The 72,089-nt window shown below is 39.6% G+C and overlaps 1 protein-coding gene and 1 long non-coding RNA gene across 7 annotated transcripts; both read left to right on the plus strand.

The window, feature by feature from the left end:
• The first annotated feature begins 10,113 nt into the window (after positions 1–10,113).
• On the plus strand, positions 10,114–15,769 carry LOC116187928. The gene is made up of 4 exons (XR_004152146.1): positions 10,114–10,345; positions 10,712–11,173; positions 11,533–11,697; positions 11,800–15,769. It is a non-coding gene; the product is annotated as an uncharacterized LOC116187928 (long non-coding RNA).
• A 13,273-nt stretch (positions 15,770–29,042) lies between these two features.
• Positions 29,043–56,844, plus strand: LOC116211713 (protein POLYCHOME-like). Of its 6 annotated transcripts, none has more exons than XR_004157729.1 (6): positions 29,699–29,764; positions 49,166–49,512; positions 49,872–50,036; positions 50,139–52,773; positions 53,286–53,438; positions 56,327–56,844. XR_004157729.1 is itself a non-coding variant. In XM_031546210.1 (3 exons), exons 1-3 carry the CDS (start codon positions 29,281–29,283, stop codon positions 49,441–49,443), a joined length of 396 nt encoding a protein of 131 aa, XP_031402070.1. In that variant the 5' UTR covers positions 29,043–29,280; the 3' UTR covers positions 49,444–49,822. The 6 variants fall into 6 exon arrangements, 1 of the variants encoding a protein (XP_031402070.1); XR_004157730.1 differs by lacking the exon at positions 56,327–56,844 and having other exon boundaries at positions 50,139–50,249; positions 52,463–52,773; positions 53,286–53,565; XR_004157731.1 differs by lacking the exon at positions 56,327–56,844 and having other exon boundaries at positions 50,139–50,249; positions 52,692–52,773; positions 53,286–53,565.
• Positions 56,845–72,089: the final 15,245 nt, after the last annotated feature.

The raw sequence follows: 72,089 nt of genomic DNA on the forward strand, positions 1-72,089 counted from the left end.
ACTATCTCTTAGAATTTGAGTAGTGACGATGTTGTATTCCAATCTCAACTGTCTCAGAGTCTAAGCAGTCACAACATCGTTTCTGAGTCTCAATTACTAGGCAGTTACAGATCAAGAAGATGAAGATATTCCAAGGTGGACTAGGTCAAAATTTTGAATAATTATCACGTGTGAATAAGAACAATTAAAGGAAATTGGATAACTAGGAACACACATTTTCAAAGAATCAGAGATGAGATTTGTAATCGTCATGGTGGGAGGAAAATCTATAAATACCAGAAGATCTAGCATGATAGAAAAATAACTCATTCAACAGACAAAATCTCCGCAGATTTCATAACTCCGACGAGCTTTTATCCTTAAGAGTATGAGTAATTTAGATATCCTGAGCTTGTAGCGGTAGGGTGATCCCTTCAACGATTCAAGTTCACAAGCCTTTGAAGGTAAGATCATATCCTCAGCGACACAGTCATGACTCCATCAGCTTGTTGACAAAATGTCTCGTCCTCATCCCATGGCTATTCGCTCAGAGCGTCTCGACATGATGCATTCCTTTTACTTCATCTACAGCTGACCTTACACCTAAGTTTGGAGCCTAAACTACTTGCCTCGATGGAAAGTAGAGTAAGTCATCCTCTGTAATTTTGGTTTGAGTTGTTTATCCCTCTCCCTTTATGTTGTAATTCAAACATTGTATACATTTTCTGCGTTTAATAAAGTATTTTTCCTCATTGATTATCTACTTATTGATTAAATATCTTTAATACACATAATCCTTCTACGAAAAGCATTACCAAAAGAATCCACTTAGAATTTGAAAAGAAAATAGGTTTTCTAATTTTCTCTCTCTACAGAGGGATTGAAAACTACATTTCTCCCTTCACCAAAATCCAACAACACTCCTGTAAAACTTTATCCGATAGGTTTAGCTAGATTGAGCTCAGAGGCTTTGACATCAACCATCTTCCTTTCTTCTCTTGCAACAGGGCCGCTGACTGCTTATTCTCTCCTTCTAGTGCTCCCTCAATACTGTGTTGCGCCAATAAAGCGTTCATCTTGATCTTCCATAGCCCAAAGTCGTTCTATCCATTAAACTTCTCCACCTCGAATTTTGCTCCTGGCATCTTTGCTCGCTCCGAGACCTCTGCATTGATACCAATTTGTTGTGGAAGATGTCGAACTCAAGGAATTTAGAGTAAGAAGAAAGAAGAAAGAACACCGGATATACGTGATAAAACTCTTAGAGTGAGAGAAACATTCATGGACAAAGTAGGAAATTCCACTAGATCAATAAAACCGAAGATTACAACATCGAGATCACACTTGTGTTTTCCAACACTCGTAATAAGACCAAAACCAGAGAAGAGCTTCTTTATCCTATCAATTTTCACCACTCTCGCACTCTATGAAACTCTAGTGACTCAAAGAGAATAACTTGAGAATTTCCAAGAGAATTACACGTGATTTCCTAATCTCACCCGACATCGACTTACAAGACTCATCCCGTATTTATAAATTTAAGACCTCAAATATTCTCTGGAATATATCCAAAATATCCCTAAATCACCTAGGAACATGTCTCCTTTCAATATATTCTGAGTTTCAACAAAAATCGGACCAAAACGGAAACTTAGTTTCGCTCTTGGCCTCCGTTACTACGACACACTTTTTTCTTGCCGTGGCAACGTTCTTGATCCACCTATGTACTTCGTGTTGTGGCACATTGGCATTTTCGCCATGGCTTAGTTTGTTGATTGCTTCCTTTTCTTTGGTTGAGCTTCGTTCTCGTTTCCAAGTCTTCGAGTCTTCGGATCTAAATACGAGACATACCTCAACAATTTATTTATTTAATTTCACTTCATCTCTCTCATTTTGGTTTTGCAAAGGAGAAGTGCACACCTTGCAGAGGTTCAAGTCCACGAAGCTGAAAGCCTGCTACTGTCGGGACCAAGTCCTCTCAATCCGTCTCTGCAGTTGTTAGTTGCTCCCCTTAAGCATGAGCCTTCTCTAGTTACTCCCAGCTCTTCACCTTCAGTAGACACCGACAACCCACTTGTAAGTGACAATTGCCCTCCTCCCGTCGGTAACGTCTCGAAGATACTGGATGAGATAGCCAACCATCCAGTTGCAAGTGACAACTCTGAGTTTTCTGTTGGTAACGTCTCTGAGATCACTGACTAGCCCATTGCAAGCGATGACTCCGAGTTCCTTGCAAGTCGTTTGCAGCTATCAGGTGCTCCCCTCGAGCATGAGCCTTCTCTAGTTACTCCCAGCCCACCAGTAGACACCGACAAGCCTGCTACAAGTGACAATGGCCCTCTTCTTGTCATTAACGTCTCGAAGATACTGGCTGAGACAGCCAACTAGCTGGTAGCAAGTGACAACTCTGAGTGCTCTGTCGGTAGTGTCTTTGAGATCACCGACAAGCCTATTACGAGTGACGACTGTGAGTCCCTTGCTCCATAGAAGAAGCCACTGAACCAAATCGAAACTGTACAGAAGAAGGTCATGGATAGGCTAAATAAACTTAAGAGGACACGGGCCGCTAAGAAGGCGGAGCGAGAGAGGAAAGTCCACATTTTGCTCTCGATGCGCTAATGAAAATCCCCACACAAGAGCCAGTCCCTGTATCCATTTCTGATCAGTCTCTAGCTGATCCTGCGTTTATGCTCTTTTCACCTTTTGTTCTTTGATTGATGATTGCTTGCCCTCTTAACGACTAGCGGAAGGTCTTGTTAGGTAGATTGATACTTTTGGCCCATTAACGCAAACTTACTGTTGTGTTTGGTTTTAGAGTTGAGTTTTGATTTTAATTTTAATTGTAATGATTGTGTTATTAAATTATGAGAAAAAGTATGAAAAAGTAATGAATAGTTGAGAGAATTTAATATTAAAAATTGAATTGAGTATAATGGAGTTGAATGTGGGTTTATGTATGGGACCCACCTTGTTTACTTTGAAGAGTAGATTTTTATTGTAGTGAATAGAGTTAAAGTTAGAGTTAAAATCTTATGGTGCGTTTGGTTTCAGAATTAAAGTAACTTTGATTTTGATTGTGGAAAAGGACAAATGATTGTGTAGTGTGTTGAGTTAAAGTTAAAGTTAAAATTTTTTACTTGGGAAATATATATTTTTGTTGTGTAGTGTGTTGAGTTAAAGTTAAAGTTAAAATTTTTGTGATTTTAATTGCGAAACTAAACGGATCATTAAAATTCGATCGCGAAACCAAACGGTGTGTAAAGGACTGACATCTTAGTGAGTCTTAATTGCTAATGTGTGTATGCCTCTAAATTGCGAATGAGGTGGGCAGCTCAGTAGTATTGCGTTAGTATTACAAACTCCAAGTCAAAGGTTCGAGACTCCTTGAAAGCATATAGGGGGTAAGATTTCCTTTTAGTTTTTGAACTCGCTTTGTGTGGCAGCATTACTTTGACTTCCTCTAAAGTCTCATTAGGATTGCGATGACAAAGCTATACATTTGACCAATATGTAGCTATGAATCAAATCGAACATTCCGCGGCTTGGTTTTTGAGCCCTTGAGCTTTGCTATGCTACTCGTCCCCCCGATCCATTTTAGTTATCAAAAAAAGTATACCTCTAAACAGATTTTGTTACGATTAGACCATGGGAATTTATGGTTGAGAATAATCATGTCCGTGCGACCACTTTTTATCTCTAAATTGATTTATTGATGCTATAAATGAATCTTGTTATGTATTGAAATGCAAATAGGAAAAGTTTAGGAATATGTTAATGAATATTGAAAGGGCTGAGAGAGAGATTCAGTTCTAAGATAAACTCAAAACTCTAATGGTGTGTCCGGTTCAATGTAATACGAATTAAATTAAGTATATATTACATGAGTAATATTGATTACTTTGTTTAATTTGTGTCCATACATTCAGATTATGGATATGGGACACTATCAGTAATAGATATGCAAATGTCCTTCTCCCATCTTTCTTATCTAATTGCTACTCCACATTGAGTAAATGTTCAAAAAAAATCATGAACTTTTCATTTTTTTACATCTTATCACAAACTTTTTTTTTGGGTAAGAAATACACAAACTATCATAGACTATATTTTTTGGCTAAGAAATACACGAACTTTCATTTTTTCGCCCCATTTAGCATCCGTCCAAATTTTAATCAATTTTGTGACGTAACCGTTAACAGATGATATGTAGCAAACGTTTACTAACGATGATTGATGTTAGGGGTGGAAGTGAAAGCGAACTACCTAAGAATCGACCCAACCTGACGTAACCCGTCCCCGAAAACCCGCCATCGAACTAACCCGAAATTAAGAAAGCAAAAAAACTCACTTCATGTTCAGTCACAAATTCTAATTCCAAATGACGTTGATTCTTTTCTCGGGTGAAAGAGTGATTCTTTTGTCGAGTGAAAGAGTTACTTTTGTTTATTTACTAATAGATCTCTTGATGTTGTGTTGATAGTTAACTATTTTGTTTTGTTTTCTCTTTCCTAGTAATTTCGGGTCAATAGGGGAACCGACCCAAATAACTGGAATCACTAACGGTGGGGTTTTCTACTTGATTTTAATCCCTTTGGGTGTGTAATTCCCCGACTTGGACCAACTCGAAAAGTCGGTGTACCAACCCAAAATTGAAAAATCCAAACCTTTTCCACCCCTAATTGATGTGGCGAGCCACGTAATCGAAAAATTTTAAAAAAATTTGAAGCTTGGGCAGCCGAAGGTAAGGAGGAAGGTGGCAGCCTCCATAGCCGACGTTGCTACAAAAAAAGAGGTCTTTCCTGACACACTTTGGCAAAAGCCATTCCACGTGACCTTTTTCCGACACATACTCGGTGCGTCGACATGGTTAGAGTCTGGAAAAACCACTTTTCTAGTAGTGTGTGGTTTTGATCAAATCCTGGAGGACTTGATTGAGACCTCTATGCTTTGATCCTGGGACTACATAGTGGCATCAAATTAACAACGTTGGGATAGGGGACAAGGTTCCTCTGGTTCCTTGTAGACTTTCAGATAAGGAATGTAAGCCCCTTGTGGAGAGGATCACTCTGGGAATTAACTCATTGACAACTAAGAAGTCGACGTATGTAGGGAGATTGTAGCTGATTCATTCTGTACGACACTCAATGATTAATTTCTAGTGCAGAGCATTCGTTTTACCTAAGAAAGTCCTGAGAGTTGTTGAAGAAAATGCAAGGCTTTTCTTTGAAAATACAAGGATGTTCCTTCAATTGTGTCGAAAGTTGCTTAGGATACAGTTTGCTTGTCGGGGAAAGAGGGGGCACCTGGCATAAAGCAACTTTATACATGGAATAGGGCCTATGTGATGAGGTTAATATGGCTTCTCATTAGGATGGATCTTTATGGATTGCATGGACAAAAGCTTACGTGGTAAGAGATAGGAACTTTTGGTCCATTGGGATACCAAAGTTTCATGTTCTTATGCTGTCACAAAGATTCTAAAGCTTAGGAGCAGTGGTTTCCAATTGACTAAATACCAAATTGGAGACGAAACTGGTTTTGGTTTGATAATTGGCATCCTCAAAGCCCATTATTTGAAGCTTTTCAGCCAAGGGGTTTTGGAGTACTAGTATTGTTAAAGATTCTAGAGTTTCTGCAACTTATTGAAGGCGAGGAATGGATGGATGGATGGATGGATGGATGGAGTTGGAGAAAAAGCAGATCCCTAAGATGGCTGCAATTCAGGAGGGCTTACGACATATCAGTCCTTGTAGAAATAGGGAGGATAAGGTTATATAGTTAGCTCATCCTAAAGGGATCTTCACAATGGGTTCTACATTGGAGCAAACTTGAGTTGAGGGAGATTTGATGGATTGGCATAAGTTTCTTTGGGCGGCGCTACCAATCATTTCAAGAAATAAATTCATATCATGGCATGCTATAAGAAACAGGCTAAGTACCATGGACATGATTGTATCATTTTTGGATGTCCTTTCTCTGTTGATATCGGGAAGTCTATCTTGCAAATGAATGGGCAGGAGAGATGTTGTAGGAGCTGGAATAAGGAGTTTAGAAGAGCAACAAAAGAGAGTATGGGAAAAGTCCTTGCAATCTTCCTTGGTCTCCACATTCATCTATACTCTTCTCAAATCCAAAATTTACAGTTAAGTTATGAGAATACAGAACCTGGGGAACAAAACATCGGTTTATCTTCACACACAGGAAAATTCAAGGGGAAAGAAGAAAGGGACACATTGTGATCCCACATGAAAAATAAAAATAAAAATGAAAGTATGAGTTTATATGACGTTTGGGTATTATCGATTAATAACTTGAGCTTTTAAGTGGTAATAGGCTCAGGTATATATCAACCCAATGGAAATTCAATAACAACAAAATTTACTCTAATTTTTATAATAGTAACCGGTCGAAGGGTTGCAAGCTTTGCCCAAGCGGACACGTGGTTAATCTCCTCACTATTCTCTTTATAACTTTCGAATTGGCCTGTTCTCTGTACTTGCTCGCTCTCGAGTCGCCACGGTTCTTTGGATTATCTCCACAACAGTTTCACTCTTGAGAAGCAACTAAGGTTTCGTGATAGTTAATGCGATATGCGTTTTCACAATCAATCTTGCTGCACACTCATATGTTTCCCTTCAGGTAATTCTTTGGAGGCAACATCTCTTCTTCTTTGTGTTCCTCGAAATGTAATTGTCTTTGCTTGTGGGATACACGGGTTTTAATGGTGTTTATTTTGTTCAAATTTATTGTTAAATTACTTTTTAGAAAAAAAAAGAGTCTACTTTGATATAAACTTATATTGATCAAGTTCTTTTCATCCTCAATTTTACACTATGTAATGATCATGATACAAAAATAATAAATCATCAGATTGTGAATTTATATATTTCACTAAAAGAATGAAATGACTGTTAAAATTGGAGATGATATTCTGTTGTTATATTAGCGGTTGTAAGAATCTATTTAAATAAAATTTTAAAATAAGAATTGTCAAGTGATTTAATATAATATTTTGCTGAAGAAATTATCATAATATAATGGGTAAATTGCACCAGTGGTCCAAAATATTTTACAAATGTTTCATGATGGTCCAAAAAGTTTTTTTCGCTACATGATGGTACAAAATGTTTCAAAGTTGTTTCATGATGGTACAAACCGTCAATTGGCCCTGACACCGTTAACATTTTGCTGACGTGGCGCGTCCTATGTGTCACTTTTGTTAAGTGGAACTAATCATAGTGCGCCACGTCATTTAAGACAAAATAAAATTTTAAAAAGTCCAAAAAAATACAAAAAATAATTAAAAAAATACAAAAAAAGAGTAAATTTTTTTAAAAAAAAAAAAAAATATTTTAAAATTTTGAAAATTTTAAAATTATTTTTAAAAAATTTAAATATTTTTAAATAATTTTTTTATTTTAAAAAATATTTTAAAATAATTTTATAAAAATTTAAAATTTAAAATTAAAATTAAAATTATTTAAAATTTAATATTAAAATTATTTTAAATTTAAAATTTAAAATTTAAATTAAAAGTTTAAAATTATTTTTAAAAGTTTTAAAATTTTTAAAAGTTTTAAAATTTTAAAATTTTTAGAATTATTTAAAAATTTTCGGCCACGTCAGCAAGGAGGTGACACGTAGTAGCCACGTCAGCATCGGCTTGACGGCGTCAAGCTCGAATTGACTGTTTGTACCATCATGAAACAACTTTGAAACATTTTGTACCATCATGTAGCTAAAAAAACTTTTTGGACCATCATGAAACATTTGTAAAACATTTTGGACCACCAGTGCAATTTACCCTAATATAATAATAATATATTATTATTATTATCCAACACTAAAATGAATGTTGGAAAGTATGATATCCATAACAATCTATTTAAATTAATATCAAAACTAGGATTGTCAAATGATTTCATATAATATTTTGCTCAAGAAATTATCATAATGTTAAAATAAATATTCTAAAATATGAATATCTTCAGACTTTCATTCGGCTTTATATCAAATCTCTTTTGATGTTTTTTTAATTTTTTTAATATCAAATCTCATTCTTTCTCTATTTATAAGCGAAAATATTTTTAGCTAATTTAGTTTCATTTTATTTTAGAATAATAGATAATATAATGTAATTTAAATATTTGATAATTTAAGTGCATATATCCTCACAACAAGTATCACAAGCAAAGGAGAAGAGGGAGGGGAAGATCGAACCGAAATGGGTCGACTGACTTGACTCTGCCGCTTGAAGAGCTGATGAAGACGAATCGGAGAAGCGACCGGTCGCAAAGTGGATGAGCTGATGAAGAATCAGAGTTGTAAGAAGATTGAATGAAGATGACTGATGAAGAAGAGCAGCAAGTGATGAACTCGAGATTGAGAAGAGCAGCAAGTGATGAACTCGAGATCGAATAAGGAAGTGTTGAAATCGAGATCGAGAAGAAGAGAAGACAATTAGGGTTCCCAATTTCTTTCCAGATTTCAACTATGCACTGCCACTCTGCATTTTGAAGCTTTAATTTTCGATTTCTTCAATTTCAGGTCGGGATGCAAGGAGTTCGAGTCGAAATCCGCCTAAAATTTCTGAACCCATGAACCGGCCGGTTTGAATGGGTTCCATGGGTTCATGTAAAACTAGTTTGTGTTCTTTGTGGTTTTGCAGAGGAGACCGAGGATTATATCATTTTTGGATGTCCTTTCTTTGTTGATATCTGGAAGTCTATCTTGCAAATGAATGGACAAGAGAGATGCTGTAGGAGTTGGAATAAGGAGTTTAGAATAGCAACAAAAGAGAGTAAGGGAAAAGCCCTTGCAATCTTCCTTCGTCTCCACATTCATCTATACTCTTCTCAAATCCAAAATTTACAGTTAAGTTATCGGAATGCAGAACCTGGGGAACAAAACATCGGTTTATGTTCACACACAGGAAAATTCAAGGGGAAAGAAGAAAGGGAACACATTGTGATCCCACATGAAAAATAAAAATAAAAATGAAAGTATGAGTTTATATGACGCTTGGGTATTATCGATTAATAACTTAAGCTTTTAAGTGGTAATAGGCTTAGGTATATATCAACCCAATGGAAATTCAATAACAACAAAATTTACTCCTTTAATTTTTATAATAGTAACCGGCCGAGGGGTTGCAAGCTTTGCCCAAGCGGACACGTGGTTAATCTCCTCACTATTCTCTTTATAACTTTCGAATTGGCCTGTTCTCTGTACTTGCTCGCTCTCGAGTCGCCTCAATTCTTTGGATTATCTCCACAACAAATTCACTCTTGAGAAGCAACTAAGGTTTCGTGGCAGTTAAGGCGATATGCATTTTCACATTCAATTTTGCCGCACACTCATATGTTTCCCTTAAGGTAATTCTTTGGTGCCAACATCTCTTCTTCTTTGTGTTCCTCGAAATGTAATTGTCTTTGCCTGTGGGATACACGGGTTTTAATCGTGTTTATTTTGTTCAAATTTATTGTTAAATTACTTTTTAGAAAAAGATTGTCTACTTTGATATAAACTTATATTGATCAAGTTCTTTTCATCCTCAATTTTACACTATGTAATGATCATGATACAAAAATAATGAATCATCAGATTGCAAATTTATATATTTCACTAAAAGAATGAAATGACTGTTAAAATTGGGGATGATATCATGTTGTTATATTAGCGGTTGTAAGAATCTATTTAAATAAAATTTTAAAATAAGAATTGTCAAGTGATTTAATATAATATTTTGCTGAAAAAATTATCATAACATAATAATAATAATTATATTATTATTATTATTATTATTATCCAATACTAAAATGAATGTTGGAAAGTATGATATCCGTAACAATCTATTTAGATTACTATCAAAACTAGGATTGTCAAATGATTTCATATAATATTTTGCTCAAGAAATTATCATAATGTTAAAATAAATATTCTAAAATATGAATATCTTCAGACTTTCATTCGGCTTTATATCAAATCTCTTTTGATGTTTTTTTAATTTTTTTAATATAAAATCTCATTTTTTCTCTATTTATAAGCGAAAATATTTTTTAATGAATTCGAAACAGAAGGCCCAATTAAAATAAATAAATGAATAAATGAACGGAACCCTATAAATTAATAACATCATCGTCGCCTCTCCTCCCCTCAGCTCACCTCACCTGAGATTTCAAAATTCAATCAGACCGTTGTCCAAAATCTGCAGTGCATATCGCGAATTTGGGGTTTGAAGCTCTGCCTCTAGCGTTGAGTCCCAGTCTCAGTCTCTGTGTCTCCCAGTCCCAGTCCCAGTCCTCTCCTCTCCCTCCCCTTGTAGCGTGCGGCAAAGGCAATTCGAAACGATCACCTACTCTCCATGGTAAGCTTATAGCAATCGTTTCCGGGATCCGAATCATCTTCGCATTGAAATCTTGATAATAAACATGTATATTTTGTACTGCTGAATCTTCTGTCCTAGACATGTATTTGTGTAATAATCTTATGATTATTATTATTATTATTCCATGCCATCTATTGATTGATGGAAGTTAGAAATCAGGGCATAGGGTCGGAAGGCGATGTTAATTTGCCAATGCATATTAGATTAGATTAGATAGAGGAGGAAACTGAATTTGTCTGTCTGTCTGTCTATTCACTCTCTGTTTTTATAATTTCTAGCTACATGTATGTATGTATGTATGAATGTATATATTTTAATGGGTGTGCTGACCCTCCTTTCTTCCAGGCAATCGAAGGGAGAAGAGCTCACCTCCGCCTTGGAGAGACCGAGGATCGGGAAACTGATAGGCCACTATCGCAACCGGGGCCAAGAGCTCCGAATCCCTTTCTATCGCTCTCAGGTACTCCCATCAAGCACAACCCCAAGCCCAAGCCTTCTCTAGCCACAACCAGCAGCCCGTCAGCTTCTGTCCGCAGAGTCAGAAAGATTCTGGTTGACATAACTACCAAGATCGTTGAAAACGACTGCTCTGACATCCCTACTGCCCAGAAGATACTGAACCACATTGAATCTGTGGAGAAGGAGTTCATGGATGAGCTGAAAAATCTAAAGAACAAACCGAGTGCTAAGAAGGCGGAGCGAGAAAAGAAAGTCCGCATTTTAATGTCAATGCGTTAGTGAACCGCTCACAGCTATTGGATACCGGAGGGAAAACTGTGACGTGAGAGAGATTGGAAATTGATTGAGGTAGGGAAGCATACAGTTTTTTGGGGAGACGAATTCAGTGGGTGGATGGATTACACGTTTGAGCTGCTCTTTGTGAACCAGGGAATCGCTTGCTTTTACTGACCCTCTGCACATTCCATTGCATTTACAACCAACCGATAGTTAGAGCAGCAGGATTTTAGGAGTAGGATGCTTTAGCGTAGAAAGTATGGAATCGTTGAGGAATTGTGCCGCATGCATGACCATGCTCCTTGTCTTCTTTGGTTTCTTTTTTTATGTCCATACATATGAGATCAATCAGGTGGTTTTAATATGCATAATGTAATGATAATGAAGTGGTTATCGCTGGCTTTCGCGGTTAAGTGGGTAATGCAACGCAGGTGAACGTACCCAAGACAAAGAGGACCTACTACAAGAGCAAGGAGTGCAGGAAACACACCTCCGGCCGGAGCTCTCCCCTCCCCCGAGCAGCACCTTGCCAAACGAAAGGGCTCACGCGGGAAGCCCCATGAGCAACTATAGCATTCCCATTTTTTCCACTCAACGTAGGTTTTGAAAAACCTGATTGTTTTTCAGTCTTATACTTATGTTGATTGCTCTTTCTTAAATTTAGAATTTCTTTTTGTTCGATTTCTATGCTTGAGCAGGGAGTTACGAAGGCGATAAATGTGAAACAAGTTAACTTCTGCCACCATCTCTCGTCTCTCATCTCCAGTGTTGCGTGCGGCAGCAAGAAGAGACGATCACCTACTCACCATGCTAAGTAACTAAACCAGGGCTCTCTGCATCTCTCTCTTTCTTTTTCCTCAATTTTCGGATGGTATTGTATTGCTGCTTCAGGAAGATCAATCAATTCCAGGATTCGAATCTTCTTCACGTTGGAACTTGATAGTAAACAAGTAGAGGAATGCAGTATCACTGCCCTTTTTTTTTTTTGGGAGTCGGTCTCTAATCGATCTAGTTCACAATAGCAGAAATCAGGGTTTAGGATAGGAAGGCAACGTAAAATTTTGCAACAAGCTTTTAGGAGGCTAGGATTGGTTTGTGTAATATTGGTGGTTAACTAGCTAGCTTCTGCTGGTATCTGTTTGTAGTGCTGCTGCATCTTCTGTCCTAGTTAGTATTTTTGCATTATCTTATTATCCCATACTATTGATCGGGGAGACTGGGAGGGATAACTGTGACAGAAGTTGAAATTGATTGAGGGAAGCATACTCTTTTTCGGTAGACAAAATCAGTGTTTGAGCTGCTTTGACCCGAGGGAATTGATTGCTTTTACTGACTCTCTGCACATTGCATTGCATTTACAACCACGGTTGGTTGGAACAGCAGGACTTTAGGGTTTTGTCTGCTGTTGTAAACATGGTATGTGCTCAGTCACTAACATTACCTGTTTTACTCATGGTAATAAATCTCGCCCTGTACTAAATCTTTACTAGTTGAACAAATTCTAAGGAAAGTTTGTAATGATGTGTATCTGCTTATAGTATGTAGAGCGTCCGCTGATAATGATTATGCTCTTTTGGAATACACTTGTACTTTCAATTGTATGCAGCTTTTCGCAGAATATAGAGAGTCCGCTGTTAATAATCTGCTCTTTTGCATAATAATAAAGTCCCCCTTAAGCAGCATCAAACGTTCCATTTAGATTCACCTTCTCCCTCCGTGTTTCTCTGAGGAAAAGCTCACCTTTAACTTGCTCCTGCAAAGCCATTTTCAGCAGTCACTGAGTTTAGTTCACTGCGTAATTAGTGTTCTTAAGCATCATTTCCTTCTGGCTGATGGTGATGTTTGGTCAAAATCAGAACCTTTTGGTGTTCTGGTTGAAAAGTATAAAATCTTTCAAAGGGGGTTCATCGTTACAGGTACTGTTACAAGGAAGCAATGCATCTTTTGAAGTTTCGTGATCATGCTTTGATAGTAATAGCAAGAATATGTGCTTGACACTGAAAGGATAATCATCATGCTGCTGATATTTGGTCAAAATGGAAACTTTTCAATAAACTCACTGAAATGCCATAGTCTTTTCAATGGTGTTCAACGTTTGGAGACTTGATACATGATTTGGATAGTTTCATTTAAATGGAATCAGAACCTTTCTTTCTAGGTCCATAATCATGTTATGAAGTCAACAATGAGTATTTGACGCTGAGAGGGTAACTGTCTCCTTCTTTTCTTTTTCTCCATGATAGGTAAACCAGAGTATCTGCCTTTGCTAGATGAGTTCTTTCAAGTGTGATTCGTTCTGTGTACATGAAACCGAATTTCTATGGATTAATTGAAAAACTTCAGTTTGACGGCTTACTTATCTGTGGAATTTCATAATATACTTCTCCATTCACATTCTAATTATGGAATTGATTTGAAAGATAGAGATATTGATTCTATATATCTCTGCCCCGAGAAACATTCGTAAACCATATTGTGTGTGTAAAATGCCGGATTCTTTTGGATTCTCCCCTTTAAACAAAAAAAGAAGGAAAAAGAAGAGACTGAATGTTGGTTCTTATGCTGCTGAGAATTTCAATGCCATCTGCAAAAGAATTTAAAGTCAGAAGCATGAGCTTCAGTTAATTGAATAACTAGCTATTTTCTTCATTAGTTACGATTTACATGACAGTTGGCAACCCAGTTCCTGGCTGTTAGTAGAGGTCGGGAACAAAAGTGGTTTTTAACTTTTTCCATTTCGGTGGTATTATTTGTTTTGTTCATCAATATCACTGCCATATCGAGGTATGATTTTTCTTTCATCATTTGCTCATTCATCATTGTATATAATACATGTATATTCATATTTTAGAGCAGGTCATTACGCAATGCCAGTTGAGAATTGGCAGGAACCCAGTGAAATGCGAGTCTTAGTTTATTATTCTCGATCACATGCTGTCAACTTCTCTCCGCAGCTAATTGAACTTTACTTAATGCCAGTTATTGCTCTAAGGCCGACTCATGTAGTAGCATACTCTGGCTAAATAGATTGGACATGTGAGGCATGAAACCTAGATCACGTTGTGATATTGAAGTAGTTTATATGTAGATCCTGTGAGGATGGATGGATGGTTTAAAAACCTAGGAGATGAAGAGTCACGGTTAGGTGACCTCCCCCTATACTAAAAGGCATTATGCCTGATTGATCAGATGTTAGTCAGGTCCCATTATAAATATTGTGGTTCTGTCCTAGAATTTGCATGTTTAAGGATTAACTACCTCTGATTGAAACTCCATGGATTTTATGCATCCTTGATTTATTGCCATTTTCTCAAGCTAGATATTCGCGGACACTCATTTGTTATCTGTCATTCCTCAATTACCTCTAGAATTCACATTAGTTGCTTCTATGGATATGGGCAGAATGCTAATTCGGTTTGGAAGCCAGCAAACTGATGTCTGCTTGTATTTGTTTCTGCTTTTGATATTGATTGCTGCTATATTGAGCTTAAGCATATCTGTGGAGCGGCATTACAGTATCTTTGAAGGGGCAGATATATGTTACGCCTTTCAATTCCTTCTATGTATTCCTGGCAAATACTGGTCGTTGTAGCGCACAGACTGTGGTGAAAATATAGGATGTTCTTGCACTTCATAATTTTCTCATACAACTCGTCAAGCTCCTGTTAAGTTTATTGTTCTCAATCACATGCTGTGACTTCTCTCCTCCTCAGCTGATTGAACTTTACTTGGTGACAGTTATTACTGTATGCCCAACTGCAAGACATGTAGTAGCATCAAAACTTAGATGATATTGTGATGTCGAAGTAGTTTATATATAGATCCTATGAGGATGGATGGATAGTTCGAAAACCTACGAGATGAAGAATCACAATCAGGTGACCTATACGAGAAGGTAAGTATCTGATGGATCCGATGTTGGTCAGGTTCCATCATAATAGTACAGTTATTGTCCTTGAATTTGCATGTTTACTTGATTGACAGAAAATTTAAGGATTAAACACCTCTGATTGAAACTCCATGGATTTTATGCTTCCCTGATATATTCGATATTCTCGGACACTCGTTTGTTATCTTTCATTCCAAATTACCTCTGACTTCCCTCATGCTAGTTGCTTGTATGGATATGTGCAGAATGCTAATTCGGTGTGGAAGCCAGCAAACTGACGTCTGCTTGCATTTGTTTCTGCTATTGATAGTTATTGCTGCTATGTTCTGCTTAAGCATATTCGTGAATTGGCATCCGCTTTACATTATCATTAGATATCTGTTGTGCCATGCCCATCAATTCCTCTTGTATATTCTGGCGATACTGGTCGTTGTAGCACTGCTTGTGGTGAAAATATAGGATGTCCTTGCATTTAAAAAAAAAAATTGTTTTATAACAGCCAAGGTTTTATTCAGGGCAGTACCTTAACTAAGAATTTGCAGACATAAGCTTGTGGCGAGATATAGGCTAGGACAACAACCAGCAAATGCTCGGGCAGAGCTTGAAAGGACAGTAGGCGCAGGGCTTCACTGGCTTAATGGATGAGAGCAGTCGCTTCGTGACTTGGCGTCATCTATTTGTGTATTATACTCAATGCTTTAGACTTTCTGAGAACGCCTTAGATGTATACTCGAACAAAGAATATTATTGTGATTAAAGATGAAAATGATTACCTAATATTCTTTTGCATTTTTTCTTCTCCTTTTATTCTTTTCCTTCTTTCTCCTTATGATTATATCCATATGTACTGCAAGTGCAAACCATAATAAAGATGTGGTAAAACCTCAATCATCTTTGCGTAATTAATATATATATATATGTGCCATTTACACCCAAGATCTCGACTGAGGGATAACCATAGGGTACTTAAAGAACAAGATTCTGATATAAGGGAATATCAACATAAATAGATGATCAACATGGAAGATTTATTTAGAAATTTAGCCCTTGATGGGCTGAAGGGAGTACATGATGTTCAAGAAAACAAAAAAAAACATGAGTGAAGAAAAGAAAAAGGGGAAGAGCCTTGAAAGAACTCAACCCATGCGTACACTAGAACTTACACACAGAATGGGAGGTAGAGGATCCGGGTTATGAGAGCCGGATGTTTACATATGAGAAGAAGAAGAAGGAAAGAAAGTATTATCGGTGGAAGTGTTTTGTCCTCGATGCTGGAGGAAGACCACTCTTATAGGCGATGGAAGATGCCTTGTCGCTGTGCAGCTTTTGACTGTGCACTCATTTGCGGGGTACTGTCTAGCCCAGTGGGAAAATACTGTAGCTACAGTGCCTTTTTTGTCACAAATAGTGACAGATTGCTGCTTTATGTTGGGCACGCTCGCCGAAAGGTTTTTTGTCCGTTATGGTACCACTGGAGTAGTGGTGGGACGCTTCCGGAGATTGCGCTGGATGTGGGGCATAGCCTTTGAGCCGAAAGGTTTTTTGTCCGGTAATAATCCATGTGTTGAAGCAGTGGGCGGACGCTCTCGGATGCTGAGGCTAGTAATTAATTTGAAAAGAGTTCACTACCGTCGTCTTCCCTGTGGGATTCTGATGCCGACGAGGCAGTGGTGTTCAGATCTTTGAGTTCCAGGAGAACCTGACTTAACCGTCCTATGTAATCCTCATCAGTTTTTGCTGCTGAAAGGAAGAATGAAGCACGGGCTTTGACCTGGAGGAAAGTTTGGTGGTCCACTTGTGCTTTGTCTGAGACAAGAGCATTTTTTCGGAACCAATCGAGAACAAATTGGGAGTCAAGATGGTCTACCTTCAACTTAACCCACCATTTGCATTTGAAGATTCTGGTCAGTGTCTGCAAGCCTGTTTGTTGATCGGGCTTGTATCCAAAGGACCAATTATGAACCCATGATAATCCAAAAATTTGTAGAATTGGAGAAGCACGAGAAAAATGGTTTGATTCCCCTACGGTTTAAATTGGGAAGCAAACATAATGTATGCTTCATGAATTATGGGAGGTAGTATATCTGGAATTGGACCCCAGAGCGACCACCAATGGGCAAACCAGTAGGGGAATACGGCTGGTGATTTGAAATGGAAAAAGATCAGCCAGGTGTGTCTGAACTCATGGTTTTGGTACAAAAATACATTGTACCAGGCCTGTTGGTAATCCCAGTAGGAATACATGGCATTATGGGGGAGATCGGACGAGAATCTGGCTTGGAATTTATGGATTTGGTATGGTTTTCCCTCATTCCATTCTCTCGGGTGGATCACTCTCAGTATGTTGGCTGTAGAGTGGAATATGGTGTTTGAGGATCCAGGGATAAGGTGGTGTTTGAACTCAACTGAACCTGTATCACTCAAAATTTTCTCATAGTATTCCCGGGTTTTTGAAATGTCCATTAGCCGAAAATACCAGTTTTCAGGAAACAATTTTGATTCTGCGAAGAAGGGGTTTTCATGGTAAAAACCTTCTTCCATAATCAAAACAGTTTGAAATAATGATTTTGGAAACCATAGTGCTGTTTTTAAAGAGCTGGTTTCCTTCTCGGAAAATGTTGTGAGACTTTTTTCTGCTCTTTTGACAATTTGCCTAGAGCTCTCTCCCTTGCTAGTCTCCAGCCTAGGAGGAGATATCCCAGATAGCACTTGTGCTAATTCTGGTTTATCTTTTAATACTGTAATCCATTGCTGGACTACTGTATCATTATTGAGATGAGGAGATGGACTCTGTTTTTCAAGAGTTTGTTTCTCCTTTTTGGGTTTAGGAATTTTACCTGGCAGGGTTTGCATGCAGCCCTGCTTATCGATCTCCTGTTGGAGAGTCTGTCGATAGGTTTTAATTTGGCTATCAACGGTGATCTGTCCAAAGGAGGGTTGGCTGGTAGCCACCTGTTTTGAGGATTTCTCCTCTTTTTTGATCGACTGGCTGGGAGCCAGCTGTTTTGAGGCCAAAGCCTTTTTTTTAGAGGAACGAGTCCTCATGCTCATGGTGGTACCTGCAGAAATTCTCTTGTCAGGAAATCAGGGAGACTGTTAGCCTCACCTTTTATGAATTCAATGTCAAAATCAAATACACTCAAGATTGCCTGCCATCTGGCAAAAATCTGTTTTGATGCAATGTTTTGAACATCTTTTTGAAGAACCTCTTTTGCAGATTTACAATCAATCCGAAGTAAAAACCTTTGGTTTAGAAGATCAGATTGAAATTTTGAAATGCAAAGGACCACAGAAAGAATTTCTTTTTTAATGGTTGAGTAATTCTTCTGGGTTGGGTTTCAATGTTTCGATGTGAACTGGACAACCTGTTCACGATTATTTTTGGATTGTTTCAAGATTCCTTCGTATCCTTCTTCAGAGGCATCTGTTTCAACAATCTTTTTTGCAGATGGATCTGCCAAGTGTAAACAAGGTAGAGTTTTGATCTGAAGCTTGATTTGCTTCACAATGTTAGTTTGTTCATCCGTCCATGGTGAAGGAGAATTCTTTAACCTGTTATGGAGGGGTTTGCAGAGTCTACTTAAGCCAGGGAAAAAATCTACAACGTAGTTGAGACTTCCTAAGAACCTTTGCAATTGCTTTTTATCATGGATCTGGTCAGGGAACCTATGAGCAAACTGGGTGGACCTGTTGATGGGGATTATTGTGCCCCTGCTGATGTTATGCCCTAAAAATCGAATTTTTGTTTGGAAAAGGCAGGTTTTAGTCGGAGACACAGTCAAGCCATTTTTTGATGTGATTCTCATAAAATGGTTCACATGTTTAAAATGAGAATCAATGGTTTTGGAAAATATGAGAACATCATCGATGTATACAATTATGAAATCGGAGTATGCACCAAAGATGTCATTCATGATTTTCTGAAATTCTAATGGGGCATTTTTGAGCCCAAAAGGCATTACATTCCATTCGTACTAGCCAAATGGAACTGTGAATGCAGTTTTCTATTTGTCCTTTTCGGTGATTTGAATTTGCCAAAAACCTGACATCATGTCGAATTTTGAAAATATTTTTGAATTATGAAGTTTTTGGAGCAAATCTTTTTTGTTAGGTATTGGGTACCTAATCCTCCGTAAGGCTTGGTTCAATGGCTTATAATTGATTACTAACCTGGGGACTCCTCTCTCAAGTTCAGCGTTTTTGTTCACGTAGAAGGCTGAACAACTCCAGGGAGACTTGCTAGGTCTAAACAATTTTTTGTTCAAGAGTTCCTGTATTTCCAATTTACAGTGTTTTTCCAACTCTTGATTCATCTGAATGGGTCTGGCTTTTGTTGGGATATTTTTCTCATTGAAATCCTTTTCATAAGGTAGTTTAATGACATGTTGCTTCCTATCCCAGAAAGCATTTGGGGTTTCTCCACAAACTGCCTTTTGGATCAGATTGCTGAGATTATCGATTTTTTGTTTCAAATCTGGTTTTTGAAGCAGATTTTTAACATTATGGTGTGAGATCTTATCTTTTACCCAACCAATTTGTCTTTCAGTTGCCTGTATTATGTCAAGATTCCTGGTTACAGGTTTTGTGATGAAAGGGAAAATGGTTTTGCTTCCTAAATACACCGTCTTTATGCCAGAGTTGGTGAAAAGGAAGGGTTTGATGAGCTGAATGAATGGGGTTCCTAGTATGACTTCATTTTTTAAGTCTTTGACAACTAGGAATCCAGTTTTGTATGTTGAATCTTCATTTTTGACTTCTGCTTCTGCAATTTTGTATGAAATTTTCAGTTTATCATTGCTTGCAGATCTTAAAGATTCATGGGTTTTTTCACAGTATTTTAATGGAATTAATCCCTCCCTCACACAATTTGCGTCTGCACCTGTGTCCAACAAGGCAGTTGCTTCCATTTGGAAGTCTTGTACACTTATTGTAGGTTTCATGAGGTATTTTTGATGTGTGAATTCCTGGTTTTTACACTCAGGTTTGGGTTCAGCATCGTCCAAAGTCTGAACCAGCTTTTCATCGTTTTTTAGAGTTTTGACTTCTTTTTGCAACTCATGGAGTTTTTGGCGAAGTTCTGACTCTGTTTGTTTTCTTTCTCTTTCCCGGTTTTCATACTCTAAGGCGCGGGTGTTTTTGATCATCATGTTGAGTAACCTAAGGTTTTTGGTTTGCTCAGATTCTTTTGGCTCAACATATTTTGGAGGAGGTTTTGAGGAAACTATGGTTTTGTTGAAGGGTAGTTTCCAGGTTATGGTTTTCTCAGTGAATTTAATGGCCTTTTCTTCCATGTAGACTTGGCTAAACCAGTCCCAGAAAAAGGATGTTTTTCTTGTTGTCTTTCATGAATTTTACCCACTAATTTTGCATTATGGTCTCTACGTATTTCTTTGTAAAGACTTCATGCAACCAATTCCTCCTATTCTCATTTTCTTTGGAGTAGAAATCATTCCTAAGGATGGTGGATGCTAATGTGAAGGGTTTCTCAATCACATAGATCTCAGGGTTATGATTGATTCTGGTGGTATCAGTTATGGATGAGAATGTGGGCGAAGGGGGTGAAGACTCAGTTTCATCTGTGTTTGGGACAGAGTACACTAGCCTAGGGATATCGGTGGCGACACTACTTATTCCTCTAAGGTTGGTGGACTTAGGAGGGGTTTCAGTAGCTGTTTGGAAGGTGTTTGCCAATGGGGCAACACTGAATGATCTCGTTCTTAGCTCAGGGCTTCTAAAGGAAGAACTTATCGAAGGGTTTGAGGTTGACTGTAGGTCGACTGATCTCCTATGGCGAAAGCTTATAGAAACTCTCCCATCTTGGAACTGGCTCACTCGACTAGGTTCCTCATTTTGAATTTTTTCAGGGGCAACTGCGTCTTCTAAGACCCATTCGTCAGGAAGAGTTATCTCATTCCACCTAATTGGTCTGGGGACTACAGTGTTTGACCTGGCAATGTCTGTTTGGAAAAGGAGGGTTTCTCCTTTGGGACTATGGTTGAAGGCTTTGGTTGCAAACGCTGAGACCATTGTCTTGTAATGGACTCTGTATACATGGGCTAAAGGGATGGAGCCTAAAGCAATCTTGTAATTATGTGTCTTGATTTGCAAAGTTAAGCCATGAGTTATGTTTTGGTCTTTGAGGGACATGGTGAAATTTGGGAAATAGTTGAAATGGACTGGTCCGTCGCACAGACTAGTCTCGACTGTCCCAAGGATGGATTCATGGTAATTCAAAAGCCTGGCATCCCTAAGCACTAAGAGTACTGAGGTATCTAAGCCTTCTTTGGTTAGGGGTTTTATGCCCACTTGGACGAGCCCTATATGGATGAAATTGTATTTTTCGTTATGTTTTTTCAATGACTCTTGGTTCAAGAGTTTTATGGTTTGTGAAGAGTTTTTTAGAGGAATGTCCTGCTCTTCAGTGGTTATGGTATAATCGGTTTTTGAAAATATTTGTTGGAATTTTGAGTTTTTATAAATATATTTTGAAGCGATTCTTGGGATTTTCCAATCATCGATAGATTTATCAAAACATTCCAAATTAACCTCATCTCTGTTGAGAACAGAATCATTATCGAAAGAATTTTCAGAAGGGCATGTACTCGAAGAACTTGCTTTAAACCAATCCATATTCAAAAACAATAAACCTTCTAGTCTCTCAAATATTTATCAAGATATTCAAACAGTATATTAGTTCCTTACCTTTCAGAACACTAACTATTCCTAGACGAAGTTTCTAGAGATCTATAGAACCAAACGCTAAGTGGTTTGAAGATGATAAACCGATCCTATTTTCTAACCCCAGCTACTCTCAAGATCAAGATCTAGTACATACCTGGATGGACGGAAGAAGCCTCACACATGTGTTTCCCTGCAAGATCTAGTACATACCTTACCCAACTGCTGTACCTGGATTTAACAATACTAGTAGACGGACAAGTTCAATATGACTCTCTTTGGATCTAAATCCTACCCCAACTGCTGTACCTAGATGAACAATAATGCACAAGGATAACTCTACTCTAGTCGATAACCTCCATCTACTTAGACGGTGTTCATAACACTACCGGGCCATTGTCCAATTTTCTCCCTGAAAACTGGCCTAACCGTCGGGACTTACAAAACGGGAACACCTTAGGACTCCCCCCGGGTTCATATGAACGGTGAATGTGTAGGGTCCATTAGAGCGACTGGATGGACATTATAGCCTCCTACATTACTTCTTTACCTAGCATCAGTTCATTGTGGCTACGGGATCTAGACACTTAGAGAATCTTATGCTATGACCGTGTATTAGTATGTTTACCAGCTTCAGTTCATTGTATAGATATGCAACTAGACACTTAAGGAAAGAACACAAGATGAGATATTTACCAGCCATGAAGGCAGTCCTAGATGATATGACCTATACGAGCTACGGGATCTGAAAATCAAAACGGACTATACCATCCTATCCCCACTTGGCTCTGATACCATTTGCACCCAAGATCTCGACTGAGGGATAACCATAGAGTACTGAAAGAACAAGAATCTAATATAAGGGAATATCAATATAAATAGATGATCAACATGGAATATTTATTCAGAAACTTAGCCCATGATGGGCTGAAGGGAGTACATGATGTTCAAGAAAACAAAAGAAAACATGAGTGAAGAAAAGAAAAAGGGGAAGAGTCTTGAAAGAACTTAGCCCATGATGGGCTGAAGGGAGTACATCATTTTCAGTGAATTTAATGGCTCTGATATGCATTGGTTGAGATCTTGTTCTTTCAGTACTCTATGGTTATCCCTCAGTCGAGATCTTGGGTGTAAATGGTATCAGAGCCAAGTGGGGATAGGATGGTATAGTCCGTTTTGATTTTCAGATCCCGTACTCGTATAGGTCATATCATCTAGGACCGCCTTCATGGCTGGTAGATATCTCATCTTGTGTTCTTTCCTTAAGTGTCTAGTTGCATATCTATACAATGAACTGAAGCTGGTAAACATACTACTACACGGTCATAGCATAGGATTCTCTAAGTCTCCAGATCTCATAGCCACAATGAACTGATGCTAGGTAAAAAAGTAATGTAGGAGGCTCTAATGTCCATCCAGTCGCTCTAATGGACCCTACACATTCACCGTTCATATGAACCCGGGGGGAGTCTTAAGGTGTTCCCGTTTTGTAAGTCCCGACGGTTAGGGCAGTTTTCAGGGAGAAAATTGGACAATGGCCCGGTAGTGTTATGAACACCGTCTAAGTAGATGGAGGTTATCGACTAGAGTAGAGTTATCCTTGTGCATTATTGTTCATCTAGGTACAGCAGTTGGGGTAGGATTTAGATCCAAAGAGAGTCATACTGAACTTGTCCGTCTACTAGTATTGTTAAATCCAGGTACAACAGTTGGATAAGGTATGTACTAGATCTTGCAGGGAAACACATGTGTGAGGCTTCTTCCGTCCATCCAGGTATGTACTAGATCTTGATCTTGAGAGCAGCTGGGGTTAGAAAATAGGATCGGTTTATCATCTTCAAACCACTTAGCTTTTGGTTCTATAGATCTCTAGAAACTTCGTCTAGGAATAGTTAGTGTACTGAAAGGTAAGGAACTGATATGCTGTTTGAATATCTTGATAAATATTTGAGAGACTGGAAGATTTATTGTTTTTGAAATATGGGTTTGTTCAAAATGGTACCTCCTCATGCATGTGGCTCTTATAGCCAAAAAACCGATAAGAAGTCCTTCCATCAGAGGATTTCAGAAAAAATATCTGAATTAAATTCCCACAAAAAACTAGCTGAGTCAGTCCAACCCAGTCTGACCACGGTAGTCAAGGAATTTAAGATAGATTTCGATAACCTTAGGAATGATTTCCTAGGACCCCATAATAATGTCAAAAGGAGATGGCTCTACGAGTCTTTCTCTGAAGCATATACCAAGTCTCACATTCATGATAGTTGAACAACATTCATGCTAAAAAACTCCACAAATATCTTGTTTTGGGATTGGTTTGAAAACCATTTCGTACCTCAAAGAATGGTTTGTGTAACTCAGAAAACCATAAAGTGGGATCTTGCGAATGCAGACCCATCAAATTTTTATCGCGTGCTCGTTTAGTCAAAACTTCAAGATCACATCTTGATATAAGAATCGCCTTCTAAACGAATAGATAACATCACTTATCGAATCTACAAGTAAAGTTTAGACTTTTATACTAACCTTGTTGATTCGAGTCGATTAAATTAATCGTCCAAGTGTCCGGTCTCTAGCTCGTCCACACGAGCGCGTCTCCGCCGAGATTGAGCTCCTCTCGACCCGTACACTCCGATCTAGGTCACCGGTCTCGAACGGAATCGTCACGGAATAAAAGGATCTCTTCAAGGACGTCAAGGACAATACCGAAACACCGAACCGGAGCCGAGGAAGACTTCAAATTGCCTCGGAAATAATGTGCCTGAGTTGTTGTAATTTTTCAACTGAAGACTCCTCTCTTTCTCTCTAATATATCGGGCCTTATTGATAGATCGCGCTCTAGGGTTATTTGTAAGAATATATCTATATATATCTTTACCCGAGGGACTAAAATGTAATTATTAATTAATCCACATTAATTAATAAATCACAAATGAGTCCTCACACTAAGTCATCCAATGACTTGCCCTTGTTGTAAGAAAGAAAGATCAAATAAGTCCTTGACACGAGTTTTCATCAATAAACGATCTATTTACAGAAACTCTCCAAATAAGGAAACTATCGTATTTCCTTAATTATATTTATCCTTGATATTGAACTCAGCTTCAGGATGTGCTAGCACCCCTGCAACCACATTGCAAGCCTCGTTCGATAATTAATTTCTAATTAACTTCCTTAATTAGAATTAATTATTTTCTCGGTTTAGACACGCTTAATGTGTGTGACTAACTAGGTTCATCATCAAATGGCAATGGGATTATAGTATCAACTCATTTGACACTACCAGAAACTTTTTCTGTAACCAAAACCATAATTCCCAAAATGCCATTGGTTCCTAAAGTTCACGAGTGACACTTAGTAGCATATCGTGACAATCCAAAAGATGACGAATGTATAATTGAAACATTCTGATGAACCTCTGATCGTATATACCATGCATTGAGTCCCTTCACTACAAGATCCCGATCTAGCCAGAGTTACGGTAAATGCCAAACTCTATAGCCAATTACATGGACTCTTTAATTTCATTCTTAGATCTGTAGTACTTGAACAGAAACTCTTTTCTATTCGAGTCTATCTACCTCGGCCGAGGATTTCTCGATCCAGAACAAAACTCATATCCATAGGACCTTTTCCCTGTTTACTCAGGTTAACGAATCTCATTTTGATCGGACACCTAGCTCCAAGTATAACTAACTAGGACCACTATCTGCTGAGTAATCATGATAAGCACAAATATATTAGCAGTAGCAAATCCTAATCACCTATACTTGAGATAGCGTTCCATCTTAGGTCTAAGGACTATATGCACTAATCCGATCCAGATAACATTCATTAACATTAGTAAATTACCGTATGAACATTATATGTACGTCACGTTCGACTACTTATCATATAAGTATCCACATATCTGTCGTGATAACAGTTATCAAATATCATGAGACTCACTACTCCATCTTCATTAGTATCTGTATACTAATCATGGAAACAGACAGAGGTGACGATTTATCTGGAGAAATAATGTACAGTTAAGTCTCCTACGATCGTGAACAGTTTATAGATATTCTTACCGAATTACTTCGTCACTCATATTCTTAACTCTTAAGAATGAAGCATTCAAAATATCTTAAGGACTTTATTTTAATAAACATAGACAATATACGAATAATAGAATATATTTAATTGCCATAAAAGGAATTATCCAAATACATAAATCAAGCTCTAGGGCATATCACTAACATAAATTATAGTTGATCGTAGAGGCATTAGTGTCCTATTCACGGCATATGTATCACCTAAGAATTATGTACAAATTTATTGTGCCCAAGAGTCTCAACCATGATGCATGAATCAGAATGAAAGAAGAAAATGTAAGAATAAACCGAATCACCAACTTAACACAGAGAAAGCCATGACATCATTTGTAAGATCAGAACTAGTTGTTCATATTTTGTAGATTTACCTCTAATTGCACGAAAAAATCTCGGAACTTGGATTTGGGCGTGGAGTATAGCATAAAAAGAATACCTTCTTCTCCTGGTTAGCTTCGAAAATAATAGCAAGAAGGAAAGTGAATCTGTAGAGGAGTAGGCACCATTGAACCTGAACGAAAAGTCAGGTGAAATCGGATTTGGTCGTGGAGTACAGTAGAAAAAGATGGGGATAAGAGAGTAAACAATACTAGACATGAGGACTTTTAGGCTAAAGTAGAGGATTTTCATGCAAAGTAAGGGGTGTTCGGTCAAAGGATGTTGTGGGGTTTATTGCACCACATACCCTAATATTGACAGATATTCTTAGATATATCTCAACGTCATTTTTTTGCCTGAGGTATCCTAACATTGCAATTTTTGTTTCACCAACTATCCCCTGGGACTAGATGGTGGCATCAAATTAACAACGTTGGGATAAGGGACAAGGTTCATCTGGTTCCTTGTAGACTTTCAGATAAGGAATGTAAGCCCCTTGTGGAGACGATCACTCTGGGAATTAACGCATTGACAACTAAGAAGTCGACGTATGTAGGGAGATTGTAACTGATTCATTCTGTGCGACACTCAATGATTAATTTCTAGTGCAGAGCATTCGTTTTACCTAAGAAAGTCCTGAGAGTTGTCGAAGCAAATGCAAGGCTTTTCTTTGAAAAGACAAGGATGTTCTTGCAATTGTGTCGAAAGCTGCTTAGGATACAGTTTGCTCGTCGGGGAAAGAGGGGGGACCTAGCATAAAGCAACTTCATACATGGAATATGGCCTATGTGATGAGGTTAATATGGCTTCTCATTAGGATGGATCTTTATGGATTGCATGGACAAAAAGATTACGTGTTAAGAGATAGGAACTTTTGGTCCATGGGGATACCAAAGTTTCATGTTCTTACGCTCTCACAAAGATTCTAAAGCTTAGGAGCAGTGGTTTCCAACTGACCAAATACCGAATTGGAGACGGAACTAGTTTTGGTTTGATAATTGGCATCCTCAAAGCCCATTATTTGAAGCTTTTCAGCCAAGGGGTTTTGGAGTACTGGTATTGTTAAAGATTCTAGAGTTTCTGCAACTTTTTGAAGGGGAGGGATGAATGGATGGATGGAGTTGCAGAAGAAGCAGATCCCTAAGATGGCTACAATTCAGGAGAGCTTACGGCATATCAGTCCTTGTAGAAATAGGGAGGATAAGGTTATATAGTTAGTTCATCCCAAAGGGATCTTCACAATGGCTTCTACAATGGAGCAAATTTGAGTTGAGGGAGATTTGATGGATTGGCATAAATTTCTTAGGGCGGCGCTACCAATCATTCCAAGAAATAAATTCATATCATGGCATGCTATATAAGAAACAGGCTAAGTACCATGGACATGATTGTAAGATGGAAGAGAGATGTGAATCCGGTTTGTGTTCTTTGTGGTTTTGCAAAGGAGACCAGGGATTATATCATTTTTGGATGTCCTTTCTTTGTTGATATCTGGAAGTCTATCTTGCAAATGAATGGGCAGGAGAGATGCTGTAGGAGTTGGAATAAGGAGTTTAGAAGAGCAACAAAAGAGAGTAAGGGAAAAGCCCTTGCAATCTTCCTCCGTCTCCACATTCATCTATACTCTTCTCAAATCCAAAATTTACAGTTAAGTTATTAGAATGCAGAACCTGGGGAACAAAACATCGGTTTATGTTCACACACAGGAAAATTCAAGGGGAAAGAAGAAAGGGAACACATTGTGATCCCACATGAAAAATAAAAATAAAAATGAAAGTATGAGTTTATATGATGCTTGGGTATTATCGATTAATAACTTAAGCTTTTAAGTGGTAATAGGCTCAAGTATATATCAACCCAATGGAAATTCAATAACAACAAAATTTAATCCTTTAACTTTTATAATAGTAACCGGTCGAGGGGTTGCAAGCTTTGCCCAAGCGGACACGTGGTTAATCTCCTCACTATTCTCTTTATAACTTTCGAATTGGCCTGTTCTCTGTACTTGCTCGCTCTCGAGTCGCCTCAGTTCTTTGGATTATCTCCACAATAGTTTCACTCTTGAGAAGCAACTAAGGTTTTGTGGCAGTTAAGGCGATATGCATTTTCACATTCAATCTTGCCGCACACTCATATGTTTCCCTTAAGGTAATTCTTTGGTGCCAACATCTCTTCTTGTTTGTGTTCCTCGAAATGTAATTGTCTTTGCCTGTGGGATACACGGGTTTTAATCGTGTTTATTTTGTTCAAATTTATTGTTAAATTACTTTTTAGAAAAAGATTGTCTACTTTGATATAAACTTATATTGATCAAGTTCTTTTCATCCTCAATTTTACACTATGTAATGATCATGATACAAAAATAATGAATCATCAGATTGCAAATTTATATATTTCACTAAAAGAATGAAATGACTGTTAAAATTGGGGATGATATCATGTTGTTATATTAGCGGTTGTAAGAATCTATTTAAATAAAATTTTAAAATAAGAATTGTCAAGTGATTTAATATAATATTTTGCTGAAAAAATTATCATAACATAATAATAATAATAATTATATTATTATTATTATTATTATTATTATCCAACACTAAAATGAATGTTGGAAAGTATGATATTCGTAACAATCTATTTAGATTACTATCAAAACTAGGATTGTCAAATGATTTCATATAATATTTTGCTCAAGAAATTATCATAATGTTAAAATAAATATTCTAAAATATGAATATCTTCAGACTTTCATTCGGCTTTATATCAAATCTCTTTTGATGTTTTTTTAATTTTTTTAATATAAAATCTCATTTTTTCTCTATTTATAAGCGAAAATATTTTTTAATGAATTCGAAACAGAAGGCCCAATTAAAATAAATAAATGAATAAATGAACGGAACCCTATAAATTAATAACATCATCGTCGCCTCTCCTCCCCTCAGCTCACCTCACCTGAGATTTCAAAATTCAATCAGACCGTTGTCCAAAATCTGCAGTGCATATCGCGAATTTGGGGTTTGAAGCTCTGCCTCTAGCGTTGAGTCCCAGTCTCAGTCTCTGTGTCTCCCAGTCCCAGTCCCAGTCCTCTCCTCTCCCTCCCCTTGTAGCGTGCGGCAAAGGCAATTCGAAACGATCACCTACTCTCCATGGTAAGCTTATAGCAATCGTTTCCGGGATCCGAATCATCTTCGCATTGAAATCTTGATAATAAACATGTATATTTTGTACTGCTGAATCTTCTGTCCTAGACATGTATTTGTGTAATAATCTTATGATTATTATTATTATTATTCCATGCCATCTATTGATTGATGGAAGTTAGAAATCAGGGCATAGGGTCGGAAGGCGATGTTAATTTGCCAATGCATATTAGATTAGATTAGATAGAGGAGGAAACTGAATTTGTCTGTCTGTCTGTCTATTCACTCTCTGTTTTTATAATTTCTAGCTACATGTATGTATGTATGTATGAATGTATATATTTTAATGGGTGTGCTGACCCTCCTTTCTTCCAGGCAATCGAAGGGAGAAGAGCTCACCTCCGCCTTGGAGAGACCGAGGATCGGGAAACTGATAGGCCACTATCGCAACCGGGGCCAAGAGCTCCGAATCCCTTTCTATCGCTCTCAGGTACTCCCATCAAGCACAACCCCAAGCCCAAGCCTTCTCTAGCCACAACCAGCAGCCCGTCAGCTTCTGTCCGCAGAGTCAGAAAGATTCTGGTTGACATCACTACCAAGATCGTTGAAAACGACAGCTCTGACATCCCTACTGCCCAGAAGATACTGAACCACATTGAATCTGTGGAGAAGGAGTTCATGGATGAGCTGAAAAAACTAAAGAACAAACCGAGTGCTAAGAAGGCGGAGCGAGAAAAGAAAGTCCGCATTTTAATGTCAATGCGTTAGTGAACCGCTCACAGCTATTGGATACCGGAGGGAAAACTGTGACGTGAGAGAGATTGGAAATTGATTGAGGTAGGGAAGCATACAGTTTTTTGGGGAGACGAATTCAGTGGGTGGATGGATTACACGTTTGAGCTGCTCTTTGTGAACCAGGGAATCGCTTGCTTTTACTGACCCTCTGCACATTCCATTGCATTTACAACCAACCGATAGTTAGAGCAGCAGGATTTTAGGAGTAGGATGCTTTAGCGTAGAAAGTATGGAATCGTTGAGGAATTGTGCCGCATGCATGACCATGCTCCTTGTCTTCTTTGGTTTCTTTTTTTATGTCCATACATATGAGATCAATCAGGTGGTTTTAATATGCATAATGTAATGATAATGAAGTGGTTATCGCTGGCTTTCGCGGTTAAGTGGGTAATGCAACGCAGGTGAACGTACCCAAGACAAAGAGGACCTACTACAAGAGCAAGGAGTGCAGGAAACACACCTCCGGCCGGAGCTCTCCCCTCCCCCGAGCAGCACCTTGCCAAACGAAAGGGCTCACGCGGGAAGCCCCATGAGCAACTATAGCATTCCCATTTTTTCCACTCAACGTAGGTTTTGAAAAACCTGATTGTTTTTCAGTCTTATACTTATGTTGATTGCTCTTTCTTAAATTTAGAATTTCTTTTTGTTCGATTTCTATGCTTGAGCAGGGAGTTACGAAGGCGATAAATGTGAAACAAGTTAACTTCTGCCACCATCTCTCGTCTCTCATCTCCAGTGTTGCGTGCGGCAGCAAGAAGAGACGATCACCTACTCACCATGCTAAGTAACTAAACCAGGGCTCTCTGCATCTCTCTCTTTCTTTTTCCTCAATTTTCGGATGGTATTGTATTGCTGCTTCAGGAAGATCAATCAATTCCAGGATTCGAATCTTCTTCACGTTGGAACTTGATAGTAAACAAGTAGAGGAATGCAGTATCACTGCCCTTTTTTTTTTTTGGGAGTCGGTCTCTAATCGATCTAGTTCACAATAGCAGAAATCAGGGTTTAGGATAGGAAGGCAACGTAAAATTTTGCAACAAGCTTTTAGGAGGCTAGGATTGGTTTGTGTAATATTGGTGGTTAACTAGCTAGCTTCTGCTGGTATCTGTTTGTAGTGCTGCTGCATCTTCTGTCCTAGTTAGTATTTTTGCATTATCTTATTATCCCATACTATTGATCGGGGAGACTGGGAGGGATAACTGTGACAGAAGTTGAAATTGATTGAGGGAAGCATACTCTTTTTCGGTAGACAAAATCAGTGTTTGAGCTGCTTTGACCCGAGGGAATTGATTGCTTTTACTGACTCTCTGCACATTGCATTGCATTTACAACCACGGTTGGTTGGAACAGCAGGACTTTAGGGTTTTGTCTGCTGTTGTAAACATGGTATGTGCTCAGTCACTAACATTACCTGTTTTACTCATGGTAATAAATCTCGCCCTGTACTAAATCTTTACTAGTTGAACAAATTCTAAGGAAAGTTTGTAATGATGTGTATCTGCTGATAGTATGTAGAGCGTCCCCTGATAATGATTATGCTCTTTTGGAATACACTTGTACTTTCAATTGTATGCAGCTTTTCGCAGAATATAGAGAGTCCGCTATTCGTAATCTGCTCTTTTGCAAAATAATAAAGGCCCCCTTAAGCAGCATCAAACGTTCCATTTAGATTCACCTTCTCCCTCCGTGTTTCTCTGAGGAAAAGCTCGCCTTTAACTTGCTCCTGCAAAGCCATTTTCAGCAGTCATTGAGTTTAGTTCACTGCGTAATTGGTGTTCTTAAGCATCATTTCCTTCTGGCTGATGGTGATGTTTGGTCAAAATCAGAACCTTTTGGTATTCTGGTTGAAAAGTATAAAATCTTTCAAAGGGGGTTCATCGTTACAGGTACTGTTACAAGGAAGCAACGCATCTTTTGAAGTTTCGTGATCATGCTTTGATAGTAATAGCAAGAATATGTGCTTGACACTGAAAGGATAATCATCATGCTGCTGATATTTGGTCAAAATGGAAACTTTTCAATAAACTCACTGAAATGCCATAGTCTTTTCAATGGTGTTCAATGTTTGGAGACTTGATACATGATTTGGATAGTTTCATTTAAATGGAATCAGAACCTTTCTTTCTAGGTCCATAATCATGTTATGAAGTCAACAATGAGTATTTGACGCTGAGAGGGTAACTGTCTCCTTCTTTTCTTTTTCTCCATGATAGGTAAACCAGAGTATCTGCCTTTGCTAGATGAGTTCTTTCAAGTGTGATTCGTTCTGTGTACATGAAACCGAATTTCTATGGATTAATTGAAAAACTTCAGTTTGACGGCTTACTTATCTGTGGAATTTCATAATATACTTCTCCATTCACATTCTAATTATGGAATTGATTTGAAAGATAGAGATATTGATTCTATATATCTCTGCCCCGAGAAACATTCGTAAACCATATTGTGTGTGTAAAATGCCGGATTCTTTTGGATTCTCCCCTTTAAACAAAAAAAGAAGGAAAAAGAAGAGACTGAATGTTGGTTCTTATGCAAAAGAATTTAAAGTCAGAAGCATGAGCTTCAGTTAATTGAATAACTCGCTATTTTCTTCATTAGTTACGATTTACATGACAGTTGGCAACCCAGTTCCTGGCTGTTAGTAGAGGTCGGGGAAAAAAAGTGGTTTTTAACTTTTTCCATTTCGGTGGTATTATTTGTTTTGTTCATCAATATCACTGCCATATCGAGGTATGATTTTTCTTTCTGCATTTGCTCATTCATCATTGTATATAATACATGTATATTCATATTTTAGAGCAGGTCATTACGCAATGCCAGTTGAGAATTGGCAGGAACCCAGTGAAATGCGAGTCTTAGTTTATTATTCTCGATCACATGCTGTCAACTTCTCTCCGCAGCTAATTGAACTTTACTTAATGCCAGTTATTGCTCTATGGCCGACTCATGTAGTAGCATACTCTGGCTAAATGGATTGGACATGTGAGGCATGAAACCTAGATCACGTTGTGATATTGAAGTAGTTTATATGTAGATCCTGTGAGGATGGATGGATGGTTTAAAAACCTAGGAGATGAAGAGTCACGGTTAGGTGACCTCCCCCTATACTAAAAGGCATTATGCCTGATTGATCAGATGTTAGTCAGGTCCCATTATAAATAGTGTGGTTCTGTCCTAGAATTTGCATGTTTAAGGATTAACTACCTCTGATTGAAACTCCATGGATTTTATGCATCCTTGATTTATTGCCATTTTCTCAAGCTAGATATTCGCGGACACTCATTTGTTATCTGTCATTCCTCAATTACCTCTAGAATTCACATTAGTTGCTTCTATGGATATGGGCAGAATGCTAATTCGGTTTGGAAGCCAGCAAACTGATGTCTGCTTGTATTTGTTTCTGCTTTTGATATTGATTGCTGCTATATTGAGCTTAAGCATATCTGTGGAGCGGCATTACAGTATCTTTGAAGGGGCGGATATATATTACGCCTTTCAATTCCTTCTATGTATTCCTGGCAAATACTGGTCGTTATAGCGCACAGACTGTGGTGAAAATATAGGATGTTCTTGCACTTCATAATTTTCTCATACAACTCGTCAAGCTCCTGTTAAGTTTATTGTTCTCAATCACATGCTGTGACTTCTCTCCTCCTCAGCTGATTGAACTTTACTTGGTGACAGTTATTACTGTATGCCCAACTGCAAGACATGTAGTAGCATCAAAACTTAGATGATATTGTGATGTCGAAGTAGTTTATATATAGATCCTATGAGGATGGATGGATAGTTTGAAAACCTACGAGATGAAGAATCACAATCAGGTGACCTATACGAGAAGGTAAGTATCTGATGGATCGGATGTTGGTCAGGTTCCATCATAATAGTACAGTTATTATCCTTGAATTTGCATGTTTACTTGATTGACAGAAAATTTAAGGATTAACCACCTCTGATTGAAACTCCATGGATTTTATGCTTCCCTGATATATTCGATATTCTCGGACACTCGTTTGGTATCTTTCATTCCAAATTACCTCTGACTTCCCTCTTGCTAGTTGCTTGTATGGATATGTGCAGAATGCTAATTCGGTGTGGAAGCCAGCAAACTGACGTCTGCTTGCATTTGTTTCTGCTATTGATAGTTATTGCTGCTATGTTCTGCTTAAGCATATTCGTGAATTGGCATCCACTTTACATTATCATTAGATATCTGTTGTGCCATGCCCATCAATTCCTCTTATATATTCTGGCGATACTGGTCGTTGTAGCACTGCTTGTGGTGAAAATATAGGATGTCCTTGCATTTAAAAAAAAAAATTGTCGTATAACAGCCAAGGTTTTATTCAGGGCAGTACCTTAACTAAGAATTTGCAGACATAGGCTAGGACAACAACCAGCAAATGCTCGGGCAGAGCCTGAAAGGACAGTAGGCGCAGGGCTTCACTGGCTTTAATGGATGAGAGCAGTCGCTTCGTGACTTGGCGTCATCTGTTTGTGTATTATACTCAATGCTTTAGACTTTCTGAGAACGGCTGAGATGTATACTCGAACAAAGAATATTATTGTGATTAAAGATGAAAATGATTACCTAATATTCTTTTGCATTTTTTCTTCTCCTTTTATTCTTTTCCTTCTTTCTCCTTATAATTTTATCCATATGTACTGCAAGTGCAAACCATAATAAAGATGTGGTAAAACCTCAATCATCTTTGCGTAATATAATTAAAATTATATTTTAAACCGCACATGGCATGAATGCTGGTAGGTAGCACAATGGAGTATTATTACAAAAGTAATTTTAAAAATACCCCAAATTAACTATATCGATGTAGGTTCTAGATACTCATCGAGTTCAAGTTCGCTCCGATTACATCTGTTCCCAAGGATAACGAGCATCTTCCCTTAGTGGTCTCCTATCATTATAACTTTTTCCGAGTTAATCATTATGACTTTTCGAGAATGAGAGAGCGAGAGCGGCAATGTGCTCTTCCCTTCAATGAGATCATGAGGGGTATCATTTTATAACTTTAGGCTAGTCTCTTGTGAAGTGTAGGCTCATTGTGTCACAAAATGGTTTCAATATAGTTTTGAACTTTGCCTAGGTTGGTCACTGACCATCTGGAAAAGAAATAATAGAAATTCGAATATTGCTATTCATTTTAAGACAGATATAGCGATTCGAATGTGACCAAAAAAAAAAATCTGCACTGACTTGGACATACAAAGCAATAATAGAATCTCCTCCCAAGGCCGAGAGCGATCCCGCGCGCGTGAACTGCGTGCGTGGGGGCTAGCAGTATAGAAAAATTGAAGGAAAGATTCCATAAAGAGCAAATATTATGCGACGTTGAGAGATACATGCTTGAAGCGTAGACGTATTTATGCTAAATGGAGTGGAAATCTATCCCCAAAAGAAATATTACTGGTTTTAAATAAGTGGTGGTTGTTTTTACATTGGTCGTCCAAGAAAAAGGAATGGAAGCACAACATTCCAGAGTCATAAGTAAAAGAGCGAAGCCTCGAAATGATCTAATTGTTATTTGCATTTTGAAGCCCTCGGGTTTTATCTTCTTTCCGGTGGCTCCGATTGTTGGAGTTGTTCGATAATGAGGCTCAAGATTTGAACTTGTAACTTGGAACGCTGTGGGAACATGGAAAAAGGAATGTTGATGAGAAAAAGGGTTTCTGAGTAAAACCATAAACATCGTTGAGATCTACCTCATAATGGAGTTCCGATTTGAAGTAAAATGTTGTTAACATGGAAAATTTGAACATTTAGAAGACAAATAATTCACATCTAAGGTAGTCCCAACAGTCCCATGAACAAATGCAGGACATAGACCAATAGTCATGGCACTTAGAGAGAAAGATCTTGTAAATATGCATGGCACGCAGTACCTTTCTTGCTGAATGGAGTCGAGATCTATTCCTTAGAGGAAGTGAACCCCTAAAGCTAGACTTGCGAAAGTAAATGAAGTTGATTAACCAGAGGTGTAGTCATAGAAATGTCAAATTTTAACATGGATCAGGGTAAAGTGATAAGTCTCTTCTCCTTATGTCAATGCTCAAAGCTTTCAGTAAATATGTACTGAACACAACAGCTAGAAAAAGAAAGAAAGAAAGAAAGAAAAAGCTGAAATCAGGAATTATTGACATGGAAAGGGGGTACAAATAAGTTTGCGAACAATTGAATTACCAAAATTTTATTAGCGTAAAAAATTTGAATAATTTATGACATATACAGTCAGAATGTGACCGAAAAAGACGCAGCGCAAAACGGTAGACAAAGCAATGTGCTACATGAAAGATGCGGTGAGAGCTGCCTCATAATGGCAGAGTAAATTGTTAGAAAACCGAGCACATGCGCAGCGGAAAAGTTAAATAACGTAAAAATCAAATTTTTATCGCGTGCTCGTTTAGTCAAAACTTCAAGATCATATCTTGATATAAGAATCGCCTTCTAAACAAATAGATAACATCACATATCGAATCTACAAGTAAAATTTAGACTTTTATACTAACTTTGTCGATTCGAGTCGATTAAATTAACCGTCCAAGTGTCTGGTCTCTAGCTCGTCCACACGAGCGCGTCTCCACCGAGATTGAGCTCCTCTCGACCCGTACACTTCGATCTAGGTCATCGGTCTCGAACGGAATCATCACGGAATAAAAGGATCTCTTCAAGGACGTCAAGGACAATACCGAAACACTGAATTGGAGCCGAGGAAGACTTCAAATTGCCTCGGAAATAATGTGGCTGAGCTGCTGTAATTTTTCAGCTGAAGCCTCCTCTCTTTCTCTCTAATATATCGGGTCTTATTGATAGATCGCGCTCTAGGGTTATTTGTAAGAATATATCTATATATATCTTTACCCGAGGGACTAAAATGTAATTATTAATTAATCCACATTAATTAATAAATCACAAATGAGTCCTCACACTTAAGTCATCCAATGACTTGCCCTTGTTGTAAGAAAGAAAGATCAAATAAGTCCTTGACAGGAGTTTCAATCAATAGACGATCTATTTATAGAAACTCTCCAAATAAGGAAATTATCGTATTTCCTTAATTATATTTATCCTTGATATTGAACTTGGCTTCAGGATGTGCTAGCACCCTTACAACCACATTGCAAGCCCCGTTCGATAATTAGTTTCTAATTAACTTTCTTAATTAGAATTAATTCTTTTCTCAGTTTAGACACGCTCAATGTGTGTGACTAACTAGGTTCATCATCAAATGGCAATGGGATTATAGTATCAACTCATTTGACACTACCAGAAACTTTTTATGTAACCAAAAGCATAATTCCCAAAATGCCATTGGTTCCCAAAGTTCACGAGTGACACCTAACAGCATATCGTGATAATCCAAATGATGACAAATGTATAATTGAAACATTCTGATGAACTTATGATCGTATATACCATGCATTGAGTCCCTTCACTACAAGATCCCGATCTAGCCAGAGCTACGGTAAATGCCAAACTCTATAGCCGATTACATGGACTCTCTAATTTCATTCTTAGATCTGTAGTACTTGAACAGAAACTCTTTTCTATTCGAGTCTATCTACCCCGACCGAGGATTTCTCGATCCAGAACAAAACTCATATCCATAGGACATTTTCCCTGTTTACTCAGGTTAGCGAATCCTATCTTGATCGGACACCTAACTCCAAGTATAATTAACTAGGACCACTATCTGCTGAGTAATCATGCTAAGCACAAATATATTAGTAATAGCAAATCCTAATCACCTATACCTGAGATAGCGTTCTATCTCAGGTCTAAGGACTATATGCACTAATACGATCCATATAACATTCATTGACATTAGTAAATTACCGTATGAATATTATCTGCACGTCACGTTCAACTACTTATCATATAAGTATCCACATATCTATCATGATAACAGTTATCAAATAGCATGAAACTTACTACTCCATCTTCATTAATATCTGTATACTAATCATGGAAACCGACAGAGGTGACGATCTATCTGGAGAAATAATGTCCAGTTAAGTCTCCTACAATCGTGAACAGTTTAAAAATATTCTTACCAAATTACTTCGTCACTCATATTCTTAAATCTTAAGAATGAAGCATTCAAAATATCTTAAGGACTTTATTCTAATAAACATAGACAATATACGAATAATAGATTAAACTTTATTGCCATAAAAGGAATTATCCAAATACATAAATCAAGCTCTATGGCATATCACTAACAATCTCCCACTTGCAATAGAGCCACTCAGTACAGTATCTAAGACCCATATTCTCAAGATGTTTCTCTAGTTGTTGCTGCGTCATGGCCTTCGTGAGTGGATCACGACATTATCTGCTGAAGCTACTTTCTGCACAGCTACATCGCCTCTCTCGATAATCTCCATGATAATATGATATCTCCTCTCAATGTGTTTGGACTTCTAATGTGACCTCGGTTCCTTTGCTTGTGCAATCGCTCCAGTATTATCACAGTACAACTCTACCGGTGAAGATATGGAGGGAACAATACCGAGTTCAGTCACAAACTTCCGAATCCAAACTGCCTCCTTTGCTGCATCAGATGCAGCAATATACTCAACCTCTGTAGTAGAATCTGCAGTCGTCTCTTGCTTAGAACTCTTCCAGCTAAATGCACCTCTATAACAGGTGAATATGTAACCGGAGATAGACTTTCTATCATCTACATCTGACTGAAAATCAGAATCTGTAAACTCGTCTAGTCTCAACTCACATTCTCCATATACCAGAACCATATCCTTAGTTTTTCTCAAGTACTTAAGGACATTCTTGACAGTAGTCCAATGATCAGGTCCTGGGTTGGATTGATACCTGTTAGTCACACTAACAGCATACGCGATATCCAGCCTTGTACACAGCATAGTGTACATCATGCTACCTATAGCCGAAGCATAAGGCATATGTGCCATCTTTTCTCTCTCCTCCGGAGTCTTGGGAGACATCGCTTTAGAGAGATGGATACCGCGTGTCACAGGGAGCAATCCTCTTCTAGAATCTTGCATATTGAACCTCTTCAACACCTTATCTAAATACAGGGCTTGGGATAAACCTATTAATTTTTTCGGTCTATCTCAATATATCCGAATACCTAGAATGTAGGTTGTTTCTCCCAAATCCTTCATGGAGAAAGTATTAGACAACCAGACCTTTACCGACGTGAGCATACCAACATCATTACCCATCAGCAGAATGTCATCCACGTATAATATAAGAAAGGCGATCACGCTCCCACTAGCCTTCTTATGCACACATGGTTCATCTTCGTTCTTGATGAAGCCAAAGGACTTTACGGCCTCATCAAAACGTCGATTCCAGCTCGTCGAAGCCTATTTAAGACCATAAATAGATCTCTTAAGCTTGCACACCTTGGACTTATCCTTGGATTCAAAACCCTTGGGTTGGTCCATGAATATGTCTTCCTCAATGTATCCGTTGAGGAAGGCGGTCTTAACATCCATTTGCCAAACCTTATAATCATAGTGCGTAGCAATTGCTAGCTTTATTCTGATAGACTTCAGCATGGCTATAAGCGAAAAAGTCTCTTCATAGTCGACTCCCTGCTTCTGGCGATAACCCTTCGCCATTAGCCTAGTTTTATAGGTCTCTACCTTTCCATCAACACCATTCTTCCTCTTGAAAATCTATTTGTTCCCTATAGGTACTATACCTTCAGGAGGGTCAACAAGATCCCAGACTTGGTTCTTGCTCATAGAGTCCATTTCGGACTTCATGGCCTCTAGCCATTTTGAAGAATCTATATCTGATATCGCTTCCTCATAAGTGGTAGGATCATCCCTATGATCATTATCTCCATGAACGAACAACTCTTGTACGTTTTCATGGAGATTAAGGTATCTCGCGGGAGTATGAGTTACCCTACCAGACCTTCGAGGTTCTGTGACATTCTAAATTTGAATAGGTGTCTCAACTGGTTTATCAGTGTCTATCGAAATGGGCGCCTGATCGGTCTGTGGCACCGATGACTCCTCATCAAGTACTATTTGTCTTCCCATGCCACCTTCATGGACAAACTGTTTCTCCAAAAAGATCGCATCTCTACTAATAACAACCCTTTGCTCAGTAGGGAAATAAAAATAGTATCCAAGGCTGTCACTTGGATAACCAATAAATCTGCCTTTCTCGGACCGAGTTTCCAACTTATCGGTCTTCCGCTTCTTAATGAATGCAGGACAACCTCAAATCTTAGCGTGCTTAAGACTAGGTGTCCTACCATTCCATATCTCATATGGAGTGGTAGAGATCGATTTACTTGGAATCCTGTTAAGCAAGTAACACGCGGTTTGCAGCGCATATCCCCACATCAAAATGGGGAGATCTGTATAGCTCATCATCGACTGAACCATGTCCAACAGGGTACGGTTCCTCCTTTCAGAAACTCCTTTCAACTGTGGTGTTCCTGGTGGAGTAAATTGAGAAACAATACCGTGTTCTTTCAGGAAATCACCAAACTCAGTACTCATGTACTCTCCTCCTCGATTTGATCGAAAAGTCTAGATACTCTTCCCTTTCTATTTTTCTACTTCAGCTTTGAATTCCTTGAACTTTTCAAAGGATTCGTGTTTATACTTCATAAGATAAACATACCCTAAACGAGAATAATCATCGGTAAAGGTGATGAAGTAGGAATATCCACCCCTAGCCACTTCACTAAATGGACCACACACATCACTATGTATGAGTTCTAAAACTTCCTTAGCCCTCTCCATTTGTCCCACAAATGGAGTCCTAGTCATCTTGCCTTGAAGACAAGACTCGCAAGTTGAATTGGATTCAGAACCCAATAGAACTATAAGTCTCATCTTTTCCAACTTACTTATCCTATCATCTGCAACATGCCCTAGTCTAAGGTGCCAAAGTTGCTTTAAACTTGGAATAAATTCGGATACGGTGTTAATCTCAATCGTGTTCGGAATCGTTTCATTTCTAGCTCTAAGATAATAAAGGCCATCGTGTAAATAATCAACGCCAATAACTTTATTACCATAATAAATGTTGCAAGCATCATGTCTGAAATCAAATAAGTATCCACTTCTAGTCAAACTAGAAATAGAAATAATGTTCCGATAGGCGTTTGGTAAAACTAAAACACGATCTAGAAATAAAACCTGTCCATCCATATGTAATGAAATTGACCCCACAGCTTTGGCCGCAACACTTGCTCCATTGCCGATTTTTAGGCGAACCTCATTCCTTCCGAGGACCCTACTGCTTGCTAGCCCCTACATAGAGGTACAAACATGTGAGCTTGCACCAGTATCAAGAACCCAAGTTGTAAATGAGCTATATGAATCATTGGAACTAATATAACAAGAGATAGAAATACCTTCTAAAGGTTTCTTTCCCTTATTTGCCTTCAACGAGGCGAGGTACCACTGACAGTTCCTCTTCCAATGTCCATCCTTGCCGCAGTGGAAACAAGTTCCCTTATCTACAGCAACCTTTGCCTTGCCCTTATTCTTGGACACCCCTGCTAATTGTTGAGGAACATAGCCTTTCTTGGACTTCTTATTCTTCTTCCCAGTCTTACTGGAAGAAGTACCAACCACAAGAACGACTTTCTTATCCTTCCTTTTGTTGTTCATAGCATTTTGTGCAGTGACCAACATGTTCAGCAGCTCGGACAACAAACATGATAACTTGTTCATGTGAAAGTTCACAATGAACCCTAAGAAAGAATATGGGAGAGACTGAAGAACTAAATCCACGTGGAATTCTTTGTCCATCTAGAACTCAAGCTTCTCAAGCTGTTGAATCAGCCTGATCATCTTCTGCACATGAGCTATGACTTCAGTTCCCTCCTGCATTCTCGCACGGAATAATTCCTTCAATATCTCATATCGTGCGGTCCTGCTATTCTCCCCATATAGCTCCCTGAGATTCTTCAAGATCTCACGAGAACTCTTCATGCTCTCATGTTGCTTCTGCAACTCATTGCTCATGGAAGCAAGCATATAGCAGCGGACCTTCGTGTCATCAACAAACCACTGACCATATGCGTCCTGCTGATCACTCGTAGCATCCCCGCCAGGAAGTTCAATCTCCTGAGTCTCTAGGATGTATCCCAGAGCCTCCATGTTCAGGACAATGTTCAGGTTACGGAGCCAGTCCGAAAAATTAGGCCCAGTGAGCCTATTATTATTCAGTATGCACGAGAGTGGATTCATAGATTTCATACTTATCATTACTGCAGAAAATAACAAGATTAAATTAATGAATTTATGTATATATATAACCATAATGATCATGGACTTTCAATCAAAATGGTCTCCCACTATCTTTTCGAATCCTACACTTCCAAAATAGGAAACGGGAATCCTAATCGGGAAAGATTCCTAGCGGGTGATTGAATTCTCATAGAATACTAATTTCCTCAGGTACCTGCCATTATTGAAAACAAGTATTCTCTAAGTGAACAACTCTTTATTCAGTACATCTCTATATACGGCTCAATTAATTCGGCTCCTAGTACTCTGGACCTCAGGTGCCTGCCGTTATTGGTCCATCATGCATAGTTAAGTCTGACCCACCAAACCCTAGATATCAGCTACCTTAGGTGCCTACCGTTATTGGCAACCAACAATCTAAAACATCACTTGTTTTAACATTCATGCAAAAAGATCTCTTAGTTTGTCTCATGCCCCCGTGTGTCCACGACCGACAACAAAACAAATTAAAACTCTCTGGAGAATGCTTTGGTGGAGAGCCATGACAAAGGTTCGCAACCTCATGCCATTCTCGATTTAATATTTTAATTTGGAAGATTTTCTTTTAGGTGACCTAATTACTATTCGGTTTCACTTTGCACATTATCTGTATTCACACATCACATGCATAAATTTATACTCGGAATCGATAAAAGCACGATCATGGATTTACTATTAGCCTAATCCTAGAGCCACGAGAATTAAGCAAAATTTTCCTAAAATCCATAATCACACACCATGCTCGAAATTTATAATAGGAAACTAATAGCATAATTTCGTGCCAATTTTGTAACTCTTTACAAAATATCAAAATATCTCATATTAGGAAATTTCCAATTTTGAAAATATACAATATATCATATATCTAGTGTATCTTCAAAATTCCTTTTTGATATCAAATATTAAATTTCTAATCTCATTAGAATAGGATATCAAATATTCAATTTCCATAAAATCAAATTTTACGAAAACAATTTTGGTAATTAGTTGTTTCGGAAATCTTATTTCCAAAATATCGAAATTGCTCGTTAAGTGACCGCCACCGGCTCGGGGCAGCCAAGATATCTCAGCCACTTCTGGCTTGAAAATTGCAGCCACCTGACAACCACGCTCTGTCCAAGAACAACCAAAAGCAACCAATTTGCTCTAGTCACCCAAGACAGTAAACACTAGCCACGAGTACATCCACAGCCGCTGAACAATTCAGCAACTTGCCTCGAGAAGCAACTAGCAACATGCCAGGTGTTATCTCCAGCAATCGAGCTTCCAGGAGTGGCCCGAAAACTTTCAGCTCCTGCCCGAAGCAATCAGGAATCCCCCAGCAGCCACTTAGAACACACAGCAGCCAACGAGCATGTGACAATCACCCAAAATAGTAGCTAATCCTTGGGGGCAAGCCAGCAAGTTTTTTTTTTTTTTAAATTACTGAACAACTGCATGGAAGTTGCTGCTGGCCATGATCTAGAAGCCCCCGAGCATGCAACGATTGCCCGAAAAATAGTCAACACTAAAGATCTACTCAACCCTGCCCTAAAATTAGTCAATCCAATTGTAATGTCTAGGGCTAGTCACGAAAAACAAATCCTCGTGACGGATTCGATATCGATTTATCAAACAAATCAATAAATCACAATCAACCACCAAAATTAGGCACAAATCATGTATCCAATCGATTAGAAGGGTGGCTCCGATACCACTGTTAGAATACCGAGCACATGCGCAGCGGAAAAGTTAAATAACGTAAAAATCAAATTTTTATCGCGTGCTCGTTTAGTCAAAACTTCAAGATCACATCTTTAAATAAGAATCGCTTTCTAAACGAATAGATAACATCACATATCGAATCTACATGTAAAGTTTAGACTTTTATACTAACCTTGTCGATTCGAGTCGATTAAATTAACCGTCCAAGTGTCTAGTCTCTAGCTCGTCCACACGAGCGCGTCTCCACCGAGATTGAGCTCCTCTCGACCCGTACACTCCGATCTAGGTCACCGGTCTCGAACGGAATCGTCACGGAATAAAAGGATTTCTTCAAGGATGTCAAGGACAATACCGAAAACACCGAACCGAAGATGAGGAAGACTTCAAATTGCCTCGGAAATAATGTGGCTGAGCTGCTGTAATTTTTCAGCTGAAGCCTCCTCTCTTTCTCTCTAATATATCGGGTCTTATTAATAGATCGCGCTCTAGGGTTATTTGTAAGAATATATCTATATATATCTTTACCCGAGGGACTAAAATGTAATTATTCATTAATCCACATTAATTAATAAATCACAAATGAGTCCTCACACTTAAGTCATCCAATGACTTGCCCTTGTTGTAAGAAAGAAAGATCAAATAAGTCCTTGACACGAGTTTCTATCAATAGACGATCTATTTACAAAAACTCTTCAAATAAGGAAACTATCGTATTTCCTTAATTATGTTTATCCTTGTTATTGAACTCGGCTTCAGGATGTGCTAGTACCTTTGCAACCACATTGCTAGCCTCGTTCGATAATTAATTTCTAATTAACTTCCTTAATTAGAATTAATTTTTTTCTCGGTTTAGACACGCTCAATATGTGTGACTAACTAGGTTCATCATCAAATGGCAATGGGATTATAGTATCAACTCATTTGACACTACCAGAAACTTTTTCTGTAACCAAAAGCATAATTCCCAAAATGCCAATGGTTCCCAAAGTTCACGAGTAACACCAAGCAGCATATCGTGACAATCCAAATGATGACGAATGTATAATTGAAACATTCTGATGAACCTCTGATCGTGTATACCGTGCATTGAGTCCGTTCACTACAAGATCTAGATGTAGCCAGAGTTACGGTAAATGCCGAACTCTATAGCCGATTACATGAACTCTCTAATTTCATTCTTAGATCTGTAGTACTTGAACAGAAAGTCTTTTCTATTCGAGTCTATCTACCCCGGCCGAGGATTTCTCGATCCAGAACAAAACTCATAGCCATAGGATATTTTCCCTATTTACTCAGGTTAGCGGATCCCATCTTGATCGGACACCTAACTCCAAGTATAACTAACTAGAACCACTATCTGCTAAGTAATTATGCTAAGCACAAATATAATAGTAGTAGCAAATCCTAATCACCTATACTTGAGATAGCGTTCCATATCAGGTTTAAGGACTATATGCACTAATACGATCCAGATAACATTCATTGACATTAGTAAATTACCGTATGAATATTATCTGCACGTCACGTTCGACTACTTATCATATAAGTATCCACATATCTGTCATGATAACAGTTATCAAATAGCATGAGACTCACTACTCCATCTTCATTAGTATCTGTATACTAATCATGGAAATAGACAGAGGTGACGATCTATCTGGAGAAATAATGTTCAGTTAAGTCTCCTACGATCGTGAACAATTTAAAGATATTCTTACCGAATTACTTCGTCACTCATATTCTTAACTCTTAAGAATGAAGCATTCAAAATATTTTAAGAACTTTGTTATAATAAACATAGACAATATACGAATAATAGAATAAACTTTATTGCCATAAAAGGAATTATCCAAATACATAAATCAAGCTCTAGGGCATATCACTAACATAAATTATAGTTGATCGTAGAGGCATTTGCGTCCGATTCACGGCATATGTATCACCTAAGAATTACGTACAAATTTATTGTGCCCAAGAGTCTCAACAAAGATGCATGAATCAGAAGGAAAAAATAACATGTAAGAATAAACCGAATCACCAACTTAACACAGAGAAAGCCATGACATCATTTGTAAGATCGGAACTAGTTGTTCATATTTTGTTGATTTACCTCTAATTGCACGAAAAAATCTTGGAACTTGGATTTGGGCGTGGAGTATAGCATAAAAATAATAGCAAGAAGGAAAGTGAATCTGTAGAGGAGTAGGCACCATCGAACCTGAACGAAAAGTCCGGTGAAATCGGATTTGGTCGTGGAGTACAGTAGAAAAAGAAGGGGATAGGAGAGTAAACAATACTAGACATGAGGACTTTTAGGCTAAAGTAGAGGATTTTCATGCTAAAGTAAGGGATGTTCGGTCAAAGGATGTTGTGGGGTTTATTGCACCACATACCCTAATGTTGACAGATATTCTTAGATCTATCTCAACGTCATTTTTTTGCCTGAGGTATCCAAACGTTGCAATTTTTGTTTCACCAACTATCCCCTGGGACTAGATGGTGGCATCAAATTAACAACGTTGGGATAAGGGACAAAGTTCATCTGGTTCCTTGTAGACTTTCAGATAAGGAATGTAAGCCCCTTGTGGAGAGGATCGCTCTGGGAATTAACTCATTGACAACTAAGAAGTCGACTTATGTAGGGAGATTGTAGCTGATTCATTCTGTGCGACACTCAATGATTAATTTCTAGTGCAGAGCATTCGTTTTACCTAAGAAAGTCCTGAGAGTTGTCGAAGAAAATGCAAGGCTTTTCTTTGAAAAGACAAAGATGTTCCTGCAATTGTGTTGAAAGCTGCTTAGGATACAGTTTGCTCGTCGGGGAAAGAAGGGGGACCTGGCATAAAGCAACTTCATACATGGAATATGGCCTATGTGATGAGGTAATATGGCTTCTCATTAGGATGGATCTTTATGGATTGCATGGACAAAAAGCTTACGTGTTAAGAGATAGGAACTTTTAATCCATTGGGATACCAAAGTTTCATGTTCTTACGCTCTCACAAAGATTCTAAAGCTTAGGAGCAGTGGTTTCCAACTGACCAAATACCGAATTGGAGACGGAACTGGTTTTGGTTTGATAATTGGCATCCTCAAAGCCCATTATTTGAAGCTTTTCAGCCAAGGAGTTTTGGAGTACTGGTATTGTTAAAGATTCTAGAGTTTCTGCAACTTATTGAAGGTGAGGGATGGATGGATGGATGGAGTTGGAGAAGAAGCAGATCCCTAAGATGGCTACAATTCAGGAAAGTCCTTGTAGAAATAGGGAGGATAAGGTTATATAGTTAGCTCATCCCAAAGGGATCTTCACAATGGCTTCTACATTGGAGCAAATTTGAGTTGATAGAGATTTGATGGATTGGCAAAAGTTTCTTTGGGCGGCGCCACCAATCATTCCAAGAAATAAATTCATATCATGGCATGCTATATAAGAAACAGGCTAAGTACCATGGACATGATTGTAAGATGGAAGAGAGATGTGAATCCAATTTGTGTTCTTTGTGGTTTTGCAGAAGAGACCGAGGAATATATCATTTTTGGATGTCCTTTCTTTGTTGATATCTGGAAGTCTATCTTGCAAATGAATGGGCAGAAGAGATGCTGTAGGAGTTGGAATAAGGAGTTTAGAAGAGCAACAAAAGAGAGTAAGGGAAAAGCCCTTGCAATCTTCCTTCGTCTCCACATTCATATATACTCTTCTCAAATCCAAAATTTACAGTTAAGTTATCAGAATGCAGAACCTGAGGAACAAAACATCGGTTTATGTTCACACACAGGAAAATTCAAGGGGAAAGAAGAAAGGGAACACATTGTGATCCCACATGAAAAATAAAAATAAAAATGAAAGTATGAGTTTATATGACGCTTGGGTATTATCGATTAATAACTTAAGCTTTTAAGTGGTAATAGGTTTAGGTATATATCAACCCAATGGAAATTCAATAACAACAAAATTTACTCCTTTAATTTTTATAATAGTAACCGGTCGAGGGGTTGCAAGCTTTGCCCAAGCGGACACGTGGTTAATCTCCTCACTATTCTCTTTATAACTTTCGAATTGGCCTGCTCTCTGTACTTGCTCGCTCTCGAGTCGCCTCAGTTCTTTGGATTATCTCCACAATAGTTTCACTCTTAAGAAGCAACTAAGGTTTCGTGGCAGTTAAGGCGATATGCATTTTCACATTCAATCTTGCCGCACACTCATATGTTTCCCTTAAGGTAATTCTTTGGTGTCAACATCTCTTCTTCTTTGTGTTCCTCGAAATGTAATTGTCTTTGCCTGTGGGATACACGGGTTTTAATCGTGTTTATTTTGTTCAAATTTATTGTTAAATTACTTTTTAGAAAAAGATTGTCTACTTTGATATAAACTTATATTGATCAAGTTCTTTTCATCCTCAATTTTACACTATGTAATGATCATGATACAAAAATAATGAATCATCAGATTGCGAATTTATATATTTCACTAAAAGAATGAAATGACTGTTAAAATTGGGGATGATATCATGTTGTTATATTAACGGTTGTAAGAATCTATTTAAATAAAATTTTAAAATAAGAATTGTCCAGTGATTTGATATAATATTTTGCTGAAGAAATTATCATAACATAATAATATTATTATTATTATTATTATTATTATTATTATCCAACACTAAAATGAAAGTTGGAAAGTATAATATCCGTAACAATCTATTTAGATTACTATCAAAACTAGGATTGTCAAATGATTTCATATAATATTTTGCTCAAGAAATTATCATAATGTTAAAATAAATATTCTAAAATATTAATATCCTCAGACTTTCATTCGGCTTTATATCAAATCTCTTTTGATGTTTTTTTAATTTTTTTAATATCAAATCTCATTTTTTCTCTATTTATATGCGAAAATATTTTTTAATGAATTCGAAACAGAAGGCCCAATTAAAATAAATAAATGAATAAATGAACGGAACCCTATAAATTAATAACATCATCGTCACCTCTCCTCCCCTCAGCTCACCTCACCTGAGATTTCAAAATTCAATCAGACCGTTGTCCAAAATCTGCAGTGCATATCGCGAATTTGGGGTTTGAAGCTCTGCCTCTAGCGTTGAGTCCCAGTCTCAGTCTCTGTGTCTCCCAGGTACTCCCATCAAGCACAACCCCAAGCCCAAGCCTTCTCTAGCCACAACCAGCAGCCCGTCAGCTTCTGTCCGCAGAGTCAGAAAGATTCTGGTTGACATAACTACCAAGATCGTTGAAAACGACTGCTCTGACATCCCTACTGCCCAGAAGATACTGAACCACATTGAATCTGTGGAGAAGGAGTTCATGGATGAGCTGAAAAAACTAAAGAACAAACCGAGTGCTAAGAAGGCGGAGCGAGAAAAGAAAGTCCGCATTTTAATGTCAATGCGTTAGTGAACCGCTCACAGCTATTGGATACCGGAGGGAAAACTGTGACGTGAGAGAGATTGGAAATTGATTGAGGTAGGGAAGCATACAGTTTTTTGGGGAGACGAATTCAGTGGGTGGATGGATTACACGTTTGAGCTGCTCTTTGTGAACCAGGGAATCGCTTGCTTTTACTGACCCTCTGCACATTCCATTGCATTTACAACCAACCGATAGTTAGAGCAGCAGGATTTTAGGAGTAGGATGCTTTAGCGTAGAAAGTATGGAATCGTTGAGGAATTGTGCCGCATGCATGACCATGCTCCTTGTCTTCTTTGGTTTCTTTTTTTATGTCCATACATATGAGATCAATCAGGTGGTTTTAATATGCATAATGTAATGATAATGAAGTGGTTATCGCTGGCTTTCGCGGTTAAGTGGGTAATGCAACGCAGGTGAACGTACCCAAGACAAAGAGGACCTACTACAAGAGCAAGGAGTGCAGGAAACACACCTCCGGCCGGAGCACTCCCCTCCCCCGAGCAGCACCTTGCCAGACGAAAGGGCTCACGCGGGAAGCCCCATGAGCAACCATAGCATTCCCATTTTTTCCACTCAACGTAGGTTTTGAAAAACCTGATTGTTTTTCAGTCTTATACTTATGTTGATTGCTCTTTCTTAAATTTAGAATTTCTTTTTGTTCGATTTCTATGCTTGAGCAGGGAGTTACGAAGGCGATAAATGTGAAACAAGTTAACTTCTGCCACCATCTCCCGTCTCTCATCTCCAGTGTTGCGTGCGGCAGCAAGAAGAGACGATCACCTACTCACCATGTTAAGTAACTAAACCAGGGCTCTCTGCATCTCTCTCTTTCTTTTTCCTCAATTTTCGGATGGTATTGTACTGCTGCTTCAGGAAGATCAATCAATTCCAGGATTCGAATCTTCTTCGTGTTGGAACTTGATAGTAAACAAGTAGAGGATTGCAGTATCACTGCCCTTCTTTTTTTTTTTGGGAGTCGGTCTCTAATCCATCTAGTTCACAATAGCAGAAATCAGGGCTTAGGATAGGAAGGCAACGTAAAATTTTGCAACAAGCTTTTAGGAGGCTTGGATTGGTTTGTGTAATATTGGTGGTTAACTAGCTAGCTTCTGCTAGTATCTGTCTGTGGTGCTGTTGCATCTTCTGTCCTAGTTAGTATTTTTGCATTGTCTTATTATCCCATACTATTGATCGGGAGACTGGGAGGGATAACTGTGACAGAAGTTGAAATTGATTGAGGGAAGCATACTCTTTTTCGGTAGACAAAATCAGTGTTTGAGCTGCTTTGACCCGAGGGAATTGCTTGCTTTTACTGACTCTCTGCATATTGCATTGCATTTACAACCACGGTTGGTTGGAACAGCAGGACTTTAGGGTTTTGTCTGCTGTTGTAAACATGGTATGTGCTCAGTCACTAACATTACCTGTTTTACTTATGGTAATAAATCTCGCCCTGTACTAAATCTTTACTAGTTGAACAAATTCTAAGGAAAGTTTGTGATGATGTGTATCTGCTGATAGTATGTAGAGCGTCCGCTGATAATGATTATGCTCTTTTGGAATACACTTGTACTTTCAATTGTATGCAGCTTTTCGCAGAATATAGAGTCCGCTGTTAATAATCTGCTCTTTTCCATAATAATAAAGGCCCCCTTGAGCAGCATCAAACGTTCCATTTAGATTCACCTTCTGCCTTCGTGTTTCTCTGAGGAAAAGCTCGCCTTTATCTTGCTCCTGCAAAGCCATTTTCAGTAGTCACTGAGTTTAGTTCACTGCGTAATTAGTGTTCTTAAGCATCATTTCCTTCTGGCTGATGGTGATGTTTGGTCAAAATCAGAACCTTTTGGTGTTCTGGTTGAAAAGTATAAAATCTTTCAAAGGGGGTTCATCGTTACAGGTACTGTTACAAGGAAGCAATGCATCTTTTGAAGTTTCGTGATCATGCTTTGATAGTAATAGCAAGAATATGTGCTTGACACTGAAAGGATAATCTTCATGCTGCTGATATTTGGTCAAAATGGAAACTTTTCAATGACCTAATTGAAATTTCATATTCTTTTCAATGGTGTGTTCAACGTTTGGAGACTATATGTGATTTGTATAGTTTCATTTAAATGGAATCGGACCCTTTCTTTCTAGGTCCATAATCATGTTATGATGTCAACAATGAGTATTTGACGCAGAGAGGGAAACTGTCTCCTTTTCTTTTTCTCCATGATAGGTAAACCAGAGTATCTGCCTTTGCTAGATGAGTTCTTTCAAGTGCGATTCGTTCTGTGTACATGAAACTAAATTTCCATGGATTAATTGAAAAACTTCAGTTCGATGTCTTAATTATCTGTGGAATTGCAGAATATACTTCTCCATTCATGTTCTAATTATGGAATTGATTTCAAAGATAGAGATAAACCAGAGTATCTGCCTTTGCTAGATGAGTTCTTTCAAGTGCGATTCGTTCTGTGTACATGAAACTAAATTTCCATGGATTAATTGAAAAACTTCAGTTTGATGTCTTAATTATCTGTGGAATTGCAGAATATACTTCTCCATTCATGTTCTAATTATGGAATTGATTTCAAAGATAGAGATATTGATTCTATATATCTCTGCGCCGAGAAACATTTGATAACCTTATTGTGCATGTAAAATGCCGGATTCTTTTGGTTTCTCCCCTTTAAACAAATAAAGAAGGAAAAAAGAAGGGACTGGATTTTGGTTGTTATGCTGCTGAGAATTTCAATGCCATCTCTAAAAGAATTTAAAGTCAGAAGCATGAGCTTCAATTAATTGAATAACTTGCTATTTTTTCATTAGTTACGATTTACATTACAGTTGGCAACCCAGTTCCTGGTTGTTAGTAGAGGTCGAGAAACAAAAGCATTTTTTAACTTTTTCCATTTCGGTGGTATTATTTGTTTTGTTCATCAATATCATTGCCATATCGAGGCATGATTTTTTTTTCTGCATCTGCTTATTTATCATGTACATTGATTTTTTGGAGCAGGTCATTACACAATGCTAGTTGAGAATTGCCAAGAACCCGGTGAATGCGAGTCTTAGTTTATGATTCTCAATCACATGCTATCAACTTCTCTCCGCAGCTAATTGAACTTTACTTAATGCCAGTTATTGCTTTATGCTCAATCGGGGGACTCATGTAGTAGCATACTCTGGCTGAGTAGATTGGACATGTGAGGCATGAAACTTAGATCACCTTGTGATATTGAATGTAGATCCTGTGAGGATGGATGGATGGTTTTAAAGCGTAGGCGATTAACAGTCACGATTCGGTGACCTCCCCCCCTGTGCTAAAAGGTAAGCATTATGCCTGATTGATCAAATGTTGGTCACGTCTCATTATAAATAGTATGGTTCTGCCCAAGAATTTGCATGTTTAGTGGTGATTGACAGAAAATTTTAAGGATTAATTACCTCTGATTGAAACTCCATGGATTTTATTCATCCCTGATATCTTAATATTCTCAGACAGTCATTTGTTATCTTTCATTCCAAATTACCTCTGACTTCCTACATGCTAGTTGCTTCTATGGATATGTGCAGAATGCTAATTCTGTGTGTAAGCCAGCAAACTGATGTCTGCTTGCATTTTTTTCTGCTATTGATATTGATTGCTGCTATGTTCTGGTTAAGCTTATTCTTGAATTGGCATCCGCTTACATTATCATCGCATCTCTGTTGTGCCATGCCCATCAATTCCTCTTATATATTCCAGCTGTACTGGTCGTTATAGCACTGCTTGTGGAGAAAATATAGGATGTCCTTGCATTTCAAAAAATTTCTCTTATAACATCCAAGCTTTTATTCAGGGCGGTACCTTAACTAAGAATTTGAAGACATAAGCTCGTGGCGAGATATAGGCTAGGACAATGACCAGCGAATGCTTGGGCAGAGCTTGAAAGGATAGTAGGGGCAGGGCTTCACTTGCTTAATGGATGTGAGAGCAGTCGCATCAGGACTTGGTATTATCTGTTTGTGTATTATACTCAATGCTTTAGACTTTTTGAGAATGCCTGAGATGTATACTCGAACGAAGATTATTTTTGTAATTAGATGAAAATAATTACATAATATTCTTTTACTTTTTTCCTTCTCCTTTTATTCTTTTCCTTCTTTCTCCTTATAATTATATCCATATGTACTGCAAATCATAATTAAGATGTAGTAAAACCTCAATCATCTTTGCATAATTTATATATTAATTAATTAAAATCAATCAATCAATATATGTACAGTAAAGTAGAATTGGCACATTAAATGTGTATTAATGTTTAACCCTTATTCTATTATTAAATCAGATAAAAGTAAAAATATAAAATAAGTATAATATGCCTATAGTATTTTAAGTATCTACACTCCATAAATCATGAGAAAAAAAAAGAAGAAATTTATGGCCTAACAATATAAATTGATTAAAATTCGGAATATCCAAAGCATTTGACTAAAGAATGCATGCAATGTTTACTGTGTGTTATATTTAAATAGTTAAATTGTGAATCATAAAAATTACAATTGGTGGCCTCAAAAGTATAATTTTGCCAAATTAATTTATTAGAACAACAAAATATTGTTGCCAACTAACTTAAAATACAAATACTCAAGCACTTGACCCTGAAAATATTTAATATGCTAATCACTTTAATAATTTATATGATTATTATGTGCATGTATGTGTATATCAATTGTATCTATAAGTGGGTGGTCTAGGTAAAATACGTATATAATATATAAATATATGTTTATGTTATATTTATATCAAGTGGTGTTAGAAGAGTTTCTTTTTTATGTTTAAAAAATATTACTAAGATAATTATCGAGAAATAAAAAGAAAAAACTTTGTAATAATTAAGACTAAAATTTTTCTCTATTTTATTATATTTATATAATTATAAATGAAGTTAACTTAATTATACCTTGGGAGGTTAAAAAAGTTGAGATAGAAATTACAACATGTCCAAAAAATTTTAAAAACTCAAGAGAACATCAATTCTATTAAAATCTTGGGCAAAACTTTCACTTAAGTTTAAAAAACAAGTAACGATGCACTTATGTTACATAATTAAGGCGTTCCATTTGACACAATGCAACCAACCAACTTAATTTACCGAATAATTTAACATGATTCGTTATAGATTATGTCAATCTAGATGAAGTTACATTTTGATCGAAAGTCTTTTTAAGTCACTATTAATGGACTATACGAAAAATGACATAATATTGTGATGCTACTTAAATTACGTAAGCCCACGTGTCCTTAATTTATGGAAGTCCAAAATATCTCTAACACATAAATCCAAATGTCCCTTACATGAACGTCCAAAGCCTTAACTCCCGTCAAAACTGAAAAATCATTAAACTTTTCTAATCCATGGAAACCCAAAAGTATTATAAAGAAGAAGAATGTAAACATTGGGAATGTAAACATCAAAAGCGACGGCAGATGTGGAATCTCCTTATTCTCTCAAAAGCCACGGATGCAAACATCAGGAATGTAAAGTGCATCCTCGACAAATTTTGCTCCTGGTCGGGATAAGAGGTCAACCGTACCAAATCAGACCTCTTCTTTTCCAAGAACACCACGGCAAGTGGAAGAAGAAATGCAAAATCCATCCTTGGCATAAGAAAACTGAAGGACAACACCAAATACCTGGGTAACCCTCTTTTCATCAAGAGGAAAAGAAAAGAATCCTTCAAATTTCTCATTGATAAGATAAAAAACAAACTGGCATTATGGAAGGCAAAATCACTCTCTTGGGCGGGTAGAGCCACCCTAATCAACTCGGTGGTCAACAACACCCCAATCTACAGGATGTCACTTTTCCGACTTCCAAAAGCCACCCTAAGCACAATAGACAAAGTGACGAGAAGGTTCTGGTAGGGTACAAACAAAGAAGAGGGCAACTACTATGCTCCAAGAGTTGGGATACCATATGCCAACCGAAGTCTAAAGGAGGCCTTGGGTTCCGAAGAGCAAAAGACTCGAACAAGGCAATGCTCTCCAAAACTGCATGGGCTTTAACAAAAGTCAACAATAGCCTTGCAGGTAGAGCAGTAAAGGCAAAGTATGGTAATTTCCTAAACTCCTCCAATCGCAGCTCTCAATCTCCAATATGGAAAGGTCTACAATGGTGCAAGCAAACCATCCAGGTAAGTACATGCTCCTCAATAGGTAATGGCTGGTCCATCTCCGCTTGGCTAGACTCGTAGGTATGCAAAATCATAAGCCCCTCCCTAGACCAAATGTTGATCCAAACCCGGAGCTAAAGTTACGTGACTTGATGATATTCCAACAAAAAAATATGGAACATTCCACTACTCACATATCTCTTTGAACAAGAAACAGTGCAGAACATCCTCAAAATCCACCTCCCCCAAGAAGACTACGAGGACTCGACAAATTGGACTCCTACCACTTCAGGGAAGCACTCTGTCAAATCCTTCTATTTAATTGATCAACATAGATTCCAAGCTCAAAACGATACTATGTGGAAAGCCATTTGGAGCCTCAAAATCCATGAACGATTTAAACTCCATCTTTAGAGAATAGCCAGTGAATGCCTCCCTTGATTTAGCGAAGAGAACAACCCATGCCCTCTTTGCCAAACCAGCTCCGACAAACTAGAGCATCTCTACGGCGATTGTCTCTTTTATCGTGTTGCTTGGAGGGAATCACCTTGGGATATGCAGACAGATCTTATCCCATCTTCCACTGCTAGGGAGTTAATAAACTTTGTTGTCTGCCCCCCACATTCTTTGATAATGAACATTAATGACAGGGCCAATTTTTCCTTATATGCAGCAATCATTTTTTATCATTTGTGGAGCTCACGAAACAATGTCTTGCATGTAGGGAAACAGAAAGATCTTCATGAAACTATCAAGAGCATCAAGAATCGCTACATGGATCACATCAGAGGAAAACGGCACGTGGTGCAAGAAGAAGACAACATACCAAATCCAGTTCTGCAGCTAGAGCCATCAAGAATACCCACAGGATCTGATTGGAACGTTATCAGCACAGATGCAACCTGGAACAGCAGTAGATTGTGTCCTTTTGGAGTTCTACACCACCCAAACAACCCGTCATCATTATCTTGGTTCAAGATCTCACATGAAGACACACAGATCCAATCTGAGGCTCAAGCAGCTCTCTTTGCCTTGAACATGGCTGCTAAAAGAGGATTAACGAAAATCCGGTTACGCTGCAATGCTTTGCTACTAGTATAAGCCATTTTGCACCCACATTCATCTCGTGGGAAATTAGAAGTATAGTTTCTAACGTTTTAGCGACTCTTAACATTTTCTCAGATTGGATTTGCTCTTGGATTCCTAGGACTGATAATACCTTTGCTCATGATCTAAGCCATTTCGCCGCAAGGTCAAATTTTCAATCGCTTTGTACTTTTGAAGGGTATCCGAATCTTAGTACACTTGTATTTGGTACTTACCATTAATTTCAATATTTACTTTATTCAGCGAAAAAAAATTATAAAGAAGAATGTGGATTGTGGTGGATTTCTGTACAATTTTAATTGGTTAGGATTTCTTCTTCTTTGATATTGTTGTTAATTCTGGACTTCTCTATTGCTAGTAGATCACTCGATGCTTTTGTAAGAAAACGGAGACAGTAGCGATGGACTTCTCCATGCACAACATTTGGCATATCTTGATAAAGTTAGGGTGATAAATTTAATACTTTAGACTATCCACTAGCTGAAGCTAATGGTGGGAATCCGAATGGGATTCTATTTTCTCACACTAACTATCGTGATTATGTTGCAAATCTGTTATTTTCAAAAAGAATTGATGGATTATTTCGTTATCTCAACAACTCTAATATGCTCTTCTTACACACGGACCTCTAATGTGAAAATGCAAAGCATTAAAGGACTGACACCTTAATGAGTCTTAATTGCTAATGCTTGTACGCCTCTAAACTACAAATGAGATGGGCAGCTCAGTAGTATTGCGTTAGTATTCCAAACTCCAAGTCAAAGGTTCGAGACTCCTTGAAAGCATATAAGGGGTTAAGATTTCCTTTTAGTTGTTGTACTCACTTTGTGTGGCAACAGTACATTGACTATAAGTTTGCGGATGGATGGGCTTCCTTGAAAGTCTCATTAGGATCGCGATGACAAAGCTAGACATTTGACCAATATGTAGCTATGAATCAAATCGAACATTCCGCGGCTTGGTTTTTGAGCCCTTGAGCCTTGCTATGCTACTCGTCCCCCCGATCCATTTTAGTTATCAAAAAAAGTATAACTCTAAACAGATTTTGTTACGATTAGACCATGGGAATTTATGGTTGAGACTAATCATGTCTGTGCGACCACTTTTTATCTCTAAATTGATTTATTGATGCTATAAAAGAATCTTGTTATGTATTGAAATGCAAATAGCAAAAGTTTAGGAATATGTTAATGAATATTGAAGGGGCTGAGAGAGAGATTCAATTCTAAGATAAACTCAAAACTCTAATGGTGTGTCCGGTTCAATATAATACAAATTAAATTACGTATCTATTATATGCGTAATACTGATTACTTTGTTTAATTTGTGTCTATAAGAGTAATTCAGATTACGGATATGGGGCACTATAAGTAATAGATATGCAAATGTCTTTCTCCCCTCTTTCTTATCTAATTGCTACTCCACATTGAGTAAATGTTCAAAAAAAATCACGAACTTTTTATTTTTTTTACATCTTATCACAAACTTTTTTTTTGGGTAAAAAATACGCGAACTATCACAGACTATATTTTTTGGCTAAGAAATACATGAACTTTCATTTTTTCGCCCCATTTAGCATCCGTCCAAATTCCGATCAATTTTGTTGACATGGCTATTAACAAATGATACGTAGCAAACGTTTACTAACGATGATTGATGTTAGGGGTGGAAGTGAAAGCAAAATACTTGAGAATCGACCCAACCTGACGTAACCCGTCCCCAAAAACCCGAAACCCGAAAATAATTCGAGCGGTTCAAGCCCCTTTTATTGGTTCTCGGGTCAGCCACCGAACCGATCCAACAAACCGACGTGGACCCGAACCAACCCGAAATTAAGAGAGCAAAAAAATTCACTTCATGTTCAGTCACAGATTCTAATTCCAAATGACATTGATTCTTTTCTTGGGTGAAAGAGTGATTCTTTTGTTGAGTGAAAGAGTTACTTTTGTTTATTTACTAATGGATCTCTCGATGTTGTGTTGATAGTTAACATTTACTTCGTTTTGTTTTTTCTTTCCTAGTAATTTCGAGTCAATAGGGGAACCGACCCAAATAACCCGAATCACTAACGGTGGGGTTTTCTACTTGATTTTAGTCCTTTTGGGTGCGTAATTCCTCGATTCGGACCAACTCGAAAAGTCGGTGCACCGACCCAAAATTGAAAAACCCGAACCATTTCCACCCCTAATTGATGTGGCGACCCACGTAATCAAAAAAATATTAAAAAAATTTGAAGCTTGGGCAATTGAAGGTAAGGAGGAAGGTAGCGGCCTTGTGGCCCATCAGCAAGCCTTTTTTGGCGAAGCTTGTGAGCCCTAGTATTAATTGTGACGAGCTTCTTTACGGACAAATATCACCATGCTCGTGAGATCTAAGCCACATGTCCTAGCTAATCGTTGTGATATGTAAAGAGAGAGCTATATATATGATTATATAAAATATAAAAAAGGAGAGGCTTACGCATACATTATGTCAAACTAGACAATAGTTACATTCTGATCGAAAGTCTTTTTAAGTCACTATTAATGGAAATTACAAAAAAATGACACAATATTATGATGCTACCTAAATCAAGGAAGCCTAGAGGTCCTTAATTTATGGAAGTCCAAAATATCTCCAACACATAAATCCAAATGTCCCTTACATGAACGTCCAGAGCCTTAACTCCTGTGGAAACTGAAAAACCATTGAACTTTTTTAATCCATGGAAACCCAAAAGTATTATAAAGAAGAAGAATGCGATCGAACGTCCTCTTCCAGAGACCCAACCTACCTCTCCCAATTCCTCTGAAGCCGATAAAGTTCGATCTGGTCACGACGTCCTAAGCCTTGCGCTCGCACAAGGCTTGCGAACCCAACCATGTGGTAGCTCGGGTCCCCTGAGCTCTGGGTTCCCCCAGTCTAGGGTTCATGACCCCATGGTTGGGTTCACGAGCCTCGCGCAAGCCCAGCCATGGTGTTCCTGAGCCTTGGTTAGCTAAGCTTTGTCGGACCAAGGATTCTTCCTGCCTCTTTTTTTTTACTTTTTAAATTTATATTTTTCATAAATATTATTTAATATTTATTTTTTGGTCGAAAATTTAATATTGTAACAGTTTTATATTTAATATATTTTAATTTTTATAGAATATGGGTATTTTCTTCTTTGTATAGAAAAGATAATTTCGTACTTTTGTCCTAATCATCTCTTTTTATTCCCTCACATCAAATTCCAAAATTATAAATATCAAATCTACTATTACGTTCAACCAAACAAATAAGCTTATATTTAATCATAATTCTATTACATACTAATTCATAGTACATACTAATTTTATTCATGACTAATTCCATTACATTGAACCAAATATAGCATAAGGCCTGAATGATACCAAAAAGACCAGAGAGGTTGTTGTCTACCCAAGTGAGTTATCGACAACCTCACCGTGATGGTAGTGTCCACGTAATTCTCTGGTTCAAGTATTCATTTTCATTTTAGCAGTTTTCAACTTGTTATTTGCCTAACAATTTCAACTTATTTTGAAATTAACACGTAACACTGTGGATTGGAAATCTCTTTCATTTTCTCGTCATATTTTTTTGAAATTTCATTAATTAAGCAAGTGATCGAAGAGTAATTATGGTTAAATAAGAACTTAAGAATTGGGTTCAATGTAAGGTTCATAAGTCTCACAATTCAAGAAAAAGGAAAAAAAATAAATAAATAAAAGTCTCTTACAAAGATTTATTTTTTTTGTCCGATGGATGACTTTTAACTGTTAGTTAGATCATCTTCTCTGGTTAAAGGCGAATAAATAAATAAAAAAATACCCATATTTATTATATTAATTCTCGTTTCGAAAAACAAGAGCAAATGCAACAACATTCAGCAAATTAACGAAGGACCAAAATGAACATTTGAAGTAATGATAATGATTTGGTTGGGGAAAAAAAACAAAAAGGATTGGGATGAAAACATTAAAAAAGAACAATTTTTTTTAAGAAAAAGAAAGAGCTAAAAAAAAGGTTGAGCACGGAGAATTTACTCATCCCCGAGATTAAAAGAAGGTTAATTACATATGAAGTACAAAAAATTTATAAAATATAACACTTTAATATAAAATAAATTTTTAATTAGAATTGATACGATATGTTTCAATAGAGTACAATCCACCATCTCCTCCTCTTATGCCGTTAGCATTTATTGACATGACAATTGACATGTAAATAAGCCTCCAACGTGACACATGAATTAAAAAAAAAATCCCCTCTCTCGACTTCCCCCTCTCTCTCATATGCCCACATGCCCGGAATCCTTCACACCCTCTCCCCCAACATGATCGACTAAGTGACGGAAGCTCAAGCAAACTTAAGCACAGAATCGGACGCTGGTGCGACCACTTTCCAGTAGAGGGATATTTTATCTCATTATTCCCTTCCCTCCTTCTTACTTGGAGGCCTGGCGGAGACGGACGACCACTGTCCCGACCTTACCAGCCGATTCATCTCGGTATCTACCGATTACTTTTCTAGATGGGCAGAAGTGGTTTCGCTTAAAGAGGTGAAAGCTGAAACGGCGATCAGGTTCATTCAGAACAAGATCATCTACAAAACTCGGAGCGGTCATTGAAAGCTCATGGTCGTCGAACCCCTCTCTCTCTCTCCTCCTCCTCCCTCCTCTAGCAATCTTGCATTTTTCTTTTTTTTTGGAGTGAAATGGAAGTAGCCGGCGAGCTCGGTAGAACCAGATCTCTTTGAGAGATCTGGAGTCGGGGGTGGATGTGGATTTTGTGTAGTTCAGGGGAGCGCCTCCACCCCTGATTCAGTCAAAATAAAAAGAAAAAAGGATCTTAGCTCTAGATTTGTCTAGTTTTAAGCTCAGTGGAGATGGATTTTGGGTATATGTTAGCTTAACTTGATATCTGCAGGAGTGGAATTCGATTTTTGCATAATTTCTTGTCCCAGTGGTTTTCATCTCTCTTCAGTTTCCTCTTCTTCATGGCTCCAAACCCAATCCCCGTTTGCTGCCAAACCACAAAAAAAAAAAGAAAAAAAGAAAAGAAAAAAAAGAGAACTCAAGCAGAAGCCAAAAAAGAAAAAAAAAGAAAAGAAAAAGAGAGGAAAACGAGCTCGGATCGGAAAGGACATATGTTTGAGGGGGAGAGAGAACATGGACTGCCCGGTCGGGGTTTGGGGTCGTCGGTAGGGGCACCCCACTCCGATTCGGTCAAAAAAGAACCAAAAAAAAAAAGAGGAAAGAGAGGGGAAGAGGGAGAAAGAGAGAGGCACTCCAATGTATGAAGTCCGACGAGTCACCGGAAAACATGCTCCACGGTTAGGAGAGAGACGGCCTGACAAGGGAGAGACAGGGGAGAGGCGAGAGCGAAGGGCAGAAGACAGGGGGTGGAGGATTTTTTTTTATTAGATTAATGTTTTTAATTAAAATTTTGACACAGTAGCAAATCGTGATAGTGTTAGACGACACGACAGTTGGCAAATTGGACTCTATTTGAAACAAATTGAAACGTGTTTTATCAAATCTTAACCAAAATTTTATTTTGTATCTAATCGTTAGATTTTGCAAACTTTCTTGTATCCTGGTGTAAATAACCCATTAAAAAATGGCAAACCCAGGATCTGAAGACAGATATTTATGGACCATTCATTAAAGCTAAAAGCGAACCAGACAAACAATGAGCAGCATACAGTAATATTCTGTGTGTGTTCACCGAGTAGGATTTATCATTTTCACATTGGCCGAGTCTATAAACAGATGTTTGTGTCATGCTTTCAGTTCCACGAGTCTAGCGAACCAATCGAACATGTGAACCGCGATAAGTCCAACGTGAGGATTGCTAGTTTGGAATTCGTACCTAAATCTCTTTTGAGTGGAGATGGTCAAATTTGGAGGGACGTATGATTATGTTTGGGAAATTATACTAACACGTGGGATACGACAGGCAATGTAATGCTGGACACCTAAATAGATTCTATTGTTTCTGTGCGCACCCGAATTTCGTCTCGTCGGCGCCCGCATGCGCGCGCCTAAATGCAACGCGGCTTGGGAGTGTCCACCTTCCCGGGGACGCGCGACGGACGCACGTGAGAAGGAGTTGCCACTTGCCATTTTACGACCCGAAGGTCGAGGGCCGGCAAGTTACCCGGGTCTAGGGGCACGGGGTACACCTAAAATGCTAAGGCAATGGTCTGTACGGAATCGGAAATTCCGAATTCGGGGGCTCTATTACGTAAGGGCCTATATCCCACACGACCTTTCGGTACTTTAGCTTGCTAGGCTTGCCATTTTATTTATTTACTGCATGATTTAAGGTTGCACTCGACTCTACTATGTGGACACGAAGTCCTGGACGCGAAGTCCGAAAAGCGGTGAAGATGGATACGAAGTCCTGGACGCGAAGTCCGAAAAGCGGTGAAGATGGACACGAAGTCCTGGACGCGAAGTTCGAAAAGCGATAAAGATGGACACGAAGTCCTGGACGCGAAGTCCGAAAAGCAGTAAATGTGGACACGAAATCCTGGACGCGAAGTCCGAAAAACGATAAAGATGGACACGAAGTCCTGGACGCGAAGTCCGAAAAGCGATAAAGATAGACACGAAATCCTGGACGCGAAGTCCGAAAAGCGGTAAAGATGGACACGAAGTCCTGGACGTGAAGTCCGAAAAGCAGTAAATGTGGACACGAAGTCCTGGACGCGAAGTCCGAAAAACGATAAAGATGGACACGAAGTCCTGGACGCGAAGTCCGAAAAGCGATAAAGATGAACACGAAGTCCTGGACGCGAAGTTCGAAAAGCAGTAAAGATGGACACGAAGTCCGAAAAGCGGTAAAGATGGACACGAAGTCCTGGACGCGAAGTCCGAAAAGCGATAAAGATGGACACGAAGTCCTGGACGCGAAGTCCGAAAAGCGATAAAGATGGACACGAAGTCCTGGACGCGAAGTCCGAAAAGCGGTAAAGATGGACACGAAGTCCTGGACGCGAAGTTCGAAAAGCGATAAAGATGGACACGAAGTCCTGGACGCGAAGTCCGAAAAGCAGTAAATGTGGACACGAAGTCCAGGACGCGAAGTCCGAAAAGCAGTAAATGTGAACACGAAGTCCTGGACGCGAAGTCCGAAAAGCGGTAAAGATGGACACGAAGTCCTGGACGCGAAGTCCGAAAAGCAGTAAATGTGGGCACGAAGTCCTGGACGCGAAGTCCGAAAAACGATAAAGATGGACACGAAGTCCTGGACGCGAAGTCCGAAAAGCGGTAAAGATGGACACGAAGTCCTGGACGCGAAGTCCGAAAAGCAGTAAATGTGGACACGAAGTCCTGGACGCGAAGTCCGAAAAACGATAAAGATGGACACGAAGTCCTGGACGCGAAGTCCGAAAAAGCGATAAAGATGGACGCGAAGTCCTGGATGCGAAGTCCTGGACGCGAAGTCCGAAAAGCGGTAAAGATGGACACGAAGTCCGAAAAGCAGTAAATGTGGACACGAAGTCCTGGACGCGAAGTCCGAAAAGCAGTAAATGTGGACACGAAGTCCTGGACGCGAAGTCCGAAAAACGATAAAGATGGACACAAAGTCCTGGACGCGAAGTCCGAAAAGCGATAAAGATGGACACGAAGTCCTGGACGCGAAGTCCGAAAAGCGGTAAAGATGGACACGAAGTCCTGGACGCGAAGTCCGAAAAGCGATAAAGATGGACACGAAGTCCTGGACACGAAGTCCGAAAAGCGATAAAGATGGACACGAAGTCCTGAACGCGAAGTCGGAAAAGCAGTAAAGATGGACACGAAATCCTGGACGTAAAGTCCGAAAAGCGGTAAAGATGGACACGAAGTCCTGGACGCGAAGTCCGAAAAGCGGTAAAGATGGACACGAAGTCCTGGACGCGAAGTCCGAAAAGCGGTAAAGATGGACACGAAGTCCTGGACGCGAAGTCCGAAAAGCAGTAAATATAGACACGAAGTTCTGGACGCGAAGTCCGAAAAGCGATAAAATGGACACGAAGTCCTGGACGCGAAGTCTGAAAAGTAGTAAATGTGGACACGAAGTCCTGGACGCCAAGTCCGAAAAGCGGTAAAATGGAGACGAAGTCCTGGACGCGAAGTCCGAAAAACGATAAAGATGGACACAAAGTCCTGGACGCGAAGTCCGAAAAGTAGTAAATGTGGACACAAAGTCCTGGACGCGAAGTCCGAAAAGCAGTAATGATGGACACGAAGTCCTGGACATGAAGTTTGAAAAGCGGAAAAGATGGACACGAAGTCCGAAAAGCGGTAAAGATAGACACGAAGTCCTGGACGCGAAGTCCGAAAAGCAGTAAGTGTGGACACGAAGTCCAGAATGCAGTAAATGCGGACACAAAGTCCGGAAAACAGTTAATAAGGACACGAAGTCCAAAGAACGATGAGTGCGAGAGTAAGAATCACTGTTATGGGGTAGCGTAGGGCTATCTGTTCGGTGTTAAGCCGGTATTGTGCTGAAATAATGCAGTGATAACTGCGCCCTGTCGCTGGTCGTGCGCCCATGGGTTTGTTTGGCGAAGTTGACGTGTGCTCCTTTTTGGGTCCTTCACCCGAATGGGGACTGCGACTTGTTGAACGAGACATACATACGCCCGCTCAGGGGGACGCCTCCCGGGATCTGTACACTCAGACCTGTATGCAGGAAAACGATAACCAACGATCGTTGTTAGTCGGGCAGAACTTGCTGAAATTGCAATATGTAAAGAAATCTATGTAATGATATTCCGGGAATTTAGATTCAGTGGCCGTTTGAGAGGTGACCGCGTCCCCGAGTATGACATGTATTTGACTTGAAGGAATGGCCTTTGCAAGATGGGCATGACCCGCAGAGTTTTTGCATGTAGGTAAAAGGAAGGATCTTTAGGAATCCTCTAAATCAAGGATACGACGATTCGAACTCATTTCGAGGCATGTCTTGAACCCGTAGAGTCGAAGAGAGTTTGCTTGCGTTGAAAATCGCTAAACCACTACTTGTCATAGCTCCACACGAGGTGTCGCAGCTCTTTCGTGGTTGAACTGACAATTTTCCCTAATTTTTGCTCAGGCCGCAAAACGCGCGACGACCTGACGGGGTATTTTATTTTGCCTTTTCTCTCATGAATGCTCTCCTTTTGCTACGACCGCCCAAGATAGGGTCCGATTGCACCTCTCGGTTCCTTTAACTTTTGCCTAGACCGCCCTTTGTGGGTTTTCAGCCTAGCAAGGATATAATTCCTGCTCTCCTTTTGCCACGGCTCCCCTTTGCGGGATTTTAAGTCGTGCCCCTCATTCCCTAATTTTTGCCTAGGTCGCCTCGGGGAGGTTTTCAACCTAGTGGGAAAATTATTCTTTTTCTCTCAGAGATGTTCTTATATGGAAGGATTGGATGGAGATGGCATAAATGCTGATAACAGAAAATGTGCTAAAGTAAAGCGGGCGCGAAGCCTGAAGAATACGGAAGAAGACAAGTGTTGGAAGTGCGAGTTGTAGCTGCGGGGACATGCAACGGCTGTAGAACGACGAAGCACCCAATCAGGGATAGTACTTCTTAAGGGCATCGGCGTTGACTGGGAGCGCATTTTCGGTCCCGTCCATGTCGCTTAAGATAATTGCCCCTCCGGAGAAGACTTCCTTGACGACAAAAGGCTCGTCGTACTTGTATGCGAACTTGCCCCGAGAATCAAGTGTAATATGTAAGACTTTCCGCAGGATGAGGTCACCGGGTTTGAACTCGCGGTGGCGGACTCTTGCATTGAACGCTCGGGCAATTCTCTGTTGGTAGCATTGGCCGTGACAGAGTACTGTTAACCGCTTCTCGTCAATGAGATTGAGCTGTTCACAACGTTGCTTCGCCCATTCTGCTTCTTCAAGTCGGTCTCGGCGAGGACCCTCATGGAAGGAATCTCCACTTCGATCGGGAGGACGGCCTCCATGCCGTAGACCAAAGAATACGGGGTTGCCCCGGTTGAAGAGCGGATAGATGTTCGGTATGCCAAGAGCGCGAAAGGAAGCATCTCGTGCCAATCTTTGTAAGTCACCGTCATTTTCTCGATGATCTTCTTGATATTTTTGTTTGCAGCCTCCACTGCACCGTTCATTTGGGGACGGTATGGAGTGGAGTTGCGGTGATGCACTTTGAATCGCTCACAAAGCTCGTCAATGATCATGTTGTTCAGGTTCTTGGCATTGTCAGTGATGATCGTCTCGGGGACTCCGTATCGGACGATGATGTCACGCTTGAGAAAACGTGCCACAGCATTTGCAGTGACTGCAGCAAGCGTTACGGCCTCGATCCACTTGGTAAAATAGTCTATCGCCACCAAAATGAATTGGTGTCCATTGGATGCTTTGGGGTTGATAGGACCGATCACGTCGATACCCCACATTGAAAAGGGCCATGGGGCTGCCATCGGGCGTAACTCGTTAGGCGGTGCTTTGATCTGGTCGGCGTACACCTGGCACAAGTGGCAATGCTTGACGTGTTTGACGCAATCGGCTTCCATGGTGGACCAAAAGTAACCCAAACACATGAGTTTTTTGGCAAGCATAAGCCCGCTCATGTGGGGCCCGCAGCTCCCTTCATGCATCTCTCCCATGAGACGTTGTGCCTCGACTTCGTCGACACACCGAAGTAGTGTGGCGTCGAAAGAACGGCGATAGAGAGTTTCTCCACTCAGGAAATAATGTGCTGCGAGTCGCCGAAGTGTTTTTCGATCACGACGGTTAGCGAATGTAGGGTATTGACCGGTTTGCAAGAAATGCTTAATGTCTTCGTACCATGGCTGCTCATCGGTCGCCTCGATTGCGTCGCAGTGAGCAGGGCCTTTGGCGATCTCGATCTCGAGTGGTTCAATGAGGTTTTCTTTCGTGATGCTCACCATGGATGTGAGCGTCGCGAGTGCATCTGCAAATTGGTTCTTAATGTGCGGCGTGTATGTGAATGAGATTTTCTCGAAGTTCTCCGCTAACTCCTCAAGATACTCGTGATATGGCACTAGTTTCTCGTCCTTCGTCTTCCATTGCCCCAGAGTCTGGAAGATTGTAAGCATAGAATCTCCGAACACTTCCAATTCCTTCACCTTGAAGTCGATCACCGCTTGCAGGCCAAGGATGCATGCCTCGTATTCGGCCACGTTGTTGGTGCAAGGAAAATCGACTTTTGCTGCAATCGGATAATAACGTCCGTAGGGGGATATCAGCACTGCGCCGATACCAGAACCGGTGGAATTCACTGCGCCGTCGAAATACATCTTCCATGTGAATTTGTTCTCCTCACTATCTACTTGGAGGATCCCTTCGTCCGGAAAATTAGAGTTGATTGGCGTATCGTCTTCGATTGGGAACTCCGCTAAGTGATCTGCAATTGCCTGCCCCTTAACTGATGTACGAGGCACATATTCAATGTCGTACTCCGTCAGCTGACATCGCCACTTTGAAATGTTCTTCATGGAAGATGGACTATCGAGCAAGTACTTCAGGGGATCCGCTTTCGACAATAAGCGGATAGTGTGGTAGAGCGTGTATTGTCGAAGTCTCTGCATAACCCACACTAGCGCGCAACATATCTTCTCAATCTCCGGGTAATTAGACTCCCCTTCGGTAAACTTCTTGCTCAAATAATAAATGGCGTGTTCTGCGCGCGTGGACTCGTCTTCCTGCCCTAACATGCATCCTAGGGATTGCCAGCGCACTGTCAAGTAAAGGATCAACGGACGATCTGGTGTCGGCGGAACTAGCACTAGTGGCTGAGCCAAATATGCCTTGATAGTATCGAAGGCCTTTTGACAGTCCTCATCCCACTCAATTGCTGCATTTTTACGAAGCAGACGAAAGAGTGGTTGACATTTGTCTGTCAGGTTTGCGATAAATCTTGCAATGTAGTTCAGCCATCCCAAGAAACCTCGTACTTCGCGGGCCGTCGATGGCGGACGTAACTCCCTGATTGCCTTCACCTTATCCGGGTCAACCTCAATGCCTCGCTCACTGACCACAAATCCTAACAGTTTCCCTGACTTAGAGCCGAATGTGCACTTCGTCGGGTTGAGTCTGAGCTTGTACTTCTTGAGGCGGTCAAAAAGGCGCTTTAAATTAACCAGGTGGTCATCTCCTTCTTTGGATTTAGCAATCATGTCGTCAACGTAGACCTCGATCTCTTTGTGCATCATGTCGTGGAATAGCGTGACCATCGCCCTCTGATATGTTACCCCGGCATTTTTGAGGCCGAAGGGCATGACTCGGTAATAGAAAGTGCCCCACATTGTGATGAACGTCGTCTTGATCTTGTCCTCTTCGGCCATCCGAATATGGTTATATCCGGAGAAGCCATCCATGAAGGAGAACAACGTGTGGCGTGCTGTGTTGTCGACTAAGACGTCAATGTGTGGCAGGGGGAAGTTATCTTTGGGACTGGCTTTGTTGAGGTCTCTGTAGTCGACGCAGACTCTAACTCTTCCATCATTCTTCTCTACGGGCACGATATTCGCTACCCATTCAGAATAATTGCAAACCTCCAGGAATCCTGCGTTGATCTGTTCGATAATCTCCTCTTTGATGCGGAGGAGAAGGCCGGCACGTTGCCGCCGTAAGTGTTGTCGCTTGGGTGGAAACCTCTCTGTATCAAGCGGTAGGAAGTGCTTGACTATCGACGGATCTAAGCCCGGCATATCGGCGTAGGACCAAGCAAAGACCTCTTGGTAGTCTTTTAGAAATTCGATCATCCTGGTTCGTTGTGTAGGGTCGAGACCCGTTCCAATCTTCAGAATGCGAGGTTCTTCTTCGGTACCCACATTAATCTCCTCTGTCGGCTCCACGGAAGTGAGTTGGCGGTTCTCAAGGCGGCGCAAACTCTCTTCTATCTCGGGCACTCGACCATCCTCGTCGAGTCCTTCCCCGAAGTATATGGGTCGGGACTCTTCAAGGAGTTCCTCGGATGGGTTCGAATCGACGCGTCGAAGACTCAGATTCGAGTGGAGCTTGGCGATTTAAATAAATTGTCTTAGAAACTTTAAAGTGCTGCGAATAAGTGAGAGAGAAAGAGAAAGTAGACGAGAGAATTCTAAAAAATGCATGTAGGGATTTTATTAATGATGAGGGCGCAATGCCATAACAAGAATCCCTCTTCCGTCGTGTGGCTTATGGCTATGTCGACACGCGGGGAATATCAAAACATAGATGGCCTTACACATCGGCGATTACAGCCGAGTAACGCGGGACTGAGGTCCAGTTGTTGAGTTCCTCATTTTCCTGCGTGAGGCGGATGTAAGCCCCTAGAGTAGTCCCCTCGGTGACGGCGCATATGTTTGGCAGGTCAACAGGCTCGCTGTCTGAATCCGAGGAGGGACCGTCAAGAGTACCTCCGACGATGTGTGGAGGCCTAGGAAAAAAGTAGGAGAGCGGCTGAACCGGGATGCCCCTGTTGATCTTCCTATAGCGTGCAGCGAGACGGTGAAGGTGCTTGCCCCTGCGGGCCTCAATAATCTCATGACAGGAAGGGCGAAAACCGAGTCCCCTCCTGTTCTTGTACTCTTCAACCTCGATGGGGCGGTTGATCCCCTGCCCATGTGCTCCGAGTCCGATGCCGGGGATGTAATTGTGGCGCAGCAAAACCTTCCCTACCATGCGGTTAGCGCGGGTTAGACCGATCTCTCCGTAGTCTCGAATGACGGAGATGGTTTCAAATGAATGGAAGGGGAGGTTTTGATCGTTCCCGATACTGATGTAGGGAACAGCCGTTTCCTTGTAAATGGCGTAGTCCTCCTCACCCTTGACCGTGATAAGTCGATCTTCGGCGATGAATTTGATCCTTTGGTGTAGGGACGAAGGAACGGCGCCAGCCGCATGGATCCACGGTCTCCCGAGCAACAAGCTAAAAGCATTCGAAATGTCTAGGACTTGGAACGTAACAGCGAATGAGCAGGGACCCACCTCGATCACCAGGTCGATCTCTCCATTTACTTCCCTCCGCGAGCCGTCGAAGGCTCAAACCGCAGTCTTGCTCGGACGGATGCGGTTAAAGTCCACGGTCATCTGCTTCAACATGGAAACCGGGCAAACATTGAGTGCCGAGCCATTGTCGATCGTGACCCGACCGATGATAAAGTTATTGCACTTGCAGACAATGTGTAGTGCCCGCGAGTGTGCCCACCCTTCTGAGGGAAGTTCATCATCTAAGAATGAAATGTTGTTGGAGAAGATCGAACTGATAGTCTCCTCAATCCGCTCCGGAGCCGTCTCTTTGGGGATTTGCGCTGCTGTCAGGACCTTCAGAAGCGCTTCACGATGTGGCTCTGAACCCAAGAGGAGGGCGAGTAGCGAAATATGGGCCGAAGACTTGGTCATTTGCTCTACCACCTTATACTCGCTTGCCTTAATTATCTTCATGAAGGCCTCAGCTTCTTCTTCAGTCACCTTCTTTGGGGAATGGACGAGGCTTCCGGGGCGACTTCGGGCATTGTCAAGGCTTTCCCTTTGTTTGTGGCCTTCGGATTTTCATAGACTCGACCCGAGCGCGTCACGCCTATGACGCTAAATTGATGCTCGAGGTTCCCAACACTTCCTTCGTAGGTCCACGGGACCTTACTGTCTTGATATGGCTCTCGTGCGAGGACTTCTATCACGAATGGGGCGGGCGTGGCATCGAACCCTGCGTACCCTACACCACTTTCTGCAGGAACATATTCGATCACAAACGGGGCCGGTGCCTCCTGTTCGATCTCGTACTCCCCTATAGCGCAAATACCGATCATGTTAATGCTGGGTCCCGAGCTTGACCCGTGATCGGGAAGAGGATTTGATTGCACGTTCGGGGGTTTGACGGCGTTGAACGTGAGTTGCTTGTCATCAATCATCTGTTGGATCCTCTCCCGTAGCTTCCAACAATTGTCAGTGGTGTGATCAGTGCGCCCTGATGGTACTCGCAGCGCCGACTCTGATCCTGGATGGTTGCGTCGAAATCCGGGTTAGGTGCTATTGATCGGATCTTGTTACCAGCGAGGAGTTGCTGGTATATGTGGGAGAGCGGAGCCGGCAAAGGTGTGAACTGTTTACGTCGCGTTTGTGTTGCGATGCCCTGTTGGTCCTGCGGAGCCGGAGCCCGTTGCACCGGCTGAGGAGTTCTCGAAGCCGAGGGCCTACTTTGTTGAATCGGAGGAGGAGCAGGGGCATAATTATGGGCGTATTGCTGTGGGACCGGCGACGGAAAGGAAGCCGGCGGAGCGGAATAGTAAGCTTGCTGCGTTGGGGGTTGTTGTTGATAATGCATCGAAGGTGGGGCATACGCTTGAGTGGCCGGTGGTGCGGGCGTGTAGCTTATGGAATATTGTTGGGGGGCCTGGCGCCCTGAGTTGACAGCATTGACGGACGTGTCTTTCCCTCTTCTGTT

Source organism: Punica granatum, chromosome 1 (assembly GCF_007655135.1).
Source record: "Punica granatum isolate Tunisia-2019 chromosome 1, ASM765513v2, whole genome shotgun sequence".
Lineage (NCBI taxonomy): Eukaryota > Viridiplantae > Streptophyta > Magnoliopsida > Myrtales > Lythraceae > Punica > Punica granatum.

Coding starts and splice junctions, on each gene's coding strand:
- LOC116211713 (XM_031546210.1), top strand. Junction 29,765..49,165: donor TCCCTTTCTATCGCTCTCAG/GTACTCCCATCA, acceptor TGTGTCTCCCAG/GTACTCCCATCAAGCACAAC.